General features: G+C 40.4%; 1 protein-coding gene and 1 non-coding gene across 5 annotated transcripts; both read left to right on the top strand.

The window, feature by feature from the left end:
• The first annotated feature begins 26940 nt into the window (after window positions 1–26940).
• Window positions 26941–32906, top strand: LOC107805554 (metal tolerance protein 9-like). Of its 4 annotated transcripts, none has more exons than XM_016629615.2 (6): window positions 26941–27297; window positions 30115–30227; window positions 30578–30823; window positions 31121–31201; window positions 32029–32259; window positions 32485–32906. In XM_016629615.2, the coding sequence occupies exons 1-6, from the start codon at window positions 27093–27095 to the stop codon at window positions 32830–32832; spliced, it is 1224 nt and encodes a 407-aa protein (XP_016485101.2). In that variant the 5' UTR covers window positions 26941–27092; the 3' UTR covers window positions 32833–32906. The 4 variants fall into 4 exon arrangements, with proteins under 4 accessions (XP_016485101.2, XP_075098518.1, XP_075098519.1 ...); XM_075242417.1 differs by lacking the exon at window positions 26941–27297 and adding an exon at window positions 27850–28214 and having other exon boundaries at window positions 32485–32905; XM_075242418.1 differs by lacking the exon at window positions 26941–27297 and adding an exon at window positions 28748–29845 and having other exon boundaries at window positions 32485–32905.
• On the top strand, window positions 29555–29640 carry TRNAS-UGA (transfer RNA serine (anticodon UGA)). Its single transcript has one exon. It is a non-coding gene; the product is annotated as a tRNA-Ser (tRNA).
• Window positions 32907–69800: the final 36894 nt, after the last annotated feature.

Here is a 69800-nt window from a genome sequence, read left to right as displayed (position 1 = left end):
CTCAGAGAATTGCTGAGCGATCGGGGAAGGACCAACTTTGCTAGGGGACGCAAACAACATCAAGGGCCACCGAAGCCGCCCTCGCTAGCCCGTACCATCCACATGATCATCGGTGGCGGGGATGGCACTTCCATCAACAACGTGAAGTTCACCACAACCCACAAGCTCAAATGGTCGATCAACCACGAACGGTATGATGAACTCGAAGAAAGTATCATCTTCGATAAGTCAGATACCAATGATTTGGCATTCCCTCACTATGGCCCTCTCATTATTACTTTACGAATTTTAGATACCGACGTGAGATGAATTATGGTAGATGATAGGAGCGGCGCGTGTATTATCCATCCACGAGTACTCACATAAATGAAACTCGAGGATAAGATAGTACCACGCTGCATCACACTAACAGGTTTTAACCAGTTGAACAAAAATCCGGCGAGATCACACTCCCCGTCCTGGCAGGTGGCGTCACTCTAGAGACCACATTCCACATCATAGACTAGGACATAACATACAACGCCATAATAGGGCGACTATGGATACACACCATGAGAGTTATACCCTCCAGCTTGTACCAAGTCATCAAATTCCCAACTCCATAGGACATATTCAGCATACACTGGGAGCAACACACATCCCAAGAATGCTACTGCATAACCCTAGACTGCACGGCCACCCAACAATTGAGAGATAGAGAGAGAGGCATAGCAATCAACATGATCGAGGTCAGTAAGTGATAACAGCGAAGACGTCATCAAAGACCCTGACTCGGTCGAGGCTGAAAGATCGACCGTAGAGGACCTCGACCTCGTCCAATTATACGGCAACAACCACAACAAGAAAGCTTACATTGGCTGCAAACTTCAAGAATCAGGTAAGTTTCCTAAATTTTTAACTGCTAACACGGACTTGTTTGCTTTTAGCCATGCAAATATGCTAGGTATCCTAAAGGAGATTGCCACACACAAATTAAACGTCGATCCACTCTACCCCCGGGTGAGCAGGTTCGACGAAAGTTTAACTCCGCTAAGTTTCTTGGATGCCTACTCGGGCTACAACTAGATCCTTATGGAGGAAGAGTACCATGAAAAGACCACCTTCATCCCCCACCGGGGGACGTACTGCTACAGGGTCATGCCTTTCGGATTGAAAAATGCAGGGGCAACTTACCAAAGGCTGGTGACGAAGATGTTCAAAGAACAACTCGGAAAAATGATGGAGGTATACATCGACGACATGATGGTCAAATCCAGAAGGAAAGAAGATCACATCGACCACTTAAGAGAAGCCTTCGGCATACTCAGGCAATACGACATGAAACTGAACCCTAAAAGATATGCATTCGGCGTGGCCTCAGGGAAATTCTTGGGTTTCCTAATGTCGCAGCGGGGTATTAAGGTCAATCCCGACCAAATCAAGGCCATCGATGGGATACCAGAGCACTTGACCACTAAAACCAGGTCCAGAAGCTGACTGGCCATATCGCCGACCTTTCGAGGTTCATATCACAATCCTCCGATAGGTGCCACAAGTTTTTCGGCGTATTTAAAAAGGACAACGGCCTCCAATTGACCCCTGAGTGCGTCCAAGCCCTGAAGGAGTTAAAGGTGTACTTTTCCTCACCGTCATTGCTCTCAAAACCAGAACCAGGACAGTCCCTCCTCGTCTACCTCACCGTGTCCGAAGTAGCTGTGAGCGCAGTCTTAGTCCAAGAAAATAAAGGTACGCAATCTCCCATTTATTACATTAGCAAGACACTAGTCTACACCGAGACCAGGTACCCCCATCTTGAAAAACTAGCTCTGGCCTTAGTCGTAGCTTCACAAAAAATTAGACCGTATTTCCAATGACATTACATCTCGGTCGTCACGATATTCCCCTTAAGAAGCATTTTACACAAATCCGAACTATCGGGCAGATTGGCCAAATAGTCCTCGCCAACTTTGTCGCCGAATTCAGTGCGCAAATAATGCCCGAAGTCGAAAAGGAAACCATCCACGCATCTTCCCAAACATGAGATCTATGGGTCATGTACATCGACAGCACATCTAACGCGTCAGGGTCCGGGCTGGGACTCGTACTCGAAGTTCTAACAGGCGAAGTGATTTGCCAGTCCATAAGGTGCCCGGACATGACTAGCAACGAGGCAGAGTATGTGGTCATAATTGCAGGATTAATACTAGCACTCAAATACGGGGCGGATCGGCTAAGGTTGCGCTGCGATTCTCAACTCGTGATCAACCAAGTCACAAGGACTTTCCAAATCAAGGAGCGGAGGTTACAAAAATACCAGACCGAAATCTGCAAGCTACTACTCGAGTTCGACGAATGTCAGCTCGACCAGATTCTCGAGCATAGAATATCGAGGCAAACGACCTCGCCAAATTAGCAGCAACCACCAAAAACATTACAACCAGAGACCAAAATGTGGCCCACCTTCTCAACTCGTTGATAGACTAAATAGAGGTACGAACCGTGAACCTGGCTGTAAGGCCCCGTAAAATATTTCCTAAAAGCTCGGGTTCCGTGATGCCAAATTAGGCATAGAGGTTAATAATAGTAGAAATTCTTTCAGAATTTTTGGATTGAACAGTGCGCTGGAAGTTGAAGGAAAATGTTGGGCAGAAGTACGCATTTCTGCGGCCTATTCTGTGGCCGCAGATTGGTCGCAGAGTGGGGCAGATTTCTGGGGCATTTTTGATGCCCAATTTCGCGGCCATTATGTGACCGCATAACCGTTTTTCGGGCCGCATTCTTATCGCATATCCCGCGTTGGGATTTTTCGGAGGGAGGTTCTGCGGTGCATTATGCTACCGCAGAACAGGTCTGCGGGCCGCATAGTGACCGCAGACCAGATCAGTTCTTTTTCGATTCCCCCCCCCCCTATTTTTGCGGTCATTTCGCGGACCGCATAACCATTTCCAGAGCTTCATTTTTGGGATTTTTAAACCCGACCCAATCCCATTAAAATACACATCATAGACCATTTTAGAGTGAGAGGGAGAGTTCTTAGAGTGGGGGAACATTCTTTAACCATTATCCATCAATTCTTGCTCAATCATTGAGGATTAACAAAGGGAGTCTTCACCCTAAATGTAAGAATCTATGTCCTAGCTCTCAATTTCGAAATTTTACAAAAAAAATGGGGTAATTAGAGAGCCAATTATTGGGTGTGGGAGTTGTTATCTTGCATGCATGTATTCTTGAAGTATGTGGGAAGGTTGTGAGCTAAAAATGGTAGAGAAGGAGTTGGGAAAAAATGGAATCTTCCACAAAAAGGGGCTTAAAACATTGATGCATACCTAATATTTGATAATATGCTCAATTGAGCTAAAACCATGTTCATCTTCCTAATTTTGGTTCAATTTTGTTATATTGCTAAAATAGATTGAAGTGGATAAAATTCCGGAACATCTTAGAGTTTTAAGAAGCTCAATTGAGGTATGTTGGCTAAACTCCCTTCTTCTTAGAATCAAATCCCACAGTGTTTATGTAATTGGAGTAAGCCCTTGATCATTATAGAATTGGCGATTTCTAATGTGTTTGTGTTGAAGGATGTAAGTTCAATATTTAATTCTAAATGCTTCATCATGTTATCTTGTTATTGAGAATGTGTTCAAGAATGTGGAATATGTGTTAGAAATGTTAACACTTCATGTCAAGATCGAAATAAAGGATGTTATGCTCAATTCATATAGAAGGCCTCTATGTGCCTAAGATTCTCAAATTGCTCATATGTGAATTTAATGTCTTGAATGGGAAGCCTGATTGTTGTTGAAAATGATAATGATATTGAATGTGGAAAAGGGGCCTAGAATTATGAAGTTGGCCAAGTACCAAGAATGACTTTGTAATCGTGATCACTAGTGCCAATGAATTGAAAGATATGAAAGAAGTGTGATGTGAGATGGTTGACTGAAAATGGTAACGTCTTGGGTGAGACGGCCTAGCCGATCGAGCCATGATCATACATCATGCCGCACACATGGTGGCACTGTGCTGGAAATTATAATGAAATTGTGGTAATGTCTCAAATGAGATGGCCTAGCCGATCGGGCCGAGATCGGACTCCGTGTAAGAATACGAAGGTATTGTGAATTGTGGAATATCGACACTAAAGATCACCCAACCTAATAACGTGGAAGTTGACTTGAAAACTTATGTGACCTTTAAATTGACGTTTTAATAGTATTTGAAAGCTCTTATTGAATTTCTGACTGTTCCTCTTGTATTACTATTCATTCTATTGAGTTGGTGTTTAGCTATACATACTAGTGCTATTCGATGGTACTAACGTCCCTTTTGCCGGGGGCGCTGTACCTTTAAATGGATGCAGGTGGTTACATAGCAGACAATGCTGATCACAGATCGTACTGCATCCTCTTCTCAGCGGACCCGGTGAACCCCATTTTATTCCGGGGTCATGTATTGTACCTTTTGTTTATATTATGGTCACTTTTTGAGGTATAGCCGGGGCCTTGTTGTCGACACCATCTTTACTCTCTTTTATATCTTTAGAGGATCCGTAGACACTATGTGGGTTATGTATGGGTGTTGGGAATATTAAACAAGTATATGTTGTGTTGATCACTTGTTCCTCTCAGATTTTAAGAAGTGTGTATTTTGAGACTTAAAGGCGCAATGTCTAATGAAACGATTTAGGATTATATGAATGAGATTCCTACTGTATAATTAATGAAATTACGTCTTTTCTTGATCATGGGTTAATTGGGTAGAAAGCATCTAACAGGCTTGCTCAGTCGGGTTCACTCGGTTGAGCGCCGGTCGCGCTTCCCGAGGTTGGGGCGTGACACTGACTTGGGACTGGCACAACCATATTATTACATATTTGCAGGATGACGTACTCCTCAATGATAAAAAGAGGCCAAGAAGCTGCGAATGCAAGCGGCCAGATACAACATCGTTCACGGCGACTTATACAAAAAGACATATGGTAGCCCTCTGGCGAAATGCTTAGGCCCAAATCAGACGCGTCGCGTCCTTGAAGAAGTACACGAAGGCCACTATGGAGCTCACTCCGAAAATCGAGCTTTGGTCAGGTGCCTGATACGAGCGGGATATTACTGGCCCACCATGAAAATGAGGCCACAGATTTCGTGAAAAAATGTGAGCAATGCCAGAAGTATGCCCCAATGATCCACCAAGCAAGCGATCACCTACACTCAATAACTTCTCCTTGGCCGTACATCAAATGGGGAATGGATATCGTGGCCCCCCTCCCGGCAGGACGAGGTAACGTATGGTTTCTCTTGGATTTAACTGACTACTTCTCTAAATGGGTGGAAGCAGGAGCATTCACCCAAATATGCGAACATAAAGTGATCGCCTTCATATGAAAAAACATCACATGCCGTTTCAATCTCCCCAAAAAATCAGTTGTGACAACGGACCTTAATTTGTAGGAAAGAAGGTCGCCGACTCTTTTGAAAAATGGCACATCAAAAGAATATTGTCAATGCCTTACCACCCCGCGGGCAACGGGCAAGCGGAGTCCTCCAACAAGTCAATACTGAACATCATGAAGAAGAAGCTCGAAGACACCAAGGGGATGTGGCCGAAAATATTACCAGAAGTACTCTGGGCCTACCGAACAAAGCCAAAAATGAGCACAAGGGAAATTCCATACTCGTTAGTCTATGGGACTGATGTATTAATACCAGTCGAGGTTGGGGAGCCCAGCCTAAGATACTTCCGTGAAAGCGGACCCTAGAACGATGACAGTAGAAGGCAGGAACTCGACGAAGTCAGGGAATGAATAGATATGGCCTACGTGAGAATGGTCGCCCAAAAACAACAAGTAGAACGCTACTATAACAAAAGAGCAAAGATCATGCCACTTAAAGTCGGGGACTATGTGCTTAAAGCTAAAACACAAGCAAACAAAGATCCACGGGAAGGCAAACTAGGAAAAAACTGGGACGTCCCCTACAAAATCACGGCAGCAGCAAGCAAAGGGTAATTCACACTAGAATCAATGGAAGGAAAGCGACTACCAAACAACTGGAACATTACACACCTCAAGTACGTCAACTTTTAAAGGACGAGGTCCCCAAAGTCGCACTATTTTTCCCTCACTCGAGTTTTGTCCCAATTGGGTTTTTTCGAGGAGGTTTTTAACTAGGCGATGACGGGGATACTTCAGGATTGAAGTGCGCACAGACGAAGACACTGGACGACTAGTTTATTTCTTGATCTCTCACTATTTTTCCAGTTCGACCAATGAAGGGACTAGATAGACCGGGACTGGGACTGAACTACCAGCCAATGCCCGGAAAGTATGTAAATCTCTCCAAGAATATGAACAAAGCACAAGTACATGAAGTTTATTTCTCCAAGAATATGAACAAAGCACAAGTACATGAACAAGGCCCACGGCCTCAACTAATTAAAGGTTACATTCTACCTTGTTCGAATTAACACTTACTTGGCCCACGGCCTCAACTAATTAAATATTACATTCGACCTCGTTCGAATTGACACCTACTCGGCCCACGGCCTTAACTAAATGAAGGTTACATTTGACCTCGTTCGAATTAACACCTAATCGGCCCACGACCTTAACTAAATATGCGACGTATTTGACCTCGAACCAACACCTATGGTCCCTCGGCCACAATCAAACCTAGGATTTGTTTCAACCTCGTTCAACCTACTCAAACAAATTTATTATGACAAAGGCAAACAAGCAACAAAATAAAAAAAACGCACAAACCCGAACAAAGAAAAGGAATCAGGTACGAATAACAAAGCTAACACTTCATATTTAGAATTGTTTTTACAAAGGCTCGAATACACGCATACAAAACGTACACACACGCCTGCGGCTAAACAAAAAAAGAAGAACAACTAATCATCGCCTGGCGCAGCAGCACCACCAGCTTGATCATCCAGATCATCTCCACCTACCTCATCGCCATCGCTAGTGGGATATTCATCCTCGTACTAGACATCCTGTTCAATCCAATCCACGCCCGCAACCTCCTCATCATCGCCGGCTTCCGATGCGGCGGGATCGTAGCCGCAACCAAACTGAGCTTTACGTGCCTTAGCACGAGCATCCTCAAAGCCATCTTCTGAAACAACCCCTGCTCCTATCAGATCCCTGAATATATCCAGCTGGGCCTCAGCGTGAATCCATTCCTCATACAAATCCTGCGGAATATCAGGAAAAGCAGAAATGCGGGAAGAGTACGGCTGAGCCAACAACTGCGCCTTCTCGGCCTCGAGAACATCAACTCGATCACTAAGGCTCGAAGCCTCTTTTTCCAGCTCTCCTATCTGCTCCTCTCTGAGCCTGGCAGTCTCCAAATCACTCTTCCGCTCAGAATCCCAAACGGACTTCGATAACACCAAAGTCCACTTCAGTTCAAACTTAAAAAATTCTTAAAACCTTCAAAATGCCAACTTCCACAATAAGCGCTGAAATGCTCCCGGGCCACCCCGATACTCAACCCGAACATACGCCCAAGTCCAAAATCATCATACAAATCTATTGGAACCTTTAAATCCCAATTTCGAGGTTGTTTACTCAAAAGTCAAACCTTAGTCAATTCTTCCAACTTAAAGCTCCCAAAATTAAAATTTTCTTTCCAAATAAACTCTGAACTTCTCGAAATTCAATTCCGACCACGCATACAAGTCATAATACTTGAAGTGAAGCTACTCAAGGTACCAAACCGCCGGACAACGTGCTAGAGCTCGAAATGACCGGTCGGGTCATTACATTCTCCCCACTTAAACATATGTTCATCTTCGAACATGCTAAAAACTGCTCCAGAGTTGCCCCAAAATCACCGTTCAACACCTTATGCACCTACCTATGCCACCACAACCCAGTTGAGCCCATTAGTTTGAGCCAGACTGAAGATCCTTCCTTTTATTTAGTCAATAAGCCTCAGAACCAAACTCCAACCTCCTAATTTCTCTATAAAACCTAATTCTAACATACGAACGCCGTATCATTCTCTACACACTGTACCAAAACATGATCATACACCTTTGCTGAATTCACACCATGCACCGCATAATTCACATGCCCATAATACATCCTCCGACCACAACAGCTGAAATTTCACTGACCCGAAGCCCTTAGTATACCTCATAACACCTTTAAGCCTTGTTACAACTCTCGCAATACTGCCACGATGGAAGAGATGTATAGAAGCTCATTACCACCTGCCGAATAAACAAATCATGGAGTCTCTCCTCCTGACAAGGACCATTACCTTATTTTGAACTGAATAACGATATTTGCTCGCTAATATACCTTATATAGATTCGATTGCACTGATTCCAGGTTCAATAATCTCCTCTCACCCAGTACAAGCTACTCAGGCAATCAGCCATCTTAAACACTGACCCATATCCAAACAATATACCCATGGCGGTGTTCCACCCGATCCAAACAATATACCTGTGGCGGCGTGCCACCTGACCCACACATAAAAATTAAGAAGAAAACACACATCAAGCCGTAATTCTTATGTCTACGAAATGCCCGAATATCGACCACAAGCACGCCAAGTGCATAATACAAAACTTGGGGAGACAGATAGCATCATACGCTACGAAACCCAAGTACAACTAAGGTGCAATAAATGACCTGCATCTCGAGAGTCATCCTGCTCATATAACACCACAAGCTACACTGGACCTCAACACATATGCGAATAATCAAGTTGTCTCATAACCCACTTGGCACAATAGAGATTACACGGAATAGCTGAAAATGGGAATGACATCCAATGCCCAGCGACTCCTCTGTAAGCAATGCTATGACTAATGAACACATCCGACCTGGCGTAGAGCACACATTTACATTAGACCGACCAACGGACCTCAGACCGATTCTAATCATACCCTACTGGGCCAATAACCTTCCAAGGATCCACAATGGACCTATTCATGACACACACGAGCAGCCGTCCACCCCGGGCCGAATTACCATAATTTATAACCAAAGGAATAGAGCACTTTCCAGACATAAACCCTCACATTAATGATAGTACCAAAAATCTCCATACTTGGTTTTAATTTTTAACAATCAAGCGACTAACATGTCACACTTATACAAATCTCCCCGTGGGGTACGCTCGCATGACCTTCTGCCCAGGTAGCAAAGTCCACACATCCATACCAACAACCGTACTAATTCTGTAAAACAAATCAAGAATCCACAAATCAATACACAAAGCCTCTTACACAGAACGCTGTTCTCAGGTGACACTAAAGAAAATGACAGCTTACTCTGAACATCTGAATTCTCCCCTGCACATCCGAGCTCGTGACATTCTTGTCAACACCAAACCGCAACCTTGATCCTCAACTTTCAAATTCCCATGCCGCTCACTGCACCTATCATGCCGCTACGCGAGAATACAAGAATTCATCATAACCCCTGAACTACTAGTAGAATAAATACTTCATTGGCTAGAAACCTTTCCCTTCGATCATTTCAGAAAAACCAATACAACATGCAACTGAATTCCCAAACCGCAGAAAATACAAACCTCAAGTCGTGATCTAAACCGCCGTGACTCTTCCGAAATTTATTTACACCACAAGGCCATTTGAATTAAATACCTCCCAAATCAATCAAGTTATGGTGGTAGTCGAGCCCGCACGTACAACCACAAACCACACGTATAACTTCACATGCTGAAGGAACTGATCATTGCCACAATCATGCTAATTCAACCATTACTAACCGAACCAACTTCTTCCAATTCACTCTTGACTTGCCTTAAAAATAATAGTAGCTCCATTCAAGAATCATAACGAAACCCGACAACTCTCCTCCGGAGTGACGCACTTCACGAGACCACATCATCTCGATACCCATAAACCATTTCATACCTTCCTCGTGCGCACAATAACATTTCTAACTAGTACACCTATTCTAAAAGACCTTCCGCGAATCCGAAACTGTTTCTCCCATTTTCAAATACTGCCCCACAGACCAGACAATAACATAGAAAATTCCACAGGTATTCTTCACACTCTGCTGTAAAATCCCGGTCTTCAGCCACATAACGAACCCATTAGAACCACTGTTGAGAGTCACCCACTCTGACGTGGTCCCGAATATAAGCCAAACTCTAGTGCACTATTAGCACATGAACACTCCTAAAGAAGAAACCGAATGAATTATTTTTCCTTGTACTTCACATCCACCAGAAGCATAAACTCTAAGCCTCCCCCAAAATCTGCGCATGAATCGATAACGCGAAATATAGCACATATTTATCAAATCCTTTGCTCGAATTACCCATGATGTTTCCTTTTCTTAGTCATAAATAATCCACCAATGCACCGATAACCAGAAGTTGCATAAGCAGACAACCACGCGATCCAATCTTGGACGGTGGGCTCCCCTACTTAGCTTTAAGCTACAATCACATAAACCTAGAACCCACAAAGATTCCTCCTTCTCAATTACCATGATCTCGCACCTTTAAGCCGCCAAATTTCTCAAAATCTTTTTGTTAAACATTTCATGAACATTCCGAACCATCAGCCACAATCACATATTCGACCCCTTACCAGGTAGCAAGTAGAATTCTTCGTAGAAGCTTCATAAACATCACGCAACCGATAACCTGCTCACCGGAGATAACCCACCTGTGGAGATTCCATACCGACATCTTCCAACGACGTTGCACTGGGTACCGCCACTGCGAACTCAGTAAACCCTCATGAGCCCATGCTTGCCCACCAGCTATACAAGTCTGTTCATTCCCCATTTACATTAATTGAAAGTCCGACAATACGCTCCAAACTCAAAGTCTTGTTTCATCCCAAAACGATAATCAAGTTTTCACACCCCTCTTCATTTCAAGAAAACTCCTCTCCGCCATATTCAATCTTCCTCAGTGTCATAGTCTCCATCCCAAACAAAATCCGTAGATCTAGTCACTTTCCACCATGATTCCCAAATTGTTCTAAATTTTTCTCAAGGCATGTGGCTATCCTACCGCAGAATCCATATTCTACTCTCCCACTCCCACTTCGGTTAAACCATCTCCTTTAAGAAACTTCTCGACCTCTGCGTTTCATACTTGACCTGCTAGCAATTTTACCATCGCGAGACATCTTCCGCCATATCCTTCCTCGTACTTTGCTGCCCAAATGTTGCCTCAAATAAAAATCCATACATGTAGCCTCCGAACTAATAAATTGCCACCAACTCTAAGCCTCCCCACAGATTATCTTTCTTGAGCCATCAGCATTAGAAACACCAATTCGATTTCCAAAATTGCTACGCACCGCCATCTCTGACAACCGCTTCTCAGGCACCATTTCACCACACCCTGCCCCGAAGGTAAATTGAAGAAGACCATAATACCGGTGAACCTTAATGCATTCAAACAAGGATGACGACACTGCATCACAAATGAGGATTCCACCACGTTCGAAAATATCAAGTCTCGTTACTCCATAAACCAAGGCTTGAACATCCATAGTCCGATTACCTTTCCTTCGTTGGAATTAAATGCTGAACCTCAAAACCATGTAGTGAGAGATCCCCCTTCGAGTCATTCACTGTCGCGATCCATAAATAAATACCCTACCATTACATCAATATTGTGCGATAACAACACATGAACATCAAAGCAATCTGTGCACAACCTCAAAACCTTAGGCAATACTGATACCGGGCTGAGATGACATAACACCCTTCCACAAGAAGACGATAATAACTTGCTCGAATATGCATGAAGAAACATCCTGCTCCATGTATGCGGTACCACTATAACTCCTCGATGCCTAATTGATAAAAAAGCGCTTCACGTCGCCTAAGATTGAGTAGGAAGGAAATAAAGTCATAAGCCTCAAAGGAATCAAATCGCACGATGAGGAATCAAGAAGGGAAGTGCTCCTAATAGCCTTGTAGCCTCTTGAAGATAAGTACAGACATCTCAGTACCGATCCGCAAGACTCTACTAGACTTGATCATGACTCGTGAGACCCAAGTGAACCGAGAGCTCTGATACCAATCTGTCACGACCCAAAACACACTATAGGTCATGATGGCGTCTAACACCGCCGTCAGGCAAGCCAACGGTAATTTATCGATTTAATTACTCATTTTATTACTTTCGCAATCGTAGATTTTAATAAGGAAGGAGATTTACACTTCTAAATCCACGGTAACGTACAACATTTGTAGTTTATAAAAGAAATGAAAGGCGATAATAATATACAAAACTGTAAGCATCAACTAGTATAACCCCAAACCTCGGTGTCACAAGTGCATGAACATTTTTTAAGGAGTACAATAATACTACAACATCTGTCCAGAATGTAAATGAGAGAGGATAAATTAAATAATACGATGGAGACTCTGTGGACTATAATGCGTAGCCTGATATACAGCTCACATAAAGTCTCCTCAACCGTTGCGCCTACGCGCCAAGGTAACTGCCACATGAACCTGTCAAATCCTGCACATTTAGTGCAAAAGTGCAGCATGAGTACATAAATCAACACGTACCCAGTAAGTATCTAGTCTAACCCCGGAGAAGTAGTGACGAGGGGTCGACATCGACGCTTACTAGAGGTCTAATAAAACCATATAATAAATCATCAGTAGATATGAAGCACACAACAATAATGGGGTAAGTCTGTAAGTTCATAATCTTCCAAATATTTCCTTTAAAGTATGAATTTCTCAATCTTGTATTCTATCTTAACAGCTCAAAATGTCAAGTGCCAATATCAAATGAATAAGGCATACCATATAAAATATTGGGCATCGACAGAAAGATAATCTCGTGAATGTCCGGACTACCAACGATATAATGCGCGATTATGCCGAGGTCGTTCGGCCCGATCCAGAATAATGTGTAAACTGCCGAGGGTCGAGCGACACGAACCATAGATGAATCTATTATATTGCCGAGACGTTCAGCTCGCTCCACAAGAAAGAAAGAAAGTTATCAAATCACGAGACACGTGCTTACAATATAGTACATGAGCACAAAGCAAATATAATCTTTACCGTTTCTCAAATAACTAGCCAACAACTCAAGGTGATAAGGCTCGGCCTAGTATACGTATATTTATTTATAAATCAATTTCAATTATAAGTTCAAGTAATTAAGCCAATAGAATGAGTTCAAATAATTCAAATATTACATGATAAGGTCCTAAGTCTACCCAGACATAAACATGCTTTAGGTACGTACGGACTTTCGTCACCTCGTACGTACATAGCACCCACAACTAGTATCACATAGCAATTACATCACCTAGGGGTAGTTTCCCCCTCACAAAGTTAGATATGAGACTTACCTCGCTCTGAAGTTCCATAACCGGCTCCAACGCCTCTCTAACTCTTCAATTCAAGCCAAGCGATCCGAAACTAGTCAAACAATGTGCAATTCAATATACTCCAATGCTTATAATTAATCAATTTATAACAATTCTCAACATGCTCTAAAAGTCAATAAAGTCAACCATCGGGCCCACGTGCCCGGATTCCGAAAATCTTCGAAGATAAACTTTATCCATAACACCACGGACTCAAATATAAAATTTATTCCATGTCCAACTTCGTCGTAAAAATCTAAAAATACCAATTTCTAGGTTTTCAACCAAAATCCCAAATTTCTACTAACTTCCATGTTCAAATCTACATATAAACCATGTATTTAACTCACAATATGTGGGAATTACTTACCATGACATAGATGGTGAAAATCTCCACTAGAAGCTCTCCAAATATCGCCCAAGCCAAGAGAGGATGAAACAAAATGGGCAAAATCCCGTATAAAAATCAATCTGCCCAGCGCTTATGCGCCCCCAGTAGCGCACCTGCGCTTCTGCTTCTGCAGGCCTCAAGCGCTCCTGCGCTCGCGCACCTGCGCGACCATGTCTGTTTCTGCGGCCTAGGCCTTCTTGGCTGACCTCCGTTTCTGCGCTTCTCCTCCGCATCTGCGGTTTCGTAGGTGCAGAAATTTTCTTGCACCTGCGCTCCCAGACTTCCCCCACGGCAATCGCACCTGCGATGGAATCTTCGCACCTCTGTGACGGCACCTGCGGCCACTCCTTCCGCAGGTGTGATGGCACCAGATTTTAGCAGCATCAGCAGACCCTAAATTCCAAGTTTCAATCTGTTTCAAACCCGAGGCCCGCGGGACCCTATCCAAACGTACCGATCTGTCCCAAAACATAATACGAACCTACTCGGGGTCTCAAATCACACCAAACAACATCAAAATTGCGAATCGACGATCGTAACCGTTCTTTAAGCATTCAAACTTTGACGAACGCGTCCGAATCATACCAAAACATTCCGGAATGACACCAGACTTTGCGTACAAGTCATAAATCACAATACGAACCTATTACAAGGCTCAGATTCCTAAACGGACTTCGATAACACCAAAGTCCACGTCAATTCTAACTTAAGAAATTCTTATAACCTTCAAAATGCCAACATCCACAATAAATGCCGAAATGCTCTCGGGCCACCCGATACTTAAGTCGAACATACGCCCAAGTCCAAAATCATCATACGAATCTATTGGAATGTTCAAATCCTGATTTTGAGGTTGTCTACTCAAAAGTCAAATCTTCTAACTTAAAGCTCTCGAAATTAAATGTTTCTTTCCAAATCAACTCCGAACTTCCCGAAATTCAATTCCGACAATGCGTACAAGTCATAATACCTGAAGTGAAGCTACTCAAGGCCTCAAACCGTCGGACGATGTGCTAGAGCTCAAAATAACCGGTCGGGTCGTTACAATTTGGACTACTTTAGGGGGGCGTCTATGCATTTGGCCTTTTAAAATAAATAAACTTTAAATTCTTTATTTTACTTTTAATGAAAAATATTTATAGCCACACAAATGATATCTTTAATACGATAAATTTTAAAGTTTTCTTTCTTTATTAAATTTCTCGTTGAGCAAATAATTTCACATGAAATAAAGGGAGTATTATAGCCTATTTTGCCAAACTTTTAGAATAAGCTTATTTTGAGTAATGTTTTTTTCAAAAATGCTTTTCAAAAAAGTATTTTGGGTGAGAAACAGTTTATGTGTTTGACTAATTAATTTAAAAAAATACTTTTGAGTACCAATTAGTGTTTAACCAATCTCTTAAAATGTGCTTCTTAGTATATTTGTTCGAAAATACTTTTCAAAAAAGTGATTTTGGGGAGAAACTATTTTTTTCTGCTTCTCAAAGACTACTTCTATTTCTACTCAAAAACACTATTTTTCTTATAAAAGCTTAACCAAACACTTCAACATTAAAAAATTATTTGTAAGGGATATATTGTTCTCGCATAAAAAGCCAATATAACGCTCTCTCTTTAGCTTATACTCTCTTGTTCATTGGCTTGCTTTATTTTTAACTATTTTGGTGTCAATCAGTTCAAGGACACCCTAGCTCGAGGGTTGAATTCTGTTTCAACACTGGTTCACTTTACTTTATAGTTCATTTCTCTTATTAATCTTCACATTTATCAATTGGTATTAGGTAAAATCACGTGTTCTTAAAATCACATTATAAGTTTAATTGTTATCCAATTTTAAGGGTAAATAGTTTGGCGCCCAACGTGGGGCTAAGGATAATAGTGATTGCTTAATACTGATTCCGATAACACACACTGCTTTACACTTGTTCTCGTAAGAATCTTTGTTTTCAGGATAAACATCTCAAACTCACAAGTAACGCCTACACATGGTGACAACGGCCTCGGATTTCACGGGGAAAATGATAATAGAGCCGCCCCACGATGGTGGTCGAGATACGCAGGGCGGAGAAGATGGTGGAGTTAGCCTCCAATTGATATTCGAAATGTTACAGGCTCAACAAGCCGCTATAGCACAACTACAAAATCAGCACCAAATACCGAGTAGGATCAAACCAGAAGTCGTCCACAGGACCGAGCCTATGCCGGAAAGGTCAAACGCCAACGAATCGGAGTCTGACCCTGCCGTTATGAAAATGCTCGAGGAGCTCACTAAACGGATTGAATCGGGAGAAAAGAAAATTGAGTCAAATGACAAGAAAGTAGAGACATACAACTCCCGGGTTGACCAAATACCAGGGGCGCTGCCGATTCTAAAGGGTATGGATTCAAAGAAATTCGTACATAAGCCTTTCCCTCTAAGTGCGTCTCCGAAACCCATTCCGAAGAAATTCCGAATGCCAGAAATTCCTAAGTACAATGGTACCACCGACCCTAATGAGCATGTCACTTCTTATACATGCGTAATAAAAGGGAATGACTTGGAAGACGATGAGGTTAGATCTATTTTACTGAAGAAATTTGGAGAAACCTTGTCGAAAGGAGCAATGATATGGTACCACAATTTGCCGCCTAATTCCATCGATTCCTTTGCCATGCTTGCAGACTCCTTCGTAAAGGCACATGCCGGAGCAATAAAGGTTGCAACTAGGAAGTCGAACCTCTTCAAGGTGAAATAAAAAGATAACGAAATATTGAGGGAATTCGTATCTCGGTTCCAGATGGAATGCATGAAACTACCACCGGTCACAGACGATTGGACTGTTCAAGCCTTTACTCAGGGTTTGAACGAACGAAGTTCGGTGGCATCACGACAGCTAAAGCAAAATTTAATTGAATATCCAGCGGTAACCTAGGCCGATGTACATAATCGGTACCTGTCAAAGATCAGGGGCGAGGATGATCAATTGGGGACCCCTTCCGGTTCCGTTTATCCAAACAAGCCCGTCGGCAGAACTCATAGGGATATCGATAGAGAATCCCGGTCGAACAGAGATCGGTATCAACCATAAAATGCAGATCGTAGAAACAACGGCCCGGGACGTAACACCATCCAAAATGATCGAAGGAACAATCAAATACAGAGCTCTCGAGGGCTCATGAGCAAAAGTGGCTTCGATAAACATGCCGATCCCACAGAAGCACCACGATTATCAAAATACAACTTCAGCATCGACGCATCAGGTATTGTGTCATCCATTGGGAGAATCAAAGATATTAGATGGCCCAGACCCCTACAAACCGATCCATCCTAAAGAAAACCCAATCAAATATGCAAATACCATGGTACGCATGGTCATAGAACCGAAGACTACAGACAACTAAGGGAGGAGGTGGCATGTCTATTCAACAAGGGTCACATTCAAGAATTCTTGAGCGACCAAGCTAAAAACCATTTCAGAGACAGAGATGCAAACAGGAAAAACAAGCAGGAAGAAGCATAACATGTGATTCACATGATCATTGGTGGGGTCAATATTCCACAAGGGCCCGTGTTCAAACGCGCCAAAGTATCAATCACCAGAGAAAAACAAACTCGAGACTATGTGCCAGAAGGCTCTTTATCATTCAATGATGAGGAAGCAGAAGGGATCTCACAACCCCACAATGATGCTTTGGTAATCTCTATCCTTATGAATAAAATTCAGGTTAAATGTGTTTTAATTGATCCAGGAAGCTCGGCCAATATTATTCGATCAAGGGTCGTGGAGTAGCTCGGCCTACAAGATTAGATCGTATCGCAGCTCGGATTCTCAATGGCTTCAACATGGCAAGCGAAACAACTAAAGGAGAAATCATCCTACCAGTAAATATAACCGGAACTATTCAAGAAACAAAGTTCCATGTGATCGAGGGTATGAGATACAACGCACTGCTCAGAAGACCCTAGATTCACAACATGAGGGCGGTTCCCTCAACCCTTCACCAAATGCTGAAGTTCCCAACATCGGATGGAGTAAAAAAGGTATATGGGGAACATCATGCTGCCAAAGAGATGTTCGCGATCGACGAAGTAATACCGGTATCGGCGCTTTCATCAAAGGGATCGGAGTCCAAAGGAAAAAAGGAAGCTAAATAGCAACCACAACCGCCAGCCTTGACTCAGTCGGAGAAGAAGGGAATGGACAAGGACGATAACTACTGGATCCCTCGATCCTTCATAATCCCCGATGATTCCGACGCCACCAAATTGACAGTCGAAGAGCTGGAGCAAGTCATACTGATCGAGCATCTACCCCATTAAAAGGTATACCTGGGTACGGGGTTAACCCTCGAGCTCAGGGAAAAATTCATTAAATTCCTTATCAATAATATGGACTGTTTTGCTTGGTCGTACCTAGATATGACAGGGATTCTGCCGGAGATCACTACACATCGACTGAGCTTGGACCCCAAGTTCCGCCCGGTAAAACAAAAGAGAAGGCCCCAGTCCGAGGTAAAACATACATTCATCAAGGACGAGGTAACCAAACTTCTCAAAATAGGATCCATTCGGGAGGTAAAATATCCCGAATGGTTAGCAAACATAGTCGTAGTCCCTAAAAAGGGAAATAAACTTAGAATGTGCGTAGACTATAAAGATTTAAACAAAGCATGTCCTAAAGACTCTTTTCCTCTGCCGAATATCGATCGCATGATCGATGCCACGACCGGCCACAAGATCCTTAGTTTTCTCGATACCTACTCCGGGTACAATCAAATACAAATGAACCTGGAGGATCTAGAAAAGACATCTTCATCACTAAGTACGACACCTATTATTATAATGTAATGCCGTTTGGACTAAAAAATGCTAGTGCCACTTATCAACGCTTAGTAAATCGAATGTTCGAAGAACAAATAGGTAAATCAATTGAGGTTTGTATTGACGATATGCTAGTTAAGTCCCTGCGAGTAGAGGACCATTTGACATATTTGCAGGAGACCTTCGATATACTAAAGAAATACAACATGAAACTCAACCCGGAGAATGTGCATTCGGGGTCGGCTCAGGCAAGTTCCTCGGCTTTATGGTATCAAATTGGGGGATCGAAATCAACCCCGATAAGATCAAGGCAATCGAAGACATCACAGTCGTGGACAATATTAAGGCCTTACAAAGATTAGCAGGGCACATAGCCGCCCTAGGCCGATTCATCTCGAGATCTTCAGATAGAAGTCACAGGTTCTTCTCACTGCTCAAAAAGAAGAAGAATTTTGCACGGACCCGGAATGCCAACAAGCATTGGAAGAATTAAAGCGGTACCTCTCGAGCCCGTCGCTGCTTCATACTCCGAAAGTGGACGAGCAACTCTACTTATATTTAGCAGCCTCGGAAATTACGGTAAGTAGGGTCCTAGTTCGAGAAGAGCAAGGTACGCAATTCCCTGTTTACTATGTTAGTCGAACTTTAGGTGAGGCCGAGACCCGGTACCCACACTTAGAAAAATTAGCGCTTGCCCTAATAAGCGCCTCTAGGAAATTAAAACCATATTTTCGGTGTCATCCGATCTGTGTGGTGACTACTTATCCCTTTCGCAATATTTTGCATAAGCCCGAACTTTCGGGATGATTGGCCAAATGGGCCGTCGAGATCAGTGGATACGATATCGAGTATCGACCCCCGAACGACCATCAAGTCTTCAAATTTTAGCGGATTTCGTGGCCGACTTTATGCCATCCCTCGTACCTGAGGTCGAAAAGGAACTATTATTAAAGTCGGGTACATCATCAGGGGTGTGGACCCTCTTCATAGACGGCACTTCGAACGTGAAAGGGTCCAGGCTAGGCATCATTTTGAAGCCACCCACGGGTAATACAATTAGACAAGCTATCAAAACTTCCAAGTTAAATAACAATGAGGCCGAGTATGAGGCCTTGATTGCAGTTCTCGAGATAGCTAAAGGTTTGGGAGCAGAGGTCATCGAGGCCAAATATGACTCCCTGCTTGTGGTAAACCAAGTCAACAGAACCTTCGAGGTTCGAGAAGATCGAATGCAGAGGTAATTGGACAAATTACAGGTGACTCTACATCGGTTTAAAGAATGGACCCTACAACATGTGCCTTGAGAACAAAACAGCGAGGCCGATGCCCTTGCAAATTTGGGGTCATCAGTCGAAGATGACGAGATTAGCTCGGGGGCTGTCATACAACTTTCAAGGTCAGTAATTGGAGAAGGCCATGCCGAAATCAACTATATAAGTCTGACATGGGATTGGAGGAACAAATATATCGAGTACCTAAAGAACGGGAAGCTTTCATCGGATCCTAAGGAATCGAGGATTCTACGTACAAAGGTCGCACGATTTACATTGACCGAAGATGGAACACTATATTGAAGGATGTTCGATAGACCATTGGCAATATGTTTGGGACCAGGAGATACCGACTACGTCCTACGAGAAATCCACGAGGGCTCCTACGAAAATCATTCTGGTGCCGAATCATTGGTTCACAAAGTCATCAGAGCAGGATACTATTGGGCCGATATGGAAAATGATACAAAAGAGTTTGTTCGAAAGTGTGACAAATGGCAAAGGTATGCGCCGATGATTCACCAACTCGGAGAGCAACTCCACTCAGTATTATCCCCATGGCCATTCATGAAATGGGAATGGATATCGTCGGTCCTCTACCATCGGCCCCAGGTAAAGCTAAATTTATTTTGTTTATGACTGACTATTTCTCTAAGTGGGTTGAAGCACAGGCTTTCGAGAAAATTAGAGATAAAGAAGTCATAGACTTTATCTGGGACCACATTATATGCTGATTCGGGATGCCTGTCGAGATCGTATGCGACAATGGAAAGCAATTCGTTGGCAGCAAAGTGACAAAGTTTCTCGAATATCACAAAATAAAAAGGATCATGTCAATGCCATATCATCCTAGTGGGAACAGACAGGCCGAATCAACAAACAAGACCATCATTTAAAATCTAAAGAAAAGATTGAACGACGCTAAGGGAAAATGGAGAGAAATATTTCCTGAAGTCCTTTGGGCGTATCGAACAACGCCAAAATCCAGTGCGGGGGAAACACCATTCTCTTTAGTATATGGCGCCGAAGCTCTAATCCCGGTTGAAGACGGGGAACCCAGCGTCAGGTTTCGATATGCAACGGAAGAGTCAAATCACGAGGCTATGAATACAAGCCGCGAATTGCTAGATGAAAAATGGGAAGCCGCCCTCGTTCGAATGGCCGCACAGAAACAACAGATCGAAAGGTACTACAATCGAAGAGCCAATATTCGACACTTTAAAATTAGGTACTTGGTTCTAAGGAAGGTCACCCTCAATACTCGAGACCCAAACGAAGGAAAACTTGGCCCGAACTGGGAGGGACTGTATCAAGTCCTCGATATCATCGGAAAGGGATCCTACAAACTTGGCACGATGAACGACGAACAATTACCAAACAATTGGAACATATCACTCCTCAAACGATATTACTGCTAAGGTACGACCTTCTCCACTTTCATTTATATTTTATACTAATCATTTGCAGGTGTTTAATCGAAAACATCAAAGGATTATTCAAACACAAAATCCTTAGGTCTGAAAGCACGCGTTGCACTCTTTTTCTCTTAGACCGGTTTTTGTCCTAAATGGGTTTTTACGGCGAGGTTTTTAACGAGGCAACCATTGTTCGTGCTAACTTAGAGCAATTCAACAGTATCCGAGGCTCCTTTACAATCAACCTCGAATACTGGGGGGCATCACCCTCGGACAGTTACAAGGAAAATACTTCGTGCCGACAGGGTCTCGATAGGTAAATTTTGTAAGGGTCAAACGAACCATGCCCATTTAGATTACTCGAGCCCTAATGGAAAATATGTATGCATGTTAATCTATTGAAAAAGTATTTTTCCTTGCCAGATATTTCATGCCTTAGAGAGAGTTTTACTTTATAATGTCGTGCTTGTGATCTATTGTGGAAACTGGATTAAGGGCCGGTCACAACTAAAGTTCGAACAATTGACCACGCACTCGGGGATTGCCATCCAAAAAATCGACATGATCGAATTACTAAAACCTCGAGATTGTAAGACCTTAAAAAGGCAACCCTCGATTTTATAGGCCACGGACACCCCACTCGGGGACTGATACTTCGAACATGTTCGAAGCATAACAGAGGAACAAGCCCAAAAGGCGAATCCCAAGCTAAAGGCTACGGCCAAATTAATACGGTTCAGAGACGTTCGATTTCCGTTATAAAACAGGCCTTCAAATATTTTCATAAACCAGTTAAAAAGGCTACCCTCGGCTGAATTACTAAGGGTCTCGATAATATCGACCCTCAAAAACCCTAATGGGTACAAAGTCGTTCGAACTCTCGAACAAATTCTTTTTTTTATGCTAAGGCATTACGAAACAAAGGGTCTCGATAATATCAACACTTAAAAACCCTAATGGGTACGAAATCATTCGAACTCTCGATCAAATCCCTTATTTCGTGCTAAGGTACAAAATATTTTATATGATTAAACAATAAACTTTTCAAACCGAAAATGGGGAGAAAGCCATTCTTTATACTATGGTCGTAACAGCCTAATTTAAGATCCTAAATGGACATTTTATTTTTGAGTTCGAGAAATCATCCTCACTCAATTAAAACCTAAGGGTCACCCTACTCCGAGTTCGAGCAAGTACTCACTCGATTAAGACTACACTAGTCCGGCTTCGATCAAGTTGCCTAAATCTCGAACTTATGAGCAAAAGTTTCATAAAGTATGAATGAAATAGAATTTTCACGAGGCAGGAAATAGAATAAGGACAAGTCAAAGAGAAAAAAAAAGATCTTTTATATATACGAAGATATTTACAAGGACCGATTAGGGTCCCGCACAAAAAATCAAAAACGAAAAAAGCCTAAGATTCCTAATTTTCCTCAGGGGCAGCTTCTTCTCCATCGAGGTCCTCCCTATTCTCGGACCCGCTCTTGCTGCTATCATCATCATGCTCCCTAGCCTTTATTATCTCGTCTTTAAGATCGAAACCTCGAGCGTGGATCTCCTCGAGGGTTTCCTTCCGAGATTGGCATTTGGCAAGTTCAGCAATCCAATGTGCTCGAGTTTGAGCGGTCTCGACTTCCTCTCTCGCTTGGACTTGAGCGGCTTCAGCATCGGCCCAGTAGACGGCCACGATCGCATCTGCCTTTCGGCTTCAGATTTGGCCTTAAAAGTTCGGAAGCCAACCAAGCCTCGAGCTTCTCTATTTTCTTTGCCTGAGCCGAGCTCTTCTCCTTCATGCCTCGAAGCTGACTTTCGATTGATGACAATTAGGCTCGAGCAGTCTCTTTTTCTGTAGCAAAGCGGTCCATACCTTCTTTCCACCCCAAGGCCTCCGCCCCCATCATGTTGACCTCCTCGCGGAACTGCTCGATCCTCTCGACCTTCTACTGCAGCTGTGAGATTGAAATATTAGCCACCGTTCCTGAATTTAGCCCATGAGCTTTTAAGATTTTCATTACCTGCTCGATCAGGTCGGTCTCATCTTTGTGAGCCGTGGCCAACTCGGCTCGGAGGTCCTTGATCTTTTCTTATTTTTGCCCACCGAGAAGGTTGAGGGCATTCCTCTCCTCGGTGAGCCTTTGAATGTCAGCCTCATACCGACTCAGCTCAGCTCAAGACCGAGAAAATGCTTCCCGATGAAGCGCTGAGGCCTACGCAGAAAGAAGAAAAGAAGTTAGACAGGAAGAGTAAAATGAACACAAGGGTAATACCAATAAGGGGAGTTAAGGCTTACCTGATTCAGAGCTTGCCGCGCTTCGTTGAAAAGGCTCGATGTCTTGCCCTAGTCCTTTCTCGAGACCTCCAAGTCGCTCAGGCCAGTAGCATCTTTGACCCAGTAAAGTAATCACGGAAGGGGTCCTCCCTTCCGTGGGCTCCTTCGATGGAAGGGGTTTTCAAGGCCCGAGCCTCTTGAATCATCTCCTCAGAAAACGAGGGGAGCAACGGGGAGCCTCAAATTTCTATTGCCCCAAATGGATCACTTGGGGCGTTCTCTCCATCTCGAGGGGCCTTGAGACCAGCCCCTATCGTCGTACCCACCGTTGCCTCATTATGGTGGGAGGCATCTTCAATCCTCGATGACTCGGGGACTTCGCCCAAGTCTCTTCCCGAGACCCCCTCATCTCGAGATGGAGTCTCTGCAGCCTTCACCGATTCAGTGGCCTTTGGGGCCTCGGTGCTCATTCCCACTCGGGCCACCAATCTAGAGTCGTCTTCTTCCTCTTCTTCGTCTTCCTCCCTTAGACGCCGAATAGAGTCTTCGGTCAGAAGGATGATGTTCTTCTTCGGCTTACGAGACGCCTTCTTCTTCGGTTCTGGATCCTCGGAGGTTGAGGTCTTTTTCCTCTTTTTGTCCTTCGCTAGTTTCGGTGCCGGGATCGAAGTCTCCTCCCTACCATATAAGGGCCTCATGACAACATCTTTTCCAATGCCTGTATGAAAGGAAATTAAGTAAGAAATGCTTTAACAAAATCATCAAGGACGTGCAAAAAGGGCTTACCATGATTTTTGACCTCCCATTGGCCCTTTGATAAATCGCGCCATGAGCGCTCGACGTACGTAGAGGTCGAGGCCAGGCCTCGAACCCAGCTCTCGAGGCTAGGAATTGCACCGGGTATCCAAGCAACCTCTACATCACGGAAAAGGATATCGATGAGAAGAAGCAAAGGAACAAAACAATAAATAGGAGCTAACAGTGGGATTGTACTTACGCTTCATAATCCATTTCTCGGGAAATGACATCTTCTCGGCCGGGATTAGGTCGGAAGTCCTCACTCGAACGAACCGGCCCATCCAGCCTCGGTCCTTGTCATCATCTATGCTCGAGAACAACACCTTGGTAGCCCGACGCTGAAGTTTTATTAACCCGCCTCGATAGAGGCAGGGGCTGTACAACCTGATGAGGTGGTCGAGGGTGAAAGGCATCCCCTCGACTTTGCTCATGAAAAATCGGAGCAGAATAACAATCCGCCAAAAGGAGGGATGGATTTGACCTAGGGTTATTTGATACTTGCGGTAGAAATCGACGATAATGGGATAGAGGGGGCCCAGCGTAAAAGGGTAAGTATAAACACTCAGAAACCCTTTCAGGTGGTTAGTGATGTCTTCCTCGGCGGCCGGAATCACCACTTCTTTGCCTTCCCAGTTGTAGTCTTTCTTCACCTGCTTAAGGAAGCTCTCAGTTATCGAGCATATATACCTCGACATTGGCTCGCATCGACCAGGGACCGACGAAGTTTTGTCGATCTTAAAGTTGGAAGTGAGGACGCACCCCCCGGGAACACACTCCTCAGGGCGCGGCTCCACCGGTGTTATGTCACCGGCCGACCGCGATGAAGAAGCGTTTTCCTTTTGAGGAATAGTTTTTGACGTTTTCGCCATTTGGATTTGAAGTTAAAAATAGATGGAGATGATAAGATTTGGTGTTCTAAGAAGAGGTTAGCAGTGAAAATTGTAGATTTGCAGATGAAGAATTTAGAAGATGTAAAAAGCTTTGGAGATTAGAAAAGGTTGAAAGTAAAGTTTGAAAGAGTGTAAAAAGAGGCATATTTATGGGATTCACAGCGACAGTTCAAGGGCACTAGTGGCCGACCACCAATTGATACACATTAATAACTTGGGGAACTGTACCGAAGGGACGTTTCGGTCACTTCCGTCGCTTACGTCACGACGGTGACGTCATGGCATGCCGAGGTAAAAATTGAAGGCTCAATTCGTTTCTTGTCATTACACTCCAAAAAATGAGGGGACTATCTGTATACGGTTAAAAATGAGCCCACCCAATTTTTCTATCTGATCGGAACCAGGGAACTGCATCGAAGGTCGGCCCTGTAGTGGATAAAACCAAGGTACGAGGACAAGGTATCAAGTTCGGGATTCGAGGTACCTGTCAAGATCGAGGCCAACTGCGATCGAGACCGAATGAGACAGGCATCGAGCAAGATCGAAGATAACATAATAACGGAAAGACGAAATATCCGTGACTGGTCGAAGATCATGGCAAAAATCTCGGAACAGATCAAATTAGGAACGATTAATTAGCTAATCATGGGTTTTTCTTCTGTAATTAGAGTTATACTATAAGTAGAATTATTCTACTATATAAAGGGGAGCATTAATCATTTGTAAGGGATATATCGTTCTCGCATAAAAAAGCCAATATAACGCTCTCTCTCTTTAGCTTATACTCTCATGTTCATTGGCTGCTTTATTTTTAACTGTTTTGGTGTCAATCAGTTCGAGGACACCCTAACTCGAGGGTTGAATTCCATTTTAACACTGGTTCGCTTTATTTTGTAGTTCATTTCTGTTATTAATCTTCACATTTATCAATTGGTATTACGTGAAATCACGTGTTCTTAAAACCACATTATACCGGGACCAGGGAGCTGCATCGAAGGTTGGCCCCGTAGTGGATCAGACCAAGGTACGAGGACAAGCTACCAAGTTCGGGATTCGAGGTACTTGTCGAGATCGAGGCCAACAACGATCGAGACCAAATGAGACATGCATCGAGCAAGATCGAAGATAACATAATAACGAAAAGACGAAATATCCGTGACTGGTCGAAGATAATGGCGAAAATCTCGGAATAGATCAAATTAGGAATAGTTAATTAACTAATCATGAGATTTTCTTCTGTAATTAAAGTTATACCATAAGTAGAATTCATCTACTATATAAAAGGGAGCATTAACCATTTGTAAGGGATATATTGTTCTCGCATAAAAAAGTCAATATAACGATCTCTCTTTAGCTTATACTCTCTTGTTCATTGGCTTGCTTTATTTTTAACTGTTTTGGTGTCAATCAGTTCGAGGGCACCCTAGCTCGAGGGTTGAATTCCGTTTCAACACAGGTTCGCTTTACTTTATAGTTCATTTCTGTTATTAATCTTCACATTTATCAATTGGTATTAGGTGAAATCACGTATTCTTAAAATCACATTATAAATTTAATTGTTATCCAATTTTAAGGATAAACGGTATTTTTGGCCCGGGAGAAGTTTGGTTTAGATCATTTTACCGAATGAAACATTGGGGGTGGGGGTGCGTGGGGTAGGCCTGTAGGACGTGTGTTTTAGGTTGTACTTGGGGTCTTATAAGATTTTAAATACAAATATGACAGTATAGTAGTATAAGTACTAACGTAAGCTAGTGTGCGTGGTTTCTTGATTGGACGGACGGTGGGTGAGTGGTACGGAATCCTTTGCATTCCCATTGTCCATATTCACGCCGTATTCCTAATAACTATTCTAGTATAAACAGTATTCAAAGTTCCAACGAAGTTCATAATTAACCAGCAGCTACTCATCTAAACATGGAAATCAGTCGCAGTAATGAGAGTGTCACACTGGACGACAGTTTTAGGACGGAGTTGCTGTCTCCCGCTGCTCAGGCGGTGGTTGATCACTCCATGTCTCTGGGGCCGACATGGAAGCTCAACACAACTGACTTCCATCTTCCCCAACTCCGCTCCTCTGATCATCAATCTTTCAGTTTCCTCCGTCTCCTACGAGCTTTCAGTAATTCCTCAGCTCATGCCATTAGCCTAATTTTCTTTTCAACTACTCCTGTAATCACATGTTGGATTTAAAAATAAAAAAAAAATAAAAAATCTTTTTTGCATATATTATACTAGTGCCTATGTTCCATGTTAATCTATTATTATTTGGGGTGTCACATAATATTTTCTTTAACCACATTTTTTACAAATGTTTTCTAAATACTTATTTTGGAATATTAATTATGGTAATTTATACAGTAGTAGTTTTTATGTAATTTCTAAATATGTAAATTTAAAATTACTAGTTAATTTGATCCTAACTACAATTAAGTACTTGCCATTATTTGAAAATTTAAAGCTAAAGAGTTACCGTATACAAAGATGTATCCTTTTACATTTATTTTAGTGTTTGTTATTTTTGTTTACTATGTCTGAAGCCTTTGAAACTCGTTCGGTTTCCCTTTGACCTTTTAGTTTGTAACCTTAGAGTATTCTAGTGTTATTATTATAATATCTAACTACTATTTCTGATCATAAGTCATGACTATTACCTAACTTATTGATAGTTAATACTATCGCCTTTCAAGTGGTTCATTAGCATTACCAAAAAAAGTAGTTCTTTAGTTTCTGAATATAGAATATCGGAGTTGGATATTTTCGGCGAGTTGAAGCCTGAAAAGTGAAATTACAATCTTGTTTCTAATAGTACTTTACTTCAAGTTTCAATTCTTGTCTGTAGCATTGTAGTGGAGCAGAATATCCTAATGTGCTCAGGAGATCTTATTAACAAAGTTTTGAATCGATTAGATATGATGGGCACTTCAAAGGGATCAAACTTGCTAAATAAACTGGCAACTTTATAATTCAAACACCGATATGTAAAAGCTCATGGGCCATGTCGCGACTTCATTTTGTCCTAAAAGTTCAAAGTTCCTGGTCAGATTTTTCTTTTATTATTTTGTTAATTTTCCTTCTTCCGCTCTAGCAATTTTAATTGGTTTAAGAGGGGAAATGGTCAAATATTAGCGCCTTATTGTTTATTTACATCTTCCAATTAATGGAAGAGAAAAACGGGTAGATGGTTGTATATCCAAATCCTTTACTTTCTTTAATTATGTGGGACAAGCACAGAGTTACGATTTTGAATCATTGAAAAGAGAATTGCTTGGCAAAGAAGAATTTTGAAAAGTTGAATCTAAAACATTTAGTAAATAGAAAATCTCAAAAATTTAAATACTCCGAGTCTCCAAGAACAATTGTGTGGGATGCAATTGTGAAGCTTGTATTACTGATTTTTCATACTAAGGGTCGTTTGGTAGGGGATATTAAAAAAAATAATGCAGGCATTAACTTTGTGCATTACTAATTGGAAAAATGACAATGTATAGGCGATGTAAAAATAATAGACGAAAAAATGTATAAAATTTGTATATTTTTTTGTATATATATACATTTTGTATTTTGTATATATATACATTTTGTATGTTATATACAAAAATTATGCAAATTTTATACACTTCCGGCTACCAGATGTAAATAGTTTCTAGCGCGGGCTAAAAGTGATAATACCCCTTACTAATCCCTTGTTTGGTACATTTTTTGTATTAGTTATACATCCCATTTAGCATTATATTATGTATAACTAAAACATAGCAAACTATGGTATTAGCAATGCAAAAGTTTTTAATACTTGTATAAACATGGTTAAAGACATAACTACCCCTCAAATCCCTCAAAACCTATTCCAAATATTTTTCACCATATTTTTCTAGAGGGTATATTTGTAAACAATCAATTTTTTAAGAAATTATGCAATGCTTTAATATACCAAACTAAACAGTGGATAAGAAATAATCTCAGTATAATGCCGGCATAACTAATCCAGCACTACTGATGCACCTTATTCAACACTATTTTTATACCTCCTACCAAGCGACCCCTAAGATTGTTTTATTTGAAGTAACTTCAATGTTTTATTTGAAGTAACTTCAAATCATATACTTGATCTCATTCTTGTAAAAGTGTTTTTTTTTTTGGTTGAGAAGGTAAACTTATAAAAGAAATTAGTCACATTTGCTTCCCTTTGGCATATAAAACTACGGTGTTCCAGATATTAAAGAGTTTTGGGTGTTCTATTTAGTCCGCGGTTATTAGTCCTGTTTGATTTTTCTCTACAGCTCTAGATTTTTCTTTCATATTTACTCTCTTAAAAGTTAAGAAGGCGCCGATAATTTAACTACCAGGTTGAGGACCACCTGTCAGCGCGCGGATGGATAGGGTGGATGTCTGAGTGGTTGAAAGAGTCGGTCTTGATAACCGAAGTATTTATAGAATACCGGGGGTTCGAATCCCTCTCCATCCGCGAGAACATAAGTTCTCTCTTGAGTTATCTATAGATAAGAAGTTATTGGGCCGACTCGACTGATATGATAGATGGAATGGTAGACTGAAGTTGTTACTTATTTTCAGCTAAGGAACAAAAGTTCACTTGATAATCTGTAAGGGTGATCTGCAAAGCAGGCAACAAAATCCATCTTTGTTGGACCAAAATTTGCTCTTATTTACTTGTAAATGTTCCCTTACCAAATGCTTTGATTGCTGAAGCTAATAGTTCAAAAACTTATCTTTCTTGGACTGAAATTGGCTCTCTTATTTGGAATGGACATAATTCAAGAGTAATGTGTTATAAGCTAATATAAGCTATCATACCCTTAAGAATAATGCTTAAAGTAGGTGGTTTCAGATAACCAAATTCATTGTTTTAGGCAATTAAAGTTTTCACTTTGTTTTTTAATCTAACCTGACTGCTTCATGGAATCTCTGTAATCATATATAGGGAATCAGAAAAAAGTTGCTGAATACTACAAAAAGCAAGAAAGGCTGCTTGAAGGATTCAATGAGATGGACACAATTAATGAATGTGGTTATTTACCTGGAAATCTAACTGAGGTTGGTCTTTTCCTCACTTGCCACAACTAATGAATGTGGTTATTTCTGTTCTTTGTTGCACTATTTCCACCTTCAACCGAAACAATCACCTTTAGTGTTCAGAAATTCATGTGTCTCTGGATCAGATAAGACTACTTGTGTTTATGTTCTTTTTCTTCTTGGAGAAGGTGATTTCTTGATCAATCTCTGCCTCTTCAATAACTACAATGTTTTTCCATGTTAACCCGAGTGTATATTAGGACTTTCAGTCAGATTCTTAGGTTTCTTGAATCTTGATCTCTGTTAATATTCGTAATAAGAATCAACAAATAATGTTGTTTTTCCTGTCTACCAATGATTATTAATGCCAGGATGAAATGAAGCAACATGCTAAGAGCGAACGAATGGCTATTCATGCGTCAAACATAGCAAATATGGTTCTTTTCATTGCTAAAGTCTACGCTTCTATTGACAGCAGATCGCTGGCTGTAATTTCATCGACCTTAGACTCGCTATTAGACCTCTTATCTGGATTTATTCTGTGGTTCACTTCTCATGCAATGAAAACGCCAAACCAGTACCGCTATCCAATTGGAAAGAAGAGAATGCAGCCAGTGGTGAGTCTTCTACTGTTTTTTCTTCCAAGGAACACCCTTGTTTCAGGGTATTTCTCCGAAATTAGAGTAAAAAGAAGAAAAAACATATTCCTTTAGCTCCCTAGAAAGAATAAGAAAAGATGTCTGATCACCAATTTATGTTTATATATCTGGATAATACCTTTGTGCCTTCTGACAGTTTCCTCAAGAATTAACAGCTTAAAGGGTAGCACGTAAACCAGAATATCTTGCTTGTGTGCAATATTTTTTACATTAATATGGTTTATTGTTTGAAATGATCTGCTGCAATATTTTCAGGGTATAGTTGTTTTTGCATCCGTAATGGCGACCCTAGGATTACAAATATTGTTCGAGTCTGGTAAAGAACTCATAACTAAGGTATGTAACTTGGTTCTCTTCAGCTGTGTCATGAGATGGATGTGTCATGTGTGAGCTGGTACAAGGTTGAGTATTGTGACTTCTAAAAATAATGTCAAATTGATGAAGAACGTTTCCTCAAATATACTTTGAGAGCACAATATCCTTACTGGTCTTTTAATAATCCATGTTAGGCAAAATGAATTTTGGACCTAACTCAACAGTTTTGCTCAAGTGATTTCGCAATATGTGCATGTATTACAAAAGTTTACTCGGGTGAGATGAGGATCTTCTAGGGCCATATAAAGAGACTACAGCTTATGCCCTCAATCAGTGTGGGACTCTTAACAATATTCGTATTTCCTTCTTCCCCTAAATATCAGCAGCCTAGAGTTCTCTCCGGATTTTGTACTTCTATAGTTGATTTTAAGTTGTTTTGTAGTAGAGTTTACGGTAGTCCTTTGCCCTAAGTAATCCCTTTCTTAAAATTGATGGACAATTTATATTGTTGAATATTACCACTAGCTTGTCTGATAAATGAAATATGTCGTACAATGCGACAAAAGACCTAAAATAGAAGCTGAATTGCTACTAAAAGAAAGTTGCAGTAACACAAGATATGCCCTCTAATCCATGTATAAAGATGAACTAGTCGTTTGTGCTCTAACTGAAAACAACTAGTTTTGATACTACATATGAAGCACAGATTAATAAAGATTAGTCCCACATGATACATTTCTTATTGAAGGACTGAACTCTAATTTACCGCAATTTCACTAGTGAAATATTGTAATATGCTTGACACTTAACCTCAATTTGTTTTTCTGGTTCTATGCTTTAATTATTAGTCTCGTCCTGATATGGACCCTGAGAAGGAACAATGGATGATAGGAATAATGGTTTCTGTCACTGTGGTCAAGTTTATGCTTCTGATCTACTGCCGAAGATTCAAAAATGAAATTGTAAGGGCCTATGCTCAAGATCATTTCTTTGATGTCATTACCAACTCAATCGGATTAATGGCAGCAGTCTTAGCCATCCATTTCTACTGGTGGATTGATCCTACTGGAGCTATAATTGTGAGTTCAGAATAACACCACATAGTTCTTTTATTTGTATACCTTGTCTGTTGTTGCAATTGAGATGTTTTTGCATTTCCTATGGAGAACTGATCATCCTTTGTTACTGCAACAGCTTTTTAAAGTAGTAGTATTTGTTTAGTTTAAGCAATTAATTAGCATTTTGAAGAATAAAGTAGCATATCTTTATTAATTAATCTTATTAGTCTCTGTTGTGTGTTTCAGATAGCACTTTACACAATGAGCACATGGGCAAAGACAGTGATGGAAAATGTGTGGTCACTTATTGGAAGAACAGCTCCACCCGAATTTCTAGCAAAGTTAACATATCTTATATGGAATCACCATGAAAGGATCAAACACATTGATACTGTTAGAGCATATAACTTTGGCACACAATATTTTGTGGAGGTTGATATAGTGCTGCCAGAGGACATGTTCCTGAACCAGGCACATAATATTGGTGAAACACTGCAGGAAAAATTGGAGCAACTTGTTGAAGTTGAGCGTGCTTTCGTCCATGTAGATTTTGACATAACTCATAGGCTGGAACATAAGTCTATGATCAAATGACGTCAAATTGACATATAATTTTTAGAATGACGGCCGCTTAATTCCTGTTTAATTATACCATTGTATTTCCTATTTGTTACTCTCTATATATGTTTTAGAATAACGTCCACTTAATTCCTGTTTATACCATTTTATTTCCTACTCCAGTTGTTACTCTCTATATTGGATCAGATGAGCTTTATCGTCCGTCCCAGCTGAGAGCTTTATCGTCCTTTTGATGTGTCCTTCACCTCTCTTTTGAGGCCTGTTTCCTCTACTGTCTCTTCTTTATTTTTTTCATCATTGAAGTAGTTCTATGTTTCCTTTCGGTCTAATCTTTAGTACATTAATTCTGAATCATTGTTGATGAATACTTAAGGATAATACACAGATTTGTTAGCTGGAATAGATCTAGTGCCCAGATCAATATTATTGAATGAACTAAGACAAAGATATGACATTTTATAATGGTATCCCATATCATTAAAAGCTCAATTACGTTTTTTTTAAATTTAATAATCCCAATGTATGATGGTTTGATTACGTCTTCAGAGGATAATATTGAGATTCAATATTGTTTTAAAATTAATAGAAAATTATTCTATTGCCAAAAATATCCGTCAATTTTTTTTTTAGAACCGTCGTTCAATCCTTGCATATTCCCTGCAGGCATAGAAATTAAAATAGATATTCAATGATGGTTATTCAAACCATTATTGTTGTTAATAACATACCAAATAACGTAATTGTCCCGTCATAAGCGTCGTCATAAACAAAGTTGTCCACACGGCAAGTTACGTGATTCAATGGTTGTAAATACTTTTTTCATATAATAGCATAATTGTAATATATTAAAGTCACGAGATAAGAAGAGTGAGCATAATAATACCAAATAAGTCTCATAGATCGCCTCTAAATGTGGCAAAAATTGGCGAAGGAAACATGTTATTCACCTATAATCATAATAATATTCAAAAGTTGATGAGTTTCATTTTAAAGCATAAGCGTACAATAATACGATTAGCAAATTATAAAAGCATAAAGAGGTGGGGAGGATACAACAAGACTCCGATAAAGATATAAAATAGCAGAACGTTTGAGACCTATCATAGTACAATACAAAGAGGTCCGGCTTCAAGCTAACGTAAGGCTTTAAGACATTTGAATTACTCGTTTAGCATAAATTTTTTATTTGAACATTGTATATGGTCGAAATAGATTTCGGTTTTCGTACGTCCGATCGAGTTCGAAAGATAATCGATCGAAGTGAGACCTCGAGATGGGTTCCGAAGATGGTACAAACAAGCTTCGAATCCGAGGGGCCGATCAATGCCGAGTTCGATATCATTATCAAGCTCGGATCCAAATCGAATTATGATGCAAAGTAAAGCTATCAAGCTTATGATCCAGAGACCGACAAACATTGACCCCGAATCAATTCGAGAGCTCGAGTCAGAATCGAGCTCAAACCAAGATCGAGAGCTCGAGTCAAGATCGAGCTCACAGACAAAAGCCGTTGCAATCCCACTAGAAGAGAGAATCTTGGCAGGAACTGTGAAAAAGCTAATTTATCGTGGGTCTTCCACTGAATATTTTTAATTATGTTTAAAGCAAGATCCCTCTACTATAAAGGGCATGGTTATCATTTCTGTAAATGCCAGTTTTTATGCTTACATTGTAATCAAAATACTATATTCTCCCATAGTAAAGAGTTATTCTTTCACACTTCTTAAATTGATTCCACTTGTTTAGTCCTAAAATTCATCTTTCTTACAACCTTATCTATTTTGCATTCTTTGCAATCCATACTTATATTTCTATTTATCCTTACAGTTTGTATTAAGTTGCGCCACATATCCTTAGAACTACGTATAAATTCAACTCCATCCGTTTTTCGGGTAAACAGTTTGGCGCCCACCGTGAGGCTAAGGATAATATTGGTTATTTGATACGAATCTAAAGAAACACACCGTTGTGTTTTGCGCTCGGTTCCGAAAATATCTTGGATTTCGGATTAGCAACGACTAACTACCAATCAAATGGCTTCACCAATCGACAACGGAGCCGGTCTTCAAGACGAGAACAATAACTTGACACCCAGTACTGAAAGGCCACTTATAAGCGCCGTTGGAGCTCGAATCAGCGCCAATAGAAATCAATTCGCATGTAGCCATTGAGGCGAACCTCCATGCTGAACCCGAGAATAGCATCCATGATGGCACTCGGTCTGCAGCTCGAGATACCCATAACGTCGAGGAAAACGGTGTTAGCTTGCATATGATTTTCGAAATGTTGCAAGCCCAACAGGCAGCAATAGCTCAGTTGCAGAGCCAAACCCAGCTACAAAGTAGGCCAGAGCCCAATCCACCTCGAGAAATCACCCATAGAACGGAGCCAGCCATAGTGAAGTCAAATGAGCAAGAATCGGGGACTACTCCCGAAATTGCTAAATTCCTCGAGGAACTCACAAAGCGAGTCGAAGCCAATGATAAAAAGTAGAAACTTATAACTCTAGGGTCGATCAGATCCCGGGAGCTCCACCAATGATAAAAGGGTTGGATTCAAAAATATTCGTGCAAAAACCTTTTCCCTCGAGCGAAGCCCCGAAACCTATCCCCCAAAAATTTTGTATGCCCGAGATTCCCAAATATAACGGAACGACCGATCCTAATGAGCACGTCACTTCTTACACGTGTGCCATAAAGGGCAATGATTTAGAAGACGATGAAATCGAATCTGTGTTGTTAAAAACATTCGGAGAGACCCTCTCGAAGGGGGCAATGATTTGGTATCACAACCTACCACCAAATTTCATAGACTCGTTCGCCATATTAGCAGATTCTTTTGTGAAAGCACATGCCGGCGCCATAAAAGTCGCAACAAGGAAATCGGACCTCTTCAAGGTAAGACAAAAGGATAACGAGATGCTGAGGGAGTTCGTATCTCGTTTTCAAATGGAATGAATGGACTTGCCACCAGTCACAGACGATTGGGATATTCAGGCTTTCACTCAAGGTTTGAACGAACGAAGTTTGACGGCTTCACGGTGGTTAAAGCATAACCTGATTGAATACCCAGCCATCACGTGGGCCAACGTGCACAATCGGTATCAATCAAAAATTAGGGTCGAAGATGATGAATTGGGGTCTGAACCCGTTGTTCGAAGGGATACTAATTGAGAACGAGGTCCGATCGGGGATCGATACCAACCGTACAACGGAAGCCACAGAGTCAGTGAATCGAGACATAACCTCGGGTAAAATAACAAAAGAAGTGATCGAGGTCAAGGGTCCCGGGGGCTCATGAACAGAAGTAGGTTCGATAGGCCTGCCGGATCTAAGGAAGTACCTCGGTTATCGGAATATAACTTCAGCATTGATGCATCCGCCATCGTTTCGGCTATTGAACGCATCAAAGACACTAAATGGCCTCGACCCATGCAGACCGATCCTGCCCAGAGGAATCCCAATCAAATGTGCGAATGTCATGGCACCCATGGCCACAGAACGGAAGATTGCAGTCAACTAAGAGAGGAAGTGGCACGGTTATTCAACAAAGGGCACCTTCGAGAATTTTTAAGTGATAGGGCGAAGAACCATTTTAAAAATAGGGATTTTGGCAAGCAAAACGAACAAGAAGAGCCGCAACACGTCATTCACATGATCATCGACGGCGCCGATACCCCTTAGGGACCAGTGCTTAAACGTACTAAGACATCGAATGTGAGAGAAAAGCTATCTCGAACTCAAGATTACACACCCATAGGAACTTTGTCCTTCAATGATGAAGATGCAGAAGGAGTCATACAACCTTATAACGATGCACTGGTAATATCCGTACTCATGAATAAAACTAAAGTTAAGCGTGTGTTAATTGATCCAGGTAGCTCGACCAACATCATCAGATTGAAGGTCGTAGAACAGCTCGGCCTGCAAGACCAGATCGTACCCGCAACCCTGGTTCTAAACGGATTCAATATGGCATGTGAAACCACCAAAGGCGAGATAATTCTACCAATAGACATGGCCAGAACCATCCAGGAAACGAAGTTCCACGTGATCGAAATGCCATGGATCCACAACATGAGAGCTGTACCTTCGACCCTACACCAGGTCCTCAAATTCCCAACATCGAGAGGAGTCAAAACAATGTATGGAGAACAACTAGCAGCAAGAGAAATGTTTGTCGTCGAGGAAGTGAAACCAATATCCTCGCCTTCGCCAGTAAAGGGATCGGGCTCGGAAGGGGAACGAGATACCAAATAGCAGTCACAGACATCGGCTTTGACCCAACCTGATAACCAGGGGATCGAAGAAGATGATGATCAGAGGATACCTCGATCCTTCGTGATTCCCGATGACTCCGATGCCACCAAATCAATGATTGAGGAACTGGAGCAAGTCACACTAATCGAGCACTGGCCCGAACGGAAGGTATACCTAGGAACGAGGTTGAGCCCCGAACTCAGGAAGAAACTTATTTAATTTCTTATCGATAACATTGATTGCTTTGCCTGGTCCCATTTAGATATAACAGGGATCCCACCGGACATAATGACGCATTGTCTAAGCTTGGACCCTAGTTTCATACCGGTGAAGCAAAAGAGAAGACCCCAGTCCGAGGTAAAGTACGCATTCATAAACGATGAGGTAACCAAACTTCTCAAGATAGGATCCATTCGGGAGGTGAAATATCTCGAATGGTTAGCCAATGTAGTTGTAGTGCCTAAAAGAGGGAACAAACGTAGAGTGTGTGTGGATTATAAGGATTTAAACAAAGCATGCCTTAAAGACTCCTTTACGCTGCTCAACATCGATCGCATGATCGATGCCACGGCCGACCACGAGATCCTCGCTTTTCTCGATGCCTATTCCGGGTATAATCAAATCCAGATAAACCTAGAGGACCAGGAAAAGACTTCATTTGTCACCAAATATAGAACATATTGTTATAATGTGATGCCCTTCGGGCTAAAAAATGCAGGGGCTACTTACCAACGCCTAGTAAATAAAAATTTTGAAGAAAAAATAGGTAAATCAATGGAAGTTTATATTAATGAAATGCTAGTTAAGTACCTGCGCGCAAATGACCATTTGACCCATTTACAGGAAACGTTCTAGATTTTGAGGAAATACAACATGAAGCTCAACCCCGAAAAATGTGCTTTCAGGTTCGGTTCGGGCAAGTTCCTCGACTTCATGGTGTCAAATCGGGGAATCGAGATTAGCCCCGATAAAATCAAGGCTATCGAAGACATCACCACTGTGGACAGCGTGAAAGCTGTACAGAGGCTAACGGGATGGATTGCAGCTTTAGGCCGATTCATTTCGAGATCATCAGATCGAAGTCACAAATATTTCTCTCTACTAAAAAAAAAACGATTTCGCTTGGACCCGGAATGCCAACAGGTACTAGAAGAACTAAAACGATATCTATCGAGCCCAACACTACTTCATACTCCAAAAACAGACGAAAAACTTTGCTTGTACTTGGCAGTATCGGAAATCGCAGTAAGCGGTGTCCTAGTTCGAGAAGAGCAAGGTACGCAATTTCCCATTTATTATATAAGTCAGACTTTAGGAGAAGCAGAAACTAGATATCCACACCTAGAAAAATTAGCACTGGCACTAATAAGCGCCTATAGAAAGTTAAGACCATACTTTCAATGTCACCCCATATGCGTATTAACCACTTACCCGCTTCGTAATATTTTGCACAAGCCCAAACTATCAGGCTGATTGGCCAAATGGGCCGTCGAACTCAGTGGGTACGATATCGAATATCAACCCCGTACGACCATCAAGTCTCAAATTTTAGCAGACTTCGTGGTCGATTTCACGCCAACCCTCGTACTCGAAGTCGAAAAAGAACTCTTATTGAAATCGGGTACGTCATCGGGGGTATGGACCCTTTTTACGGACGGGGCTTCGAACGTGAAGGGGTCCGGGCTAGGCATAGTTTTAAAGCCACCCACGGGTAACACTATTAGGCAATCTATCAAAACTACCAGGTTGACTAATAACAAGGCCGAGTATGAGGCCATGATTGCAGGTCTCGAGCTAGCTAAAATCTTGGGAGTAGAAGTCATTGAAGCCAAGTGTGACTCTTTGCTGGTGGTAAATCAAGTAAACAAAACCTTCAAAGTTCGAGAAGATAGAATGCAAAGGTATTTGGACAAACTACATGTCACTTTGCACTATTTTAAACAATGGACTTTACAGCATGTTCCACGAGAGCAAAACAGCGAGGCTGATGCACTTGTGAACTTGGGATCATCGGTCGAGTAAGGTGAGTTAAGCTCGGGGATTGTCGTTCAACTCTCGATATCCGTGATCGAAGAAGGTCATGCCGAGATAAATTCTACGAGCTTAACCTGGGATTGGAGATATAAGTATATTGGATATTTAAAGAACAGAAAGCTCCCATCGGACCCTAAAGATTCAAGGGCTCTATGAACCAAAGCTGCTCGATTCACGTTGGCTTCGGATGGAACGCTATACCGAAGGACATTCGATGGACCATTGGCAGTGTGCTTAGGTCCGGGAGATACCGATTACATCCTACGTGAAGTACACGAGGGTATTTGTGGGAATCACTCCGGTGCCGATTCATTAGTCCAAAAAATAATTAGGGCAGGATATTATTGGATCGATATGGGAAAAGATGCAAAGGAATTTGTTCGAAAATGTGACAAATGTCAAAGGTTTGCACCAATGATCCATCAACCCGGAGAGCAACTTTATTCAGTCCTATCCCCATGGCCATTCATGAAATGGGGAATGGATATCGTCCGCCCTCTTCCATCGAACCCATGTAAAGCTAAATTCATTTTATTTATGACTCACTATTTCTCTAAATGGGTTAAGCACAGGCGTTTGAGAAAGTAAGAGAGAAAGAGGTTATAAAATTTCTTTGGGATCATATCGTATGTCGATTCGGGATACCCGTCGAAATATTGTGTGACAATGAGAAATAATTTGTTGGCAGCAAAGTGACGAAATTCTTTGAAGACCACAAAATAAGAAGGATATTATCAACACCGTATCACCCAAGTGGGAACGGACAGGCTGAATCAACAAACAAAACTATCATTCAAAACCTAAAGAAGAGGCTGAACGACGCTAAAGGAAAATGGAGAGAAATCCTACCCGAAGTCCTTTGGGCATATCAAACAACATCAAAATCTAGTACGAGGGCAACCCCGTTCTCCTTAGTATATGGCTCCAAAGCCTTGATACCAGTCTAAGTCGGCGAACCCAGTACAAGATTTCGATACGCAGCAGAAGAATCAAATAACGAGGCTATGAACACTAGCCATGAATTATCGGACGAAAAACGAGAAGCTGCTCTCGTCCAATTGGCCGCCCAAAAGCAACGAATCGAAAGATACTATAATCGAAGAACCAAGCTCCGCCATTTTAAGCCCAGGGACTTAGTGCTAAGGAAAGTCACCCTCAATACCTGAAATGCAAACGAAGGAAAACTAGGACCGAACTGGGAATGACCATATCAGGTTCTCGAAAATGTCGGAAAGGGATCATACAAGCTCGGCATTATAAATGGAAAACAATTATCAAGCAATTGGAATGTGTCGCATCTAAAACGATACTACTGCTAAGGTACGACCCTCCCATATTCGTTTACATTTCAAAACTAACCCCTGCAGAAGTCCGATCAGGTGCTAAGATGGATCCTTCAATACGAAGCCTTAGGTCTAAAAGCACACGTTGCACTCTTTTTCCCTTAGATCGGTTTTATCCCAAATGGGTTTTTCGGCAAGGTTTTTAATGAGGCAACCATTAATCGTGCTAACTTAGAACAATTCAATAGTATCACAGGCTTGCTTACAATCGACCTCGAATACTGGGGGGCATTACCCCTCAAACATATCAAGCTCGATGCAAGAAAGTTACTTCATAAACAACAGGGTTCCGATAGGAAAAATTGTAAGAGCCAAATGGTCAAAACGAACCATGCTTATGTAGTTGGCCTGAGCCCTAACACAAAACATGAACACATGTATAATGACTTACAAAGAAAACTTTCTTCTTTACCCACATCTTATATCCAATAAAAATTTCCTCTATTTCGAGATTTATTATGCAAACAGGCTTAAGGGCCGACCGCTACCCCTTAAATCGGGGACTGCCAACCGAAAATCAATGAAGCCTACGGGCTACTTTTATTTCGAGTTCGAGCAAGCACTCACTCGACCATTACGCCTATGGGCTACATTATTTCGAGTTCGAATCATTCACTCGACTACTAAGCTTACGGGCTACTTTTATTTTGAGTTCGAGCAAGCACTCACTCAACCATTACGCCTACGGGCTATATTATTTCGAGTTTGAAACATTCACTCGACTACTAAGCCTACGGGCTACATTATTTCGAGTTCGAATCATTCACTCGACTACTAAGCCTACAAGCTACTTTTATTTCGAGCTCGAGCAAGCACTCACTCGACCATTACGCCTACGGGCTACATTATTTCGAGTTCGAATCATTCACTCGACTACTACGCCTACGGGCTACATAACTTTAAGTTCGAAACACTCACTCAACTACTACGCCTACGGGCTACATAACTTTGAGTTCGAAACATTCACTCGACTACTACGCCTACGGGCTACATAACTTCGAGTTCGAAACATTCACTCAACTAATATGCCTATGGGCTACATAACTTCGAGTTCAAAACATTCACTCGACTACTATGCCTACAGGCTACTTTTATTTCGAGTTCGAGCGAACACTCACTTGGTCATAAAGGCTACGAAGTCCGAATTCGATGAAATTGCATAAATCCTTATGAAAACATTCTCAAGGCATGAATGAAATCTTCACAAAGCAAAAAAGCGGAAGCAAGTCAGTAAAAGAAAAAAAGATATTTGTATATATATACAAATATTGTTTACATGATTAATTGCAACATAGAAACTAAGGGCTAAGCTTCTAGGTTATCACCGGGAGTGGTATCTTCTCCACCGGGCTCCCCCCCATTCTCGGACCTGCTCTTACTACCATCATCATCGTCATCGTCACCATCATAAGCCAAGGCTGCAACATCAACTTCGAGTTCTTTGGCCTTTTTTTATCTCTTTAGCAAGATCGAAACCTCGAGCATGGATCTCCTTGAGGGTCTCCCTCCGAGATCGACATTTAGCAAGTTCTACGACCTAATGAGCTCGAGTGTCGACAGTATCGGCTGCCTCTCTTGCCTCTATCTGGGCAGCTTCAGCATCGGCCTGATAGACGGCCATGAGTGCATCCACATCGGCCTTCGCCTTTTCGGCATCAGATTTGGCCTTGGCAAGTTCGGAGGTCAACCGAGCCTTGATCTCCTCTATTCTTCTTGCTTGAACCAGGCCTTTTCCTTCATTCTTTGAAGTTGGGTTTCGGCCGATGATAACTTGGCTCGAGCCGTTTCTTTCTCTGCAGTAAAGCGGTCCATACCTTCTTTCCACTGCAAAGACTCGGCTTTTATCACATCGACCTCCTCACGAAGCTTCCCGATCATCTTAAATTTTTACTGCAACCGTGAGACCAAAAAATTAGCCATAGTTCCAGTATCAAGCCCATAGGCTTTTAAAAGTATCATTACCTTCTTAGACAGATTGGTTTGATCTCGGTAAGCCTTGGCCAGCTCAGCTCGGAGGTCTTTTATTTCCTCTTCCCTTTGCCCTAAGAGAAGTTTTAGGGAGTTCCTCTCCTCAGTAACCCGTTGAAGGTTGGCCTCGTATTGACACAACTCGTTTTGGGACTGAGAACATACTTCTCGATGAACCGTCGCTGCCTGCAAAGAACTAATAAACGAAGTTAGAAATGAAAAGTAAACATGAAGGCAGTACCAACAAAATAATTTTAAGGCTTACCTGATTCAAAGTGCTGCACTTCGTGAAAAAGATCCGATTTGTCACTAGTACTGGCAACGTCCTCGATACCGGTAATTAGATCACGAAAAGGACCTCTCAATCATGAGGCCTGTCTAGATCGAGGGCCCCCAAATCTTGGGCTTCCCGAATCACCCCTGCGGAAAAAGCAGGGAAGGTAGGCGAGTCTTCGATTGCTGCTGCCCCAAATGAATCACTTGGAGCATTCTCTTCGGTTCGAAGGGATTCAAGAGGGGACCCTTCAGACATATCCCCCATCGGTTGGCTCCGATGGGATGCGTCTTCGATCTCTGACAACTCATGGAATCCGTCCGAATCTTTCTCCGGTATACCCTCAGTTCGAGGTAGAGCCTCATGAAGCATCATTGATCTAGCTGCCGATGGGGCATCGGTGGTTCTCTTCGTTCGGACCGCCAGCGCGGACCCATGATTTTATTCTTCTTCTTCTTCTTCTTCTTCTTCTTCTTCTTCTTCTTCTTCTTCTTCTTCATCTTCATCTTCATCCCTTAGACGGAGAACTGATTCTACGGTCAAAGGAATGGCATTCTTGTTCGGCTTATGAGCCGTCCTCTTCTTCGATTTTGGATCTTCGGGAACAAAGGCTCTTTTCCTTTTATTTTTGTCACACCCCCTTTTACCACACAAAAGATATGTGTATGGATTGTTGTGGGTTAAAGAGTTTTTCCAATTAAAGTGACAAATTTGAGTAGGTATTATTTTATTTACAGAGTCGTCACTTGGAATTGATTTTTTGGGTGTTCCAAGTCACCTTTTATTTGAATCCCTATTCAAAGGAAGATTTGACTCTTCTATTATTGGTTTGCAAAAATAAAGTCTGGGTAAGGAATTCTGTTGACCGGGGAAAAGGTGTAAGGCATTTCCCAAGTCCCGTGGTTCCAGCACGGTCACTTTATTGACTACAACTTGGCTTGAATTAATTTTGGATAAACTGTGATTTATTGGTTTTCATATTTTATCTATCCGCTTTTAATTATTAAAATATAAAATTATCTTTGAAACGAATCACGTGTGTGAATCCGTTTTGTTTATTAGGCCAAAATTTTGTCACGCGTACGTGTACACAATTAATAGAATTTTATTATTAAGATTGTTTTGGCCATAGTTAACACATACTTCGTTTTTATTTTTGGAAATCACAATTATGCCACGCGAACGTATACATAATCGTGATAAACTAATTAAAGGCGTGCCTAAAGCACTCTATCGGTGTTCATTATTCTTCCTATATATTTGAGATTATTGTAAGGTCATGAATTATGGAATTACTTGTAGAAGAAGTGTATAATTTTAGATATTTGAATAAATAAACTGTCATATACCAATACCCTACAATCCAACAATTGAAGCCCAAACTTATTAGGGTCCTAATCTTCCCAACTTTAAAGCAAGTTTGAATACCATATTTCTAGAAACATGATTAAGTATATAGCATTTAAGGACTAATTTATATTATTATTTATAAAGTTTAAAGGCAAATAAATAAAATTACATGAAATAAGATTAAAAGAATAGAGGAAAGAATAAACCTTTAATGCAAAATTTCCAATTAAATGAGTTTCCAAGAACAGGTACAATAACTCAAACGAACGTCGAACAAGCATAAGCGAAGAAGAACATCAAAGCTAGTGAACGGAGTTCCAACGGAATCCTCGACCTCGACTATTGACTTCACTTTTTGGCGTATAAAAAGAGATGTTATGAAGTATTTTTGTTGGGTTTTGGTTGATGAATAGCTAGATGTTTCGAAAAGAAGAGACGAAGAAAGAATGACACGAGTAGAAATTCCCTTAGCATAAAAGAAGAAAACAAAATTCTCTCAATTCCCTCTCTTTTTTTCTTCTATTTCTCTCTCGCTCTCTCCACACATTTCTCTTCTATTTATAGAAAACAAATTCGGAATTTTTTCAGTTTTTATTTTATTTTATTATTTTATTATTTTTTAATTAAAAAGAATTCCTATTTTATGAATGCAAAGTAAAGTTATCAAGCTTATGATCCAGAGACCGACCAACATTGACCTCGAATCAATTCGAGAGCTAGAGTCAGAATCGAGCTCGAGCCAAGATCGAGAGCTCGAGTCAGAATCGAGCTCAAACCAAGATCGAGAGCTCGAGTCAAGATCGAGCTCACAGAAAAAAGCCGTTGCAATCCCACTAGAGGAGAGAATCTTGACAGGAATTATGGAAAAACTAATTTATCGTGGGTCTCCCACTGAGTATTTTTAATTATTTTTAAAGCAAGATCCCTCTACTATAAAGGGCATGGTTATCATTTATGTAAAGGCCAGTTTTTTATGCTTACATTGAAATCAAAACACTATATTCTCCCATAGTAAAGAGTTGTTCTTTCAAGCTTCTTAAATTGATTCCACTTGTTTAGTCCTAAAATTCATCTTCCTTACAACCTTATCTATTTTGCATTCTTTGCAATCCATACTTATATTTCTATTTATACTTACAATTTGTATTAAGTTGCGCCACATATCTTTAGAACTACATACAAATTCAACTCCATCCATTTTTCGGGTAAATAAACACAAACATCATATTCATTAATATTAATATATGCGAACATTTACCAAAAGTTACTTTGGAAATTCAAGTAATGTCAAAATATCATTAGGAATTCAAAGAACACAAATGATTTTCATGCAACTTATCACTTTAATAGCTTTCTAACTTTGTCACACAAGCATATGTTCGTTCGCGCATGTACAAGGCCACATAATACTTTTGTATATGGTAAAATCGTTTCGTATTAAATGATCGAATGATAGCGTGGCATGTGGAATCAGATACAGATGGAAGACAAATCGAGTGAGAACCAAGACCGGGAACAATAACTGCACACTACTAGAAATCCGATAGAAACCGACTAACTTTGGTCGGTAATGGCCAATAACCGTCCAAAACGTGACCATTTACGTGTGGACGATATTTTAGGGGTCGGAAAGGCATACCGACCAAAGTTGGTCAGAAATTATCGACCAACTTTGGTCGGTCAATTAAATTCAAAAAAAAAAAATATTGCAAAAATAACCGACCAAAGTTGGTCGGTTTTTTTCCGACCAAAGTTGGTCGGTATTTTAATTATGTAATTAAAAGATTCACTATCTGGGAATCGAACCGGGGTCTGTACTGTGGTAGAATACTATTCTACCACTGGACCATTGGTATATTTTATTTTAAGACTGTCTTTTATTTGATTTATACACTTTAATTGTATTTTCGTATGAAAATAACCGATCAAAGTTGGTCAGTTTTTTAAAATTATCAACCGAATTAACCGACCAACTTTGGTCGGTTTTTTTAATATTAATTTTTATTTATTTTAATTGAAAAACCGACCAAAGTTGGTTGGTTTCTTGAAAAATAAATTTTGCGGGACTCAAAAATCGTTTCCCGCATTTTTGCGCCAAAGAAAAACGACCAAAGTTGGTCGGTTTTGTAAAACAAAATTTAAAAATAAAATATTTTGAAAAACCGACCAACTTTGGTCGGTTTTTTGGCCGGTTTTTTGATCGACCAAAGTTGGTCGGTCGACCTTGGTCAGTTTTTGCCGAAACACAATCTATGGGAGCGAGTTGAATGTTTGTCACTAGATGATATTTAATGAAGAATATTGCCTAGTATTAAATAGGCAGCCGTTGCAGAGAATTTGGGCATTCATGACCTGTCGTTTCATGTTCATCAATGACTCCTTTTATTGTAATTTAAGAGGGGCTTGATCCTAGGATCTTGTTTCCTAGGTATAGCTATAAATAGTAGCTTCAACAACCATTGTAGACAGAGAAAATATCTCGCAAAAACTTATGCTACACTTTATTCTCAAGCTAAACAATACAAATTTACTTTCCATATGATATTGCTCTTATTTCTGTCCTCGGAAGCATTGCTCCCGGAGCTAGGCCTGCCATTTCCTTTGGTTTTAACGCTAAGTCTTATTTTTAATCTAATTTACTTATTATTTTGGGTTAAATCAGTTTGCTTGTCTATAAACCACATAACGAATACAACTGTACCGTTTTACAGGTAAACAGTTTGGCGCCCCACCGCGGGTCTTAGACAACTGCATAATTAAGTTGATCCTTGCATATATTACTAACTCGTTTGATTCTTTATTTCTTAGAAAAAATAGCACACAACATTGAGGCACACCAAAATCTACCTCAACATGAGGATTCAATCAGTGATACCCGCAATGAGAGAGATGTGGAAACTCCGGTCCATGGCAGACAATATCGCCGACACGTGCGGGAGACAACTCCCGATGATGTGGAGGACGAGCACATTGCGAAAACGGTAAAGATCTTGAGAAAGCAGCAAAAGTCCATCATGGGCCATCTCTCAAGGCAGGACCAAGTCATGGCGGAACTAAAGCAGGCATTATCAAATGCTTCCAACAATGCAAACGGGAGAGATCCAGTTCCTCTCGGCGCTCCTGCAAATCAAGCGGCACAAAGAGTTGATAATAACACTCCGAGGGTGAAGTCAGCTTCGACGGAGCTGGGGGAACTAGTAGCAGATCCGCTAATGACAACAGTAATGACCCCTTCAAAACCGAACTCATGAGATTCATGAGAGAAATGAACAAGCGGATGGATCATAATGCGAAGGATTTTCACGCCCGAATGGATCAAATTCCGGGCGCACCACCAGTTTTGAAGGGCCTAGATTCGAAGAAGTACACCAGTTACTGTTTAAGCCGAGCGCAACACCAGAATTGATTCTGAATCGGTTCAAGGTTCCAGACATACCAAAATACGATGGGACTTCAGATCCTCAGGAGCACATCACAACTTATACAATGGCGGTGAAAGGGAATGACTTGGCTCAATATGAGATTGAGTCAGTTCTGCTGAAGAAGTTCGGAGAAACCCTCATGAAAGGGGCCTTGACATGGTATTCTATTTACCCGAGTATTCAATTGATTATTTTGAGATACTTGCAGATTCATTCATAAAGGCCCATGCCATGGCTAGAAAGGTTCAATCCCGGAAGGCGAACATATTCAGGATCGCACAGGGTGAGTTCGAATTACTGCGGGAGTTCATCATTAGATTCCAGAAAGAGAGGATGCTGTTACCGTTTGTACAAGATGAATATGAGGCTTAGATATTCACTAAAGGTTTGAACCCTAGAAGCTCCGACGCCTCCCGAAAATTAAAGGAAAACCTGCTTGAGTTCCAAGCTACCACATGGGCAGATGTTTATAACCGCTATGAATCAAAAATAAGGATATGGGATGATCAACTTGGGTTCCCGATATCAACCAAGGGACGGGACCGAGATAAGAACCGACATAAGTTCAAGGATGATTTTGATGTAGACCTGCGATCTTCTAAAGGTTGATTCTTGCCTTACGAGAGAGACAAAAGATGCAACAGCAAAGGGTTCTGGTCCTTGGATAGGTTCGTTCCCGATAGAAGAACTGACCACAGCCAGAACAACAAGTCGCTTCAAGAAAAAGAGGTACTCGGGGCCCGGTATTCCTTATATCATAGGCTACCAGATTATAATTTCAACATCAGCATAGTGGAGCTGGTATCAGCAATGAGAAACATCAAGGAAGCGCGATTCCCGAAGCCAATCAGATTCGATCCCAGCTAGAGGGATCCCAACTTATGGTGCGAATATCATGGAACTCATGGTCATAGAACTGGGGACTGCTGGCATCTGTGCGAGGAGATGAAAACACCATTGCAGAACGGTCATATCAGAGAGCTCTTGAGTGACCTAGCCAAGAACAATTACGGCCACAACCGGGACAACGCAGAACCCTCGAAGATAGGGGAAGACCCTCATCGGCTGGCTATCAACATGATTTTCGGAGGGAATGAAATCAATGGTGTAACTTTCTCGGTAGCCAAAAACAAAGGTATCAGTGACCCACGACAAGAGACTCTGGGAAGTCACTGAAGACGACATCACCTTCATGAAAGAAGACACTGATGGACTTCTTCTATCGCACAACGTCTCCCTAGTAATTTCTCTTAATATTCTAGATTTCAAGACTAAACGTGTTTTGGTTGACCCAGGAAGTTCAACCAACATCATTCAATGGAGAGTATTGGAACAAGCCAAATTAATCGGAAGTATCATTCCGACAACAAATATTCTCGCCAGGTTCAACTTGGCAAGTGTGATAACCAGATGGGAGATCCGGTTGCCCACGCATGTCGATGGGGTTATGAAGGCCATCTTATTTGAAGTGGTGGACGGTGACATAGGCTACAACATAATTCTCGATAGACCATGGTGACATGAGATGAAGGCCGTACCATCAACATATCACCAACTGTTGAAATTCCCGACCCTAGAGGGAATCAAGCAAATAAGAGGAGATCAACCAACAACAAGATAAATGAACGCAATGTCAGTTTCCAGCAGTAAAGGTACAGAACCCAGCAAATAGCAATTATAGGAACCGACGCCTACTCCTGAGTCGAGCGAAGATGATAAGCGAGGAGTCGTCAGAATCCCACCAGGTAACGAGATACTTTCAGGTGTCGGAAGAGACAGACGCGACCAAATCCATGGCAGAAAAACTCGAACAAGTAGCTTTGTTTGAGGAATTATTGGAGAGAAAATTTCACTTGGGAACAAGACTCAATCCCGAGCTCAGGTCAGAATTTATTAATTTCCATAAAATTAACGTTTTTTATTTTGCATGGTCGCACGCGGATATGACAGGTATCCCCCTGGAGGTGACCGTGCACAAGCTAAGCCTAGACCCAAGCGTCTCACCGATATGGCAAAAGAAGCACCCGACAGCCGAGGCCAGGAACAAGTTTTGTAAGAAAGAGGTAACTTGATTACTTGACATCGGTTCATTCTGGGAGGTAAAGTATCCTGACTGGCTAGCTAATGTAGTTGTAGTTCCATAAAAGAATAACAAGTTTCTAATGTGCGTAGATTACAAATACTTGAAAAAGGCGTGCCCAAAAGACTCTTTCCCAATGCCAAACATTGATCAAATGATCGATGCAACGACCAGGCATGAGTTAATGAGTTTCCTCGATGCTTGTTTCTGGTACAACCAAATTAAGATGAACCCGTAGGATTAGGAAAAGACTTCGTTCATAACAAACTTCAGCACATATTGTTATAATGTGATGCCCTTCTAGCTTAAAAATGCCGGAGCCACTTATCAGAGGCTCGTGATCAAGATATTCGAGAAACAAATAGGAAAATGATGGAAGTGTATATAGATGACATGTTAGTCAAGTCTTTGAATGTAGGTGATCATTTAAAACACCTCCAGGAAACCTTTGATATCCCGAGGAAGCACAATATGAAGCTCAACTTGGAAAAATGTGCGTTTGGGGTTGGCTCCGGTAAGTTCTTGGGTTTCTTGGTTTCAAAAAGGGGTATCGAGGTAAATCCCGATAAGATCAAATCCACCGAGGACATACGAGACTAGCTGACAAGTGTAAAATAATTCCAAAGACTAACCGAAAGATTGGCCGCTCTAAGCAGGCTCATCTCTCGATCCTCGAAAAAATGTCATCACTTCTTCTCACTTCTAAAGAAGAAGAACAATTTCGAATGGACTCCAGAATGTCAATAGGCCTTAAAAGACCTGAAACGTTATTTATCAAGCCTCCCACTACTATCAAAGATGGGGGAAGGTGAACATCAACTACTATACATAGTAGTCTCAGAGGTAGCGATAAGTCGTTCTAGTCTGGGAGGACGAAGATACGCAATTTTCTATCTATTATGTTAGTAAAATTTTGTCAGGAGAGGAGACTCGTTATCCACACCTCGATAAACTGGCCTTATCTCTCGTAGTCACCTCTCGAAAGCGTAGGCATTATTTTTAATGCTATCCGATAGCTGATGACGTCCAAATTCACTACTAAAAAGTAAATGGACACGGTCGCATGCGATATAATTTACCCAACTATGAGTCGGGATCGAATCCCACAGATAACAATATAAAGGCGATTAGGCGTGTAAGAGAATTATCACTTATTATGCTAAGTCAAACACTTAAAAGGGTTTTGAGAAAATATTTATGTCTAAATGTGAAAATGTAAACTAACCTAGAAAGCAAGTAAAATAATCAATGGCTACAAGCATGGATACACGGGGAATTATACTCAAGTAACGATCCAATGTATTTCACGATTTTACAAATATGAGCGAGTTTATGTTAATTAGACCCGGGTAATAATTCTTCATTAGCTTCTTCCGAAGACAAACAAGACTTCCTAATTGAATTATCCCTAAAATAATTAAAAGATTAAGCACACCCGAATATGGCTACAAGTAGTTCAATCCTATCCCTAGGTAGAATCTATAAAGTGAGGGTTAACGCCTCAAGTTCTTGTTAATTAATCTTTCCTAACGCCAAATTATCCTTTTCAAAATTAATTTGAAGTTAATGGGTGAGTCCTAGGGTTAGCTAATCCCTTTGGAAATATTAAAGAATAAGAATAATTAAAGAAACAATAACTCACTTCATAAATAATAAAAATCATTCAATACATAAGCACAACACAATATTTAATCCACACTGTAAATATGAATATTCCCATAAACAAGATTCAAGTGTTGGAAAAAATACTACACACTTAGATATTCAATATAAAGCAAGGAAATGAAGAAATGAATATAAATGGGTAAGCAATTCTCAACCAAAAGCTTCAAATCTTCAAGACCCAAGTGTGTGTGCAAGAACCGTAGCTCCAAAACTTGTGTTGTCTTGTCAAGATATGCCAAAGATGTCCTGAGATCGACAAAATATATTTTTCAAATGAGCTAGGTAATGTATTTGTGGGTTTGAAATGAGGAAAATATGAAATGCCTAAGTTGCCCAGGTCTGATGCCCGTTGGCCGCACCTGCGGAAGGATCATCGTAGGCGCGACTCCTATAGAAGCGGAATGCTGCACGTAGAAGCGATGATGAGTAGATATTTAAACTTCCGCAGAAGCAGTCCAAGAAGCACAAAACCGCAGCAGGTGCTTCCTTTATTCGCAGACGCGCCTCCGCAGATGCGGATAACCAAGCACATATGCGATCCCAGCTGAAGATTGGCATTTTTCGAAGATGCAGCCTTCTACTCGCAGATCCAAGGTCGCATAAGCGAACAGTGTTCCGCAAATGCAGAATCACTGAAGGAATTTGTACTTATTTAACTCTTTTATTTTTGCTCAATTCCACTTCAATAAACTTCAACTCTCTTCATGATATCATTTACCTGGAATCTAGAAATACACACCGTAAACAACCTCATATTTTAATTAAAGGACATAAAAAATAAAGAAAGTATATTAAAATAAATGGTAAAATCACCACTCATCAATAGCCGTTGTGACGACCTTCCCTTTGTGGAATATTCTTCACAAGCCTGAATTGTTAGGCCGGTTGGACAAATGTGCAGTCAAAATTAGCAAATTTGATATTGAATATAATCCTAGGAGTGCGATAAAATCACAAGTTTTGGCCGATTTTGTGGCCGATTTTAGTCTGGGGTACTGCCTTTGGCCACTAAAGAAGCGGTAATGGTGTCAGAATCGACATCAGAAGTTTGAACCTTGTTCACGGACGGAGCTTCCAATGTGAAAGAGTCCGGACTCGGGGTGGTCCTGATCACGCCTTCGGGGGAAACCCTGAGGCAGGCCATAAAAACTTTCCCGTTAACTAACAATGAAGCCGAGTATGGGGCTTTGATTGCAGGAGTCAAACTGGCCCGGGGACTTGGCTCCGAGGTCATAGAAATAAAATGTGATTCCCAGCTGGTAGTAAACCAAGTATATGGAATTTTTGACACAAAAGAGGAACGTATATAACAATATGTGATTAAAGTTCAAACTTTGATTATATGATTCGGGGAGTGGTCGATCACACACATCCTGAGAGAAGAGAATGTAGAAGCAGATGCATTGACCAATTTGGAATCATCCACAGAGATGAAAGGATCAGACTCCGGTACTATCGTTCAACTTATGCATTCGGTACTGGATGTGGACGACTACTGTGAAGTTAATACAACCAACTTAGTTTGGGACTAGAGGAATGAGCTCATCTACTATTTTCAACATGGCAAGTTGCCCGAGGACCCGAATGCATCTCGGACTCTACACACCAAAACAACTCGCTACAACCTCTTGGGTGGACAGTTATATAAGAGATCATTCTAAGACCCGTTGGCCTGATGTTTAGGAGCCTCAGAGGCAGATTACGTAATGAGAGAGGTCCATAAAGAAATTTGCGGGAACCATTACGGTGCAGATTCGTTGGTGCTAAAGTTGATTAGGGCAGATACTACTGGTCCCGGATGGAGCAAGACACAAAGGCATTCGTTTAGAAATTCGACAAGTGTCAGTGCCACACACAATTGGTACACCAGCCGGCGGAGCTCTTGCATTTGATTTTTTTCCCATGGACATTCATGAAATGGGGGATGAATATAGTTGGGCCATTGCCACCAGGTCCCAGATAGGTAAGATTCCTTTTAATTTTAACTGATTACTTCACTAAATGGGTTAAAGAAAGTCCTTACCAAAAGATCGATGAGCACGAAGTAGTCGACTTCCTATGGGAAAACATAATTTGCCGGTTCAGAATACCGAAGGAAATTGCCTGTGATAATGGACCACAATTTATAGGCTCTAAAGTCACAAAATTTCTTGAAGACCTAAAAATTAAAAGGATTATATCCTCACCATATCATCCGAGCACTAATGGACATGCGAAATCAACCAATAAGATGATTATTCAAAACCTCAAAAAGAGGTTAGAAGCAGCTAAAGGCAAGTGGCCAAAAGAGTTACTAGGCGTACCAGACGACGAGAAAAACAATCATAGGAGAGACACCCTTCTCTCTCGTACATGGTTCAGAAGCTCTGATCCTGGTGAAAGTAGGAGAACCAAACTTACGATTCTTTCGAGCAGATGAAGAAGCGAATATTGAGGCATTACTGGTAAAACTGGAACTACTCGATGAACGCAGGGACTTGGCACACATAAGGATGGTGGCTCAGAAACAAAGGATGGAATGATACTATAACCGGAGGGCCAATCTCCGTTACTTTAAAGTAGGAGACTTGGTTTTTAGGAATGTGACTTAGAACACTCGGAAAATCAATGTTGAAAAGCTGGGTTGGATGTGGTAAGGTCCCTACCGGGTTTCAGCTATCACCGATAAAGGATCATATGAGTCGAAGAATCAAGATGGAGTCAAATTTCCAAGCAACTAGAACATGAATCACCTCAAAAGGTATTACTGCTGATGGATCCTACCTATACTGAAAGTATGTGCTGCACTCTTTTTCACTTCGACAGGTTTTTGTCCCAATCGGGTTTTTCTGGCAAAGTTTTTAATGAGGCAGCAACAGAAAGCATACTACGAAGGGAACATTGTCAACAAAGTTAAGACCTTTAAATGACAAGGCACTAAAACAACAAGCCATTGCGGGATGGTTAAATAATTTTTGGCTCGATGGCAAAGTTCCTAACGGGAAACAAAGCTTGCCATCAAACCAAATATTATTCAACTGTTTACAAGTGTTTTTCCTCAAAGGATCAAGATTTCCAATGTTCTAATTCGCATACTTACCATTTGAACACTTGTGGGGGAATAGTATAATAATACGACAACATGATTGCCACAAAGATCGGGATTGCGAGACCCGGAAATAATAATATCTCATCGGGACCGGGGACTGCACGTCCAGCCCCGTTGAAACAAGTTGTACAAGTTAGCCACATGTATTGGCAATTTCATTTTTTTAGCAATAGAATGCTTATGTACTTTTAAAGATGGAAGGAATAAAATAAAGTCCTTTTGTTTTATCTTGTTTCTTGTCCAAACAATGAGTTAATTTTATCATTTGCATGTTAAGAAAAAACTTCAAATGCTTGTGCCGGAATGAACATGAGACGTCCTCTTCAAGAGAACTATAAATATAAGAGGGCCCTCACTTATGAAACCCTCATAGTAAAGGGTTGGTTCCGGAAGAGTTTACACCGGGAACACAAAAGCTATCGAAAAAAAGTACACCCGAAGCCTTATTTAATTCGACGTAAAAAGAATGAAATTTGTGCAATAAATAAACAAAAAAGCCTTCTTTATTTATCAGCATGACATACGGCATAAGTACAAAAGTACAAAGGGAAATCAGCAAAAGGAAAAACAAAAATAAATCTAAACTTCATCTCTACCAGAACTCGGGAATGAGAGACATCTACACCCTCTCTGAAAGAAGTGGGCGGATCTGCCACCGGTGCAGGATCTTGGCCTTCATCAACATTCTCTTCAAGTTCCTCCTAGATTCCCAAATACTCAGAACCAAAACTAGAAGAGTCAGTTGCGTCAGGCTGAGCCGGGATACGTTCTCGAGTAGTTAACTCCAGTGCTCGGGCCTTGGCGATCTCATCATCAATATCAATGATGCCCTCTTTGGCCTCCTCCAAGGTTTTCCTCCTCATATGGTACAAAGAGTATGTGGTTTCAAAGACGAGGGAATCTCCTTTGTGCTGGATCTTTGCCTTAAGTCTGTCAACCTCGGCCAAAAGGCCACCCCGCTCAGATCTTGTGGCTCCAAGGCTAAGATCAAGATCACGGAGTGTTGATATGTGAACACAGGTTTGCTCCATGAACTTCTTATACCTTTCTTCATTCGAGGCCCGCTTCTACTAGTCAATAGCAGCCTCTTCGGCTTTGGAGTTCAAGACTGCCTCCAAATTATTCACTCACTCAATAGAGGCAGATTAGCGCTCGACAACAACACACACAACATCTTGAACCTCGACCCATTTTGCCTTAGCCACTTGAAACTATACATTTAGCTGAGTGGCTTCTTGGCTAAAGGCCATCACTTCCTACTCGCTTTTCTGCAACTGAGCCTCTAGCCCACTCGCCTTAGCAGCTTTTGCTTCCAGTACCGGGAGGTGTTTCACCCTATTTTACACTAGTCAAAACACGATTCAACTTGTGGTTTCTCTGTTGTTGCTGAAAGAGAGTCGCCACCTAATATTTAAAGGTATTCTAGGGTACCTATTTAATTACTAAAGGTTATATTCTTTATTGGTCTGCTAACCGGTGAGATTGTGGGTAAGGTTTCGTGTTCTTCTAAGGGCAAGGTGTTAGGCACCCCTTAAAATCTACCTGAGGTAGCTCCATAGGACTTAGACTAGATTTGGACTAATTGTTTGTACTGTGCCTTAAAAGAATGTTCAAATAGTGTAGCTTACCATATATTAAGACATAATATCTATAAGGGAAAAGTATGGTTTAAAGAGGGTGGATTTTGAAGAAGAGTTTTGGGAAAATAATGTTAGTATACATAAACTTGAAAACGACTTTGAAAAAAATGAAGCGTTTGTCATGAAAGTGTTCAAAAGAAGCTAGGTTAATGCACTTGTTTCCTAAATCACGAAAATTCATATTATTCTAATGTGATGAAAGTGTTTTGAAAATGATCCTAAGATATACCTTGGTTTTGAAGTAGAAAACTATTTGAAAGCCTTTGTTTTAGGGTAGCAGTATCTCAATCTCTTCGAAATAGTTGATTCTTTTTTAGGTGATTTAAACTCGCTACTCAGTTTTGGTTTTTCCTTTTGAAAGAGGGACTGCCACCTTCGTTCAGCCTTTGAGCTTCAAAAATCTTTAAGGAAAAGGTTAGCAAGGCATAATGAATTGATAACAAGCTCGCGATTAGTGGTTATAGAACTAATTGCTAACTAATACCTCTTTTAATCCTAGAATATTTAAGTCCTACCTAAGTTATTTTGTGTGAGCTAAAAGATAAAATAGAGCATCCAATCCAATATATAACTGTCATATACACATGAGATAAAGCAACAAGAAATATAGCAAAGAATAATGACATAGTGCAACTGGAGAATAATGAAAACAATAAATAAAGAAGTGAAGGGAAAGAAGTGACTCTGGGAGGTTTGGGCCTCAAAGAAGTAGGCCCAACAGTAACATGGACGAGCAACACGAGCGACATGTAACTCTAAACCTTATGAGACATAGGAAGGCTGGACTTGGGCCTGAGTTCTTAAAGAACTCAGCAGACCCAAATCATTGTACATGTCCAAAAAGAGAGGAGGTCATTAGAATGACATCACTATATACATAATCATATATGAAATTCGTAAGCAAATAATAAAAGTAAATATCACTGGCAGTATTTAAATACTAAGGAAAGTCATACTAATGTGGAGGTTATGCCTAGTAAATGATCCATATTAAACACCTTTTATTGTCATTAAATACTAAAGCCAAAGAGATTAATAAGTGTCAATGGATTAAAGGCCAAGGAGGGAATTCTACTCAAATTCGATGTCCCCTTTGAATCCCCCGACACTTCAAAGTTCCCAAGGGTCTCCAAGCCTAGGGTAATGCTTGTGCTGGGAAGAGACACCCAACCTAGAGTTAAACTCCACTCCCAAATACCTTTAACCACTAACGACTAATTCTTCCCTATAGGTTTGAATGCCAATGAGGCCCTTTCAATGGAAACCAACCGCTATGATATTTCTTACCACAAAAGCATACTCCTTCTTAACAGAATAACTTAGGAAAACTCTTAGAGACAGTATGACTATGCTTCAGTATTAAGTGAGTGAAACACATATTGAACAGGTTTAAAAGTCAAGTTCTAAGCACATATGGAGGAAAGAAAACATTTTTACTACTGCTGCTAAAGAACCAAACAACTGGAGTCACATGACTTATAGACAGATAAGGCATATAGTCTTAGAGCTGTAACAACAAATACTATTGTCCTAATGGATTGATCACATGTTAGTTCAACATTATATGTGAGCATACACATAAATGGATAATACCACTTAAATCCTTTGGAATTGTCAGTAAAGTTTCAGGCAATGATATGTGCAAGTTACTGTACTCAATTAAGTAATAACAAAAGGGTTCTCCTATACGAGATTCAATCCAGAATGACAGGGGAAGGGAAGGACTAAGTATAGGTTCAAGACAATGTTCAAAATATGAAGTCACGAGGGATAAACAAAGATTCATAACAAACTCCCTTGCATACAGAGATTTCAATCAAGATTATGACCTCACAAGACAAGATGAATCCTAAACATTGCAGAATTAGGTTATCAATATCATTATAGAGTTAAGGATAGGGGGAAACATCATACTTGAGCAGACTTAAGTCAACTGTAAAGACATAGGTTGAATAGCTAAACATGGTGGAGCCATATTCAAATTACAAAAACAGTCAACATTTAATCACAACAGGCAGAACTATAATCTGACTCACAAGAGATATGGCGATCATAGATTTTCACAAGAAAATGCATCCTAGTGGGACTGCTTGCAACTAACAGTTGGACATGGATGTATCGTATTCAGAGAAAGGATTCAAAGGACAGTTAAGGAATGACAAGCATTTATATGAAGAAAGGAAAGCATTTTTGATATTCAAACTTAACAATCCCTAACCAAATAATGCAGGGTTATCCTATATACCTTCATATATACCCTAGCTAGAGTCATCTAACAATATCCCAAATTTAGAATAACAGAACTAAAAAAAAGGCATAATAAGCATGAAGACTGCAACATCAACCTTAAATATAGCACAACGGAACTCAAAGAATAGGGCATGATGAACAGAAAAATCTAACTATAGGATAGCAGAACTTAGAAGAGTACATCATGTTAAACATGAAGACTATAACAGGACCTAAACACAGAGTAACGGAACTCAGGAGAATATAGCATGATGAGCATGAGGATTATAACTGCACAAAACACAACATGATGAGCATGAAGATTACAACATGACATTTGAGTAAAGTCTGAAGTCTAGGTAGATGTGAGAAATCATCAAGGTAGGTTAGGCAACTTAAACACATAGGCTATTCAATGCAGAAATTGAGGTTATTAAAGTCACACAACTACTTAATTAATACTTGATAAATACAACGGCTTGTCATAGATCATCAACAAGTCATGATGAACCAAACATAAACATTTACAGACTGAATAAACATTATAAACTAGACAGTTAATTGGGAAAATAATAGCACGTTCATGATTTTCAAATGAAGAAATTGAGAGAGAGAGAGAGAGGATGGAGGTGTACTAACCTCCTCTTGAGCAGCAAACCAAATAAAAGATTCTTATTTAGCCGTATATGTTCAATAACTCACCCCGACCAGTGTAATAGTCAGAATCAGGAAGAAACCATAAGCTTGTTAGAACCCTAGCTTAATTTACTACTCAAGACTAAAAATCGAGATCGTTCTAAGTAATTTTGTAATAGCTTTTTGTGTCTATTAGGTGTGTTAGCTCTGTAGGTTGAAGATGTTAGGTCTATCTTATTGTGTGTTAGGTGAGAATATTGAAAGCCCTTTTTATAGTGCCATTCATGGCTTAGGGTTTCAGCAAAATTCAAATTCAGTAGTGGAGAGTGACGATTGCCAAGTGATGCAAGCAAGATCGAGTGAAAAATCTAGGGAACAAAGGGAAAATCATTAAGGATTTTACCTGAGAGGAGATAGGTGAGAGGCCGACCGTTGAGGCATGAGAGACCGTTGGTCAGAACCTTAATACCCAGAGGTCATTTCTTTTGACCTCTGGGTGTCGAATACCAATGTTGAAGCCAGCTAGCGTCTCGGGCTTACTTTAATTTGAAGAGACGAAGGAAGAAATCTGGTGAGTTAAAATTTCACCTTTTTGGTCTAACTTTTTCGATTAGGGCTTTGAAATCGAATGATGAAATGGAAAGAGTGACGAGGTTTGAGATATAGGAGCAAAACAAATGGCCATGCATGCCATAGATTTGAAAGATCAATGGCGATTTGAGGTTTCATCTTTGGGGGTTAGGGTTCGGATTTGGGGGTTTAAGTTTTTGATGATGAGAGAGGAAACGTTCAGCGGGAATCACGACTAGGGAAGGCAAATGAGATAAATCTCTGATGAATTCGTGACCTTGCACGACTTTTTGCAAGGCCCGGTGATTGATTTTGCTTGTGAGGTTAAGAGAAAAGAGAGAGGAAGGGGAAATAGAGGTGTCTTGTGCAGGAAGAAATGATTTTAGGGTTTTGGGGGTTGTCTCTAAGATTAAAGATAGGATATAGGATCTGGGCCGTTGGATCTGTTGATCAACGACCTTGATAATTTGGTTATTTGAGATTTTTGGGGAGGAATTTTGGTGGCCGTTGGATCATGAGATTTGGACGGTGGAGATGAGATCTGTGGGGGCGGGTGTTTAAAAATCAAATAAAATTGGAGGATAAATGTGAGCCATTGATCAGATGGACAAACGGTTCAGATTCATGTGTGTTTGTTTTGTGAGTGATAAAGAAGTATGATGTGGCATGATCTCATTGGTTCAGGGAGAGGGATGCGGATCGCCACAGTGGCTTAAAGGGTCTTTTGGACTGGGTATTATTCTGGATTGGGCTTGTCATTTGGGCCAAATGAGTTGAAAAGATGGCCATCTTATGTTTTATTAAGATTTGCAATTGTAGTTTTTTTCCTTTTTAATCCCTTTTGAAATTAATTTAAATAAACTTAATTATTTTCAATAAAATGTAGTAAAAATTATAATCATCATATATGCTAGTAATTATAATTAATTATTTATAAAATACTTTATCTTCTAAATTATAACACTAATTTTGAACATAACAATCTAATTAATCGGAATTTGAGAAATAATTCATGAAATTAATTATAAAGCCTACACGATGTATTTTAGAAATTGTTTTAATTATGTTTAAAGTTTTAAGTATATTTGTAATTACATAATGTTAATACTAGGTTATTAATTTCAAAACTAATACTTAATCAATTTTCTAAAATAGGTGTTTATTGATAAAAAATACTTTTGAAATATTCATTGTAAGTATTTAAGTATAAATAAATTAGTTTCAGAAGGGAGGGTCAAAATTGGCCGTCAACAGGAGGCGAGCAACAATTTGGTTCCTCTCGAACAACAGCTGATCCCGTTCAAACGCAAGTTCCTCTTTATCGAGGATCAATCTCTGAAGGCCCTCAGAAGCAAGGAAGTTAGCCTGCAAAATGTATGTTAAAGTCAGAAAACCCATTATAACAAATAAACAAAAAACAAATAGTAAGTGAGCAAGTACGATACCGCTGCTGCATTATGCATGGCGTTATTCAACATACACTCCCCAGAGAGGGAATGTATCTTCTTTTTATCTTTCTCTGAAGCCAGCGACTTCAGGTAATTGGCAAGCTCCACCGACCCGGACAACAGATGGAACTCCTTCGAAGCCAAGAGAGTGACGCTCCTCTTTCCCCGGGGATCTTGAGAAGGGAGTGAATAATTGTGCCCTAAATTCCCGTGATCAGGAGACTGGGGAGGAGAAGAAACTTCTTCTCGGACATCGGTGGCCGGTGGAGGAGATGTAACAGTTACTGGTGATGAAGACACAATTGGTGTGGAGGGGAATGAAGCTGATGGTGTTGTAGGATGAGAAGTAGCTGTAACAGGGGAAGTGCTGATTATTTGCTGCTCATCAACCAAAGGCAGAAGAGGCTCGATTTCCGACCTCACAGGAACGAAAGCAGAAATAGGGACTGAAAAGCGAGAATCAGCATTCTCTACCATCTCCATTTCACCCCAAAATGCTCGGACCTCGCCTTCGGCTGGGGTTCTAAGCTCTCCAGATTGAGCATTCTGTTGAGCTGATGAATATCGTTGTCTCCATGAAAGGGGTTCCTCTTCACCATTAGCTTCCCCATCATCATCAATGACCACGATTTTACACCCCATGTTTTCGTACATGGAAGTACGCCATAAGTAAATTGATATAAGCTCGGAAATGAGATGGTACATCCCGCATTTTCGTATGTTAAAATTTCGTCGTAAGCTAATCGACGTAAGTTCGAGAATGGGATTATTTTGGGGTTATAAGAATTTATGCTATTTCAAAACAAGTGATGAGTAAATTCGTGAAGGTGAGAGGCTAAGCGAATCAAAGAAAAATGAGTTTTGTCGAACTTTGGCAATTTGGGGATAAAATACGGTCCAAGCTATAATACCCGATATTTATGGACTAGTACCATACAAGGTACCACGTGGCCATGATAGCAAGGTGTACAAGGTATGTTAAAAGTAAGCAATATTTTAAATAAGTTGAGATAATTCTTAATTATTGGATAATGGGATACTACCCAATTAATTAAGGAGTTTTTGTGGCTAAGCTTAATCAAGACTTTTGGATAAGTATTAACTCACTTCTCAATAAAACACGTATCCATGTCTTAAGAAGAGTACTACTGTATTTGTAAACTACGTGTGTTCCCATTTAATGTGACACATTACTCCTATTCATTCCATTTTTTTTACGATATTCAATCTCACTTTCCCCCTAACTTAACATCATCTGATTCTTCTTTACTTCTTTCATTATACTACAATTCCATGGCAGCCCATATGGGTTTCAACGCATTACTAGCAAGTTATAGGTTTTGTAACACAATTTGGAATTTATATAATAGCAGCGTAAGACACAATTCTAAGAGAACACGGTATAATCTTTCTCAAGAATATCATACAGATTTTTCCCTACTCCAGGTATGTTAAGGCTATCCCTTCTTTCTTTTGGCATGGTCCAAATGATACAAATGAAACGTGCAAAATACGCAACTTCCATAAATGACTCTATTCATAGAAATATTAGGGGTGTCTATATTCTTGATTCCCCATGTGAATTATTATTATATCTTCTGTTCATGGGTCTCAGAAAAATACGTATTTGATAAAATTTATCCGACAGGCATATTATTTTTATGACATTCTGAGAAAATCTTATTAACGTATTTCTTAAGGCATATTATTTTATGACATTCCGAAAAAATATTATTAACGTATTTCTTATGCATTTCATGCATTTATACATATACATTGACCCATGACCATATGGCGTTATATATACGTATATATGTATATTATATGTATATGGAATATGGGAAAAGGTTATGGCGTTATATACGCACCACCACCTGATCAGCTGATATACGTTGATGATTTGCCCACAATGACCTAAATGATATGATGGTATGCCCTCAGAGGCTTGATGATGTTATGAACGCATATACCTATGCATGATATGACATTTATATGCATATGCATGACATGATGTTATGAATGCATATACCTATGCATGGTATGACATTTATACGCCTATGCATGACATTATAAAAATAAAATGACTCATAGAGCTATGCACACGTACATGTCGAGTCTTTTACTCCATGTTTCTCTCATGTCTATTATTTACTGATTTTCATTCCTTACATACTCGGTACATTATTTGTACTGACGTCCCTTTTGCCTGGGGACGCCGCGTTTCATGCCCGCAAGTCTCGATAGACAGGTCGAGAGTCCTCCAAGTCGGCGATCAGCTCAGCAGAAGATATTGGTACACTCCATTTGCTCCGGAGTTGCTTGTTTGGTCAGTATGATTTAGATGTGTATGGTTTGATATGGCGGGGCTCTGTCCCGACCTTTATGACAATTATGTACTCTTAGAGTCTTGTAGACATATGTCGTGTACGTAAAAGATTGTATGGCCTTGTCGGCATATGTTTTGAATTTATAAATGATGATGTTGGCCTATTAGGCCCGTATGTCACGTGTATATAATGATGTAATAAGAAAGATACGTTATGTTGGTACTCAGTTGAGTAAGGTACAGGGCGCCCGTCGCGGCCCATCGGTTTGGGTCGTGACAAAAGTGGTATCAGAGCAGTTCTGTCCTAGGGAGTCTACAAGCCGTATCTAGTAGAGTCTTGTTTATGGGTTTGTTGTACACCACACTTATAAGCAGGAGGCTACAGGGTATTTAAGACTGTCACTCTTTCTTCTTACTCTAGATCGTGTGGTAGAGCTCAGTTGTAAGAATTCAATTTCCTAAACTCTATCTTATTCATAATACGATGATGCCTATATCCAGAAAGACGGTTGGTAAGGGATTGAATATGGATGTGGAAGATTTGAGTCAGAGGAACTCGATTTTGCATCATGTTTATGATGAGTAAATGTAAGGTCTCCAGCAGATCATGTGTGTACTAATACGTGTGAGCTTTTGGATAAGGAGCCTTAAGGCAAGAATGTCGATCCACCCCTATGGTGAAGGGAAATGAGAGATTTAGAAGATAGATACAAGTTTTAACAAGTAAAATAAGCAAGGTGAGGAAGGGTATGAGGCGCCCAGTTAATGAAGATTATCAGTATTTACAATTCAGGCAGAGGAATTTAAGCATTTTGAGTTACCTTCAATAGTAACAGAGGTATGTACAATTGGTCACACCCATTCCAGTTATGCCCTATAGGGGTCAACAAAAGTAGTATAAGAGAAGGATTAGATATCAGGATCTGCCTGGGGTTAGAGTAACCCAAAATGATGGATGAATCCTTTTTGAGTTAGTTGACATTTCCGAAGGGTATTACAAAGGTGCACTCTAAAATTGTACAGCTAGATATGAGAACTACAAAGATAGGCACTGGAAGCCTTGAAGGGATAAATATTACCTTAGTGTGGCTCCCGTCCCTAGTAGAGGGAGAACGTTAAGCAACCTGAAGAGCCACTGGATGGAGCAAAGGAGAGAAAAAAGCAAAAGAATGTCTTGTTGATGTTTTCAGAATAAAGTGATAGACATAAATGTTAGCGGAAAATAAGAAGAGAATCAATAAAGTATTATGAGTAAGATATGATACATGGATGACAACGGTAGAAACAAAATGACAGTATTACATAGTCTATAATCAAGTGAAGGAAAAGACGGGAGGTGACAGGCCTTGAGACAACAAAAGAACATAGGCCATAAAGTCATGTCCTCATTTAGAAAAAATAAATAAATTTGTGACTCTAACATGATTACCAGAAGGAAAAAGTTAGATCCCAGAGTAATAGAAATCAGCATGGACTGATGAACAAGATAAACTAAGCATGAACTGGGGATTGAGTAATAGTCGGCATCATGAGAATTTCAGAGATTGCATCCTAACGATAATAGAATGGACGACAAAAGAATACCCTTTAAAGGTCATTCAGGAAGACGCTTACATAAAGCAAGCAAGGTGAGTAAAGTTAAGCTTAAGGGACTATATGTGCCAGTTACACTAAGTGTCACCCTCGCGAGTGAGGGATTTTGTTATCCTTGGTACAGAAGGATTTTCGCGAGGTGAGTAAGGATCATCGATGATGTGAAAAGATGCCAAAGATAAAAAGATAAAACATCTATACATAGATCAACGTAACACTAAATCTTAGTGCTCCCCAAAAGGAGGGAATATGGAGTGATGTGGCATTAAGTCAGAATTAAGCGGTTCTAGTAATTATGGAATGGTAAAGGAAGAATGTGATGAAAATGAAAAAGGAGTGAACTTGCACTTACTCAATCCTATAAATATGCTACGATTCCAGAACATTACGCAAGCACGACGTCAAGGAGAAAAAGTAAGGGTTTCTGCCCGAGATGTTATTGATAAATAAGGAGCCAGTGCGAGACGTAAGTTAATACAAAGGAAATAACCCAAGAAAGATTACGCGGAATATTGATATGAGAATGGGCCAACGAGTAGTTAGTAGTTGATCCAGAAAGAGCCTAGTTATGGCTAAACAAGAGGACACAGACAAATCAACAGATTGTGCAAGATGAACATAGTGAACCCCAACATGGGGACTTCAGTTTCGCAATATGAAATTGTGATACTTGAGAAATATTCAAATAGGAGTCGGGGTCGTAAAGATACCGTATGAGTGTTACAGAAATAAAAGAGAGTCCCACTGGGAAGACAGTCAAAATATCAGTTCAGAACAACCCTACAAGCATAAGGGCGTGGAAGTAAGTAACTATAGATAATTATAGGCAAGAAAGGACATCAAAAGGTCCGTCGAGTATACAATGTAATAAGCCTACATATTTGCAAGAGTCAGAGGGTCCTCCCGAAGTACTATAATGAAAGACTAGCTGAGGAAATAAGGAAGAAGGCTTCAACCTAAGCACAATGGCCTAAAGAAGAAATGGTCATGTAAAAACAGTCTCACTACAACATTGTATGCACTCCATGAGAAAGTGGAACCTACCATGGCTAATGAACGGGAAGTAAAATCAGAAGTAATATTCAAGATCATATGAGTTGTATGGAATTTCAATATGTGTGGGCACTAAGGTAAGCTAAGTATGCGTGCAACAAGGGCCCCTGAAGACCAAGAAAAGTAATAGCTTACGTTTAAAGAAATATGAGAAGGAACAAAAGGAATTATTCGATCAATGATCCAGAGTTAGTTACGTTATGAACGCACTTAAGATTTTGGAGCATTGTCCATGCATTATATATATTGGCAATCATACTGCCGTAGAAGACTCTGGTATAAGTTAAAAGAAATAAATTGAGTCCAGGTCATAGACAAAGGATTGAATTATCAGAAGATTGTATCATGGATATTCCATAGCGCCCATGAAAGGCTAAAGTAGTAACTAATTCCATGAGCCACAGATCAAGAGATAGCTTAAGCCTACATAAAGGCTAATCAGAAGAAGGAGGAAACTAAAGAGTTACATCAGCAAAGTAAATCAGGAATCTGATTATTGGACCCAGTAAATCATGGACCTCGTGATTGAGAACATTGCAGGATTACTCTTAGATATCAAAGGTATAAGAGATATAGTACAACAGCCATATTTTATAATGGCTCTACGATAAAGCTAGTTAGAAGAAGTACCTTCCTCATAATAAGTCGGTATGAAGCTCCCACTGGGTTGTGTATGCACCAGAGGTGCAAGTATTATAATAGATTTTCAAGTTACGGATGTGAATTATACCTACGTGAAAGGAAGTTCATGAAAGAGATAGAAAATGTGATGTGAGATTTTAAGGTAAGTAAGGTAAAGGTAAATAACGTATGATATACTCAAATGCAGAAGGTTGTGGATAGTCCATACTTCGGATAGAAGGCTAAAAGTGCTAGAATTCAGTATCCAGGAATGGTAGCGGCATCGCCAGCGATATGTCTTCCCGCCTATGGTTTCTAGACACCAAGAGATCAAGTTAAGAGAGTAAAGAAGAGTTAGAAACGATGTGATATCTCACTTGATGTTCTAAAATAACACAAGAAAATCTATGGTGCAAGCAAGTTGAAGTAAGGTTGCGAGTAGTATAAATAGATATGTATGGGTCGCAAGCTAAAGTATGGTAAAACGACAAGGTTTTAGGAAGACAGGAGTGAGGATGAGAATAGGCGAGTGGGAAGGTGACCAGAATGGATAAATCCTTGGGATTAAGCTCATGAAAATAAGAGAGCTGATGGTTTCTCTAAATTATAGAAAGCTCAGTATAATCTGAATGAACTCAAAGGAGTCTAAGACTAATAGCATTTAAAAAAGATGGAATGTTGCCCTGATAGTAAAATGAGGGTATATTTGTGATAAATGAAGGATGACGTTTGGACCTTCGATTGAGTAATGACTTAAAAAGAATTTCATGAATTGTACGGGATTAAAATACCCATGTAAGGTGAGTCATTGGGATACTGTGAGATACGCTTATGAAAGCATGGTATCACCCCAGGTGGATCAGTCTAATCATTTCAGATGTTCCCCGATGTAGCATGGACCCTAGCGGCAGTGTTACACAAAAGGTTAAGTTATCAGGGGTAGATTATATATCAATATTGAGGTGAATCAACAATGGATGGATAAAAGTTATAAAGTATGAGATGAGATTAATCCATTAGTCTTAAGATAAATAGTAATGTGGAAGCATTAAAGGATATAGATTTATACATATTGGATAAGCAATGAAAGTAACCTGGAATTTGGTAGCAGACCTCAGTAACGAGAAATCGAGGTAAAAGTTATGGTATAGTATGACTTACTTAGATGCAGTAAAGTCATACAGATGGATAACCGGGTCTATGAAATAAGATATAGCAATATTCGACAAAATACCGAGCGAAGAACTTCAGTAATAGCTAAAATTTGGAAGGAAAAGGAAAGAAGAGACGCATAAGCGCACTTACAAGGTTAGAGTCGTATAGGCTGCATGATAGAAGGTAGCGACAGTTACGAGATTAGAAGGATTCCGACTACAAGTCGTGGTGTGAGAAAGAGGCTTAAAGGGGGGAATGCCCTGGCCTTTGGATTTATTCAAAGAACAGTTGCCTAAATGGCAAGAAGAGTATTAAGGTATTCAGAAGAGCTATGGGTTATGAGAATGATAAGTGCATTAATCAATGTTCGAGGACTAATGTTCCAAATAGGGTAATGATGTTACACCCCATGTTTTCGTACGTGGAAGTACGCCATAAGTAAATTGATATAAGCTCGGAAATGAGTGGTACATCTCGCATTTTCGTATGTTAAAATTTCGTCGTAAACTAATCGACGTAAGTTCGAGAATGAGATTATTTTGAGGTTATAAGCATTTATGCTATTTCAAAACAAGTGATGAGTAAATTCGTGAAGGTGAGAGGCTAAGCGAATCAAAGAAAAATGAGTTTTGTCGAAGTTTGACAATTTGGGGATAAAATACGGTCCAAACTATAATACCTGGTATTTATGGACTAGTACCATACAAGGTACCACGTGGACATGATAGTAAGGTGTACAAGGTATGTTAAAAGTAAGTAATATTTTAAGTAAGTTGAGATAATTCTTAATTATTGGGTAATGGGATATTACCCAATTAATTAAGGAATTTTTGTGGCTAAGCTTAATCAAGACTTTTGGATAAGTATTAACTCACTTCTCAATAAAACACGTATCCATGTCTTAAGAAGAGTACTAATGTATTTGTAAACTACGTGTGTTCCCATTTAATGTGACACATTACTCCTATTCATTCCATTTTTTTTACGATATTCAATCTCACTTTCCCCCTAACTTAACGTCATCTTATTCTTCTTTACTTCTTTCATTATACTACAATTCTATGGCAGCCCATATGGGTTTCAACGCATTACTAGCAAGTTATAGGTTTTGTAACACAATTTGGAATTTATATAATAGCAGCGTAAGATGCAATTCTAAGAGAACACGGTATAATCTTTCTCAAGAATATTATACGGATTTTTCTCTACTCCAGGTATGTTAAGGCTATCCCTTCTTTCTTTTGGCATGGTCCAAATAATATAAATAAAACGTGCAAAATACGCAACTTCCATAAATGACTCTATTCATATAAATAATAGGGGTGTCTATATTTTTGATTCCCCATGTGAATTATTATTATATCTTCTTCTCATGGGTCTTATAAAAATACGTATTTGATAAAATTTATCCGATAGGCATATTATTTTTATGATATTCCGAGAAAATCTTATTAACGTATTTCTTAAGGCATATTATTTTATGACTGTAACACCCCGAAAAGTTTTGAAGAACTTAAGTGTAAAGCTCGGTAAAATTTACAAAGAAAATAATGTTTCATGGTGCCGGACTAGGATTAAGTGTTTGAGGAAAGTAAAGGAAAATGTTTGGCGAAATAGTGCATTTCTGCGGTCCATTATGCGACCGCAGAATCACTCTGTGGATCGCACAATGGCCGCAGAGTGAGGCAGTTAATTGGGTCAGTCGCATAACTGTTATGCGGTGTACTATGCGACCGCATAACTGTTATGCAGTGTACTATGCGACCGCAGAACAGTTATACGGACCACATAGTGACCGCAGACTCAAGCAGATTTTTGGTCATTTTGGACACCAATTATGCGACCGATATGCGGTCGCATATGCGACCGCAGAACCTGTTTGGAGCTTCATTTTTTTGGTTTTTAAAATCCGACCCTATTTCGTTAAATACACTCTTTAGGTCATTTTTGAGGTATAATCTGATATTTTAGAGTGAGAGAGAGTGACCTAGAGTGAGAAGGTTTCCTCAATAATTGATTCTTCGATTCTTGCTCAAGTTTTGGAAGATTAAGGAGGGAAACTCACTAGGTCTACATCCTAGAGGTAAGATTCTACACCCTAACCCTCAATTTCGAATTTTATCTAGAAATGGGTAATAAGCAAGCAAGAGGATTGTTTATTTTACATGCATATGTTATCAAATGATGTAGAAAGATTGTTGAGCTAAAAATGGTAAAGATTGGGTTGTG

Source organism: Nicotiana tabacum, chromosome 21 (genome assembly GCF_000715075.1).
Source record: "Nicotiana tabacum cultivar K326 chromosome 21, ASM71507v2, whole genome shotgun sequence".
NCBI classification, from domain to species: domain Eukaryota; kingdom Viridiplantae; phylum Streptophyta; class Magnoliopsida; order Solanales; family Solanaceae; genus Nicotiana; species Nicotiana tabacum.
Note: the sequence above shows the minus strand (reverse complement) of the source record. Positions and strands in the feature narration are given on the sequence as shown.

Coding starts and splice junctions, on each gene's coding strand:
- LOC107805554 (XM_016629615.2), top strand. CDS start 27,093: ATGGAAATCAGTCGCAGTAATGAGAGTGTCACACTGGACGACAGTTTT. Junction 27,298..30,114: donor CCGTCTCCTACGAGCTTTCA/GTAATTCCTCAG, acceptor AATCATATATAG/GGAATCAGAAAAAAGTTGCT. Junction 31,202..32,028: donor GTAAAGAACTCATAACTAAG/GTATGTAACTTG, acceptor TTTAATTATTAG/TCTCGTCCTGATATGGACCC.